Source organism: Ictidomys tridecemlineatus, chromosome 6 (genome assembly GCF_052094955.1).
Source record: "Ictidomys tridecemlineatus isolate mIctTri1 chromosome 6, mIctTri1.hap1, whole genome shotgun sequence".
Classification (NCBI taxonomy): Eukaryota; Metazoa; Chordata; class Mammalia; order Rodentia; family Sciuridae; genus Ictidomys; species Ictidomys tridecemlineatus.
The window spans coordinates 114,091,475-114,163,563 of NC_135482.1; positions in this window are offsets into that span (position 1 = coordinate 114,091,475).

Here is a 72,089-nt window from a genome sequence, read left to right on the forward strand (position 1 = left end):
GTTAACTAGAGGTGTTGCACAATAGAATAAGCTATCTCTGAAATCTTTACAAAGGCCAAGGTTGAAACTCAGTGGAAGAGCAGTACTGTAGCTCATGTGAAGCCCTAAGTTTGATACCCAGCACCAAAACAATATATAACCCATACATGTATAATCTTTTCTTTCCAAAATAAACATTCCCCCAGCCAATGCTTGTCAAACTCGGAATTTTTATGAATTTGTACAAAATGTCACATTATTTGAATTACAGTTTTTTTTCTAAATTAAAAAAAAACCCAAACCAAATTGCTTAAAATATATCATGCTGTAATAAATGGATCTGTCATGTAATAGGATACACAACTGCACAGTGTTAGACAAAAGGTCAAAATTCACAGTTTTCTCTGTGTATCTCTATATAGGATAGGTATTGAAGAAAAGGATTCTTCTGATTTCTTGACCTAACACTGGAGCTCTCAAAATTGCTATATATATGGCCACCTCCCACTGCACTGATGTGTTAAATCTCTGACATGAAAATAAATTAAATGCTCCTAATAGTCTTTGTAAATTATAGAAATATTCATAGTTTATTTCACATGTAATTCCCAATTTAACGCTGAAAATGGTTATTAAATATTCCATTTACTTTTCTATTTTTCAAAAAACTCAAATCATTTAATCTTTGCTCATAAAATTTATTTTTATTCCCTCTATCTAAGGAATGAATGATATTTTTCAATGACTTTATGATTACTCATACATTGTGGTGAGAAAGGCAGAAAAAAAGTTACTGATAGGTGTGGTTAAATCACTGAGTTTGTTCAAAACCTTTTAATTTAAAATATGTGTATACAATCCAGGAGAAGATTTTTATCTCTCATCATTGTCTTAATCTTTCCTCAAAGAGAGGCCCCATTTTTCTGTTTAAATGGTTTTATTTTAACTGAATGTTTTAGCTTTGCATTATCTTATTTGTTTAAACATTTAGGTAGAATTAAGACACAAAGATGCCCATTAAAAATATCTCTGTTCAATGAATGCTTGCTGGAAATTAAACATATATTAAATTTTGTTTTCCTTTCATTGAGTTGCATGTTTGTGTGTGTGTGTGTGTGTGTGTTTGGGTAATTCCAATTTTTAATAAGAAATTTGATGAAATATTTATTTAAAAGAGAAATGTAATCTCCCTGAAGAACAAAACATACTTTCTCATTGTAAATGTTATTGACATATTACAGATATATCAAAACATGTATACACAAACATGCATGAATCATAAAATGCAAATATTGATTAATTTTTATATAACATAGTCATGTAAACAACTCCTGAACATGACTTTGTGGTAGGCGTCTTTTGTGAACTCTTTAGTATTTTTCTCTATGAAGAACATACACATTTTCTCTTATGTTTTATTATAAATTCAATTTTTATTCTTTTAAATGTATATACATAGTCACCCAAGGCTGATTTTTATATGTGGTGCAAGATAGAATTTAAGGGTCATTTTCTCTATTTGCATATCCAGTTAACCCAGCACAGTTTATTGAAATCACCATCTGTTCTCAATGGCACTTCAATATCATTGCTGTCATTAATCAATATGAGTTTGGGACTGTTTCTCAATTCCATTGCATTTACTAATTAATTTGTTAACAAATAACTCAACCACACTTTCTTAATAATTATAGAGTCATAAATAAGATTTAATATCTGATTTTGTGAGTCCTCTGGTATTGTTGTTCTCTTACTTCATTTCCTATTTTTGTCCTCCTCTTTCTATCTGCTCCTTCTCCTCCTGCTTATTCTATTTAACCTTGTGCAAGATTATTCTAAATGTATTATTTAACTTAATTTTCACAAAACTTTAGGGTTTTTTGTAGTTTTATATTTAAGAACACTGTGTCGTGTTGGAATTGCATTGTATCTGTAGTTCATTTCAGGAAGAATCAATGTTTATAATATGAAATCTACCAAAACTTAATACAGTATACCTCCATTTATTTACTTATCTATTTTTAATTTCTCCTATACTGTGTTTTATGTTGTTTAAGATTTCTACATATTTCAATTGATTTATCCACATGTACTTAAGACTTTCTAAACCATGTTAAAATGTTTTATGAGTTGAATTTCCTATTCATTATTGATAAATAGAAATAAGCTTATTTTGCTGTGTGTACACTGTATTGAATTTACCTTGCTAAGTTTTCATGCTTTTTATTTTGTGGTCTCTTTTTTGACTTGTCTTCCTAAATAACCACATCATCCATGAATAATGAATATGTTGTTTCTCTTTATATATTTTCCTTCTTTCTCTTACCTCTGACCCTGGCTGGAGCTTCTAGGGCTTTGTCAATCCCAGTGATGACAGGGAGCATGCTACATGGTCCCTGATAGTCACAGAGAGAGTTGTCACCATTTTAGCATAAAGCATGCTCTGGAGTATGACTTTGTGTCTACTCACCAGAGTAAAAGAAGTAACTTCTCCTTTAGTTTACAAAGAATTTCATGCTGGACAACTGTTAACTTCTATCAAATAATATTTTACATCTAGAATATCATCATAGGACATATTAGTTTTGTATTGTGTTTCCTGGTGGGTCAGAAAATTTAATATTTCTTTCACAATAGTTCAGTGACTTTATGCTGAAATTCTTGAGCTCTCCATGTTATGTAGTTCCAGAAAAAAAAAATAAAAGTTAAAATTTAACATAAAGCATGTGCTCAGGCCTTCCAGAAGTAACCTACATTTCTTCTGAATTTTATGTTTCTCTACTGTCTTTAAAAAACCTTTGAGCCTCCTGCCTGTTGCTCAGGGTCAACAATGCCCCCCCCCGGGTAAGAGCAGCCCCAGAATCATTTCAGCTTGCTCAGTTTCTCTCCTCTCCAGAGAGTTAGTGGCCTACTTCTCATTTCCTCTGCTATTCTCCACTGACATCAAACCAATGATTTCTTTAATTTATCAGACTTTTCCTGTTGTATTTTTGAAAGTAAAAAAGCCTTTGATTTATTTCAGACATAATGGTAAACTATCAAATAGTTTAGAGAAAATATCTCTAGAAATTTATGACAGTTTTATAGCAATTGCTATAATAATTTTATCCCAAATATTTTAAATTTATGCATGTAATTTTTCCATGACTATAGGGGCATATATTATACTTGCAAATAGAGGAAATTAATGTTAGGAAGCATTGTTTTACATTTTGACTTGATATTGTTTTATGCATATTTTTTACTTCCTACATGTAAAATTTCCATTAATCTTTTCCTATTTTAGTCCTTATAATCAATATATGTGATGTATATATCTTTCATTTTTTTGTGACTAAGTACTGTATAAAATATTTGCTTCTAGCAAGGGTTAATGAGTTGTTTTGTGACTAAGTACTGTATAAAATGTTTGCTTCTAGCAAGGGTTAATTAGTTTGTTTTTAATATACCTGGACCAGGTATATTAAAAATGAATATTTTCAAAAATATTACAGAACTACCATGTCCTCAAAATTGTACAGGGCAGCAATTTGAGATGATGGGAACCACACAGAGATGGCACCTAATTGGTAATACCTTTTCCCCTTATAGCATGACTCAGTGTTAGAATATGATGCTAGTGAGAATTTCAGTGATAGAAGCAATCTACTCTTAGAATTACTTTTAACGGCGGAATCATTTGGGAGAATAATTTCAATGTATATCAAAATTTTGAATATGTAAATGCTTTGAAAAAAATTTTAACAAACAATACCATATCTACAAATCCAATTTCAATGATCTCAATATAAAGAAGGGGAAAAAAAGGGATGAATAAAATTGGCCACTGTCAATAGGTACACAATATTTTATAGCTTTATTATAAAAGAAAAAAATAAGTTATCAGAAAACCCTTATGATGAAGAAATATGTACTCTCCTGAACATGGTTTGTGTATACATATATTTTTACTCATTTGTTATTTAGAAAGAGATAAAAGATATGTATGGATAAGAATATAAAGAGTTTTAGTACCTCCTTATACATACCTGAGTAAGGAAGATGCTGTATTACCCACTGTAGAAAGTATGTAACATGATGGAAAGAAGGGAGTATAGGGAAATGGCTAGATTAAAAGTTTGGCTTGGGATTTTATCCAATTTATTTTGGTGTTGCTTAAAACTTTTAGAGCAAGAACATTTATGAATTCTTTGAGCACTGAGATGCCTATGTGCAAATCAAATACTGTTCTCAAGAAAGCTTTTTTTCTCTGCTATATTTTTTAATATAATTTAGTCTGCACTCCCATTATTTCACAAGGAGAAAACTCACTGAGGTCCCAGAATCAAAAATTATGGATATTTTCATATTTATCCAGGTTTTTCCTTCATACAGTCCTGTGGATCACATAACTGATTGTATTCTTTTTATAATATATATATATATATATATATATATATATATATATATATATATATATATAAAACACCTACTTAGAGCTAAATTTTGGGCATAGTTTGGACAAGCAAAGTGATTGCTAAAACTGGTCAGAAAGAAAATCTAAAAATTGTAAAGTGAAAAGGCTTTATTTCTAATGATCATGTACTGTTTGAATATTTAACATATTTTAGTATTTTTGACAGGAATAAAAGAATTCAATTAAAGATCATATACAGTCAGTGAGAGAAACTTCCAGCAAGATCTGAGAGAGAGAGAGAGAGAGAGAGAGAGAGAGAGAGAGAGAGAGAGACTATAAAGATGAAACAATTATACAGCCCTGATGCTGCATCCAAGAGGAAAGGGGGACACCTGATACATTTCTGCATGGGCAACCTTAGCCTCTAGAGGAGGAATAAACAGATTTTTGTGCCCACTTACTGATTCCTTCATAATGGCCCAGGCTATTACTGTATGTAAGACAGGATCACTGCCTATAGCCTACCTGAAATTCCCATGCATAAAGTCATTCTCCAACAGTTGGGAATCAAAATACCTCCAGAGGTCCAGGCAGGCCACAAAAAGAGAGAAGCATGTGATATGCTAGAAAAATCACCTGTTAAAGGTAATCAAACTTCTATTTTTACCCTTTTTGTGGGTCCATTTTGTTTTTATTTTGCTATTGTGATGTTGACATTTAAACTGCAGATGAGTGAGTGCATGGCTAGAGTGAGGCTGATAAAGCAGGCCAGCTCTGAGGGTCAGGTTGTAAGACAGAAGAGGCTCCTCTGGGGTCCCTGGTGTGGAGTGTTCTTGACTGCACTAGAGTCATCACGGGAAAGGCAGCCTGACCTGTGGAAGCAATATCGTAAAGGAAAGAACACTAGATTTCAACCATGGCTTCTGTGCTGATTGTCTTCTTTGGGAAAACCCACAAAGGAATTACCAGTGTGGTTCAGGGGCCACCCAAGAGATAGGCCATCCCTTCCCTCCCTGTCTGGACTTGGTCACATGGCACACTACTGCCTCAGAGAAATCAACAAATTCTGTGAGGGCAGGGTCTTGAGAAGCATCTGAGATTTGAAGCATGTGTGAATACATCCACGTGAGAGTCCAGACTCTACCGGATCAAGAGAATCCCTGCATCAGTGTCCTTTGAGCCATGTTTTAGTCAGATTTTTACCGCTGTGACTAAAAGATCCAACCAGAACAATTGTAGAGCAAGAAAAGTTTATTTTTGAGGTCACAGTTTCAGAGGTCTTAGTTCGTGGAAGGCTGGCTCCATTCTTTGGGGCTCAAAGTGAGGCAGAATGTCATGGCAGAAGAATATGCCAGAGGGAAGCAGCTCACATGAAGATCAGAAAGCAGAGAGAGAGACTCCACTTTCTAGATAAAAAGTATATTCCCTAAAGCCATGCCCCCAATTCTTACTGCATCCAGCCACACTCTGCCACTTCAGTTACCATGCAGGTAAGGTCCCTTTCAGGGGATTAATTTATTAATTGGGTTAACACTCTCACAACCCAATGATTTCTCTTTTGAACCTTTTTGCACTGTCTCACATGGGCGCTTCTGGGGGAATACCTCACATCCAAACCATAACAACCACTGAAGGTTATCTGGTTTGCTCTGCAGTTACAGGTGACTGGGGCTCCTGATCACCTTCCTGGAGAGCAACTGGTATTGAAAACTCAGCCCTTCATGCTGTGTCATTGTAAGGCCTCTCTGGACCTCCCACCAAGAACACAAAATGACCTATTTTCCTAGCAGCATTAAGTGATCTGATCCTGCTTTTTAGCCCCTGACTTCACTTCTCCACCTGCTGTACAATCTACCTCACAAATCCATACTGATCTATGCTGAGAACTTTTTGAGGCCTCAGCACCAGGGCAGTAGCTGAGCTGCCCCATTCTGTGGGTGGGATGTTAGTAGTATTCAGTCTTACTTCAGGGCAAATAACAGGTGCTGTTGCCCCTTTCTCCATGGCCACAGCCCATTATAACCCAGAGCAGCCTGGCATTTCAGGGAAGTGACTGAAATGAGAAATCAAAGAAAATTTACACTAAGGCACTCTGACCCATTGTATTGGAAATCCCACTTTTCTGAAAGCAAGATGGGACAATTAGCATAAATTGAAGCTCTGGAACTGCTGGGCAAGTTGTGGCCCCCACATTCATCGATGGCACTAAAAAAGCCAAATAACTTAATAATTAATAACGAATTGATAATCATCTTGACTCTCCCATTAAGTTTTAAAACAGTCTGCAATTTTCTTATTTTCTATATACTTCAGTTTCTTTTATGGGAAATTCTGGTATGTAGGAAGCATTTAAAGCATGTGAACTGCTATTACAAGTGGGAGAGTACTGGATTCTTAATATCAATGTATCTGTTCTCAGCTGCAGTCAGAAAACTGATGTAGGACTGAAGACAACTGGGTTTTTCTCTGATTTGGAGAGAGAGCTATATTGAATTTCTTCACTTTTTATTTCATCATAGATCAGGGTCTCCAAGAACTGACTGAGAAAGGTATTTGCAACTCAGGTAATAGAGGGGTATTTCCAGTTACATCCTTACCTATGTAATCAGTGAAGGTAGCATGTGATGCATAAAGGAAAGAACATTTCACCTAATTCTTTCCTGGGAAGTAAATTACAAGAATATAAGTTTTTCTTTTATGTTTATCTTCTCAGTTAATTTTGGTAATTGCCCTACTTTCATTTTCATTTTTCATCTGAAATAGTGGTCTGAGGACATTTTCAACAATTGAGAACCTATGATCCCCACAGTCTATCACAACATGCTCTCTCAAGCACAGTGGGAGGTGGTGTCTCAGGGCCTGTTCACAATGTGAAGACATTATTGTTTGGAGATATCATATTGGCACTAGCATCACAGTCAGTATTGTCTTTGATATCCAAAGCTTATATCAAAACCTTCCTATAGAGGGGTAGATATGGTTCAAGTACTGTCTTGTTAACATTGTGCTTGTGAAAGTATTGCTAATTTCAAAATTTCCACAGGATTTGACCAGGAGATAATGCCCAATTGACCCTTATTTTTTTTCTTCAAAAATCAAAATGTTCATAAGGAATGTTTGAAAAAAGAGAGAAGGACTTCTGTTAAGTTTTTCTTATAGCTGTCTCTCTACATTTTAAGTTTGAATCAAGGGTTTCCCTTTGCATAGTGAACTGTAATCTATTCTTGTAACAAGTAGCTCATTCTCAGCCAATCACAAGAGGCCATCTTTTCAAACTAAGTTCAAATAAGATTTGAGCCATGACCAGTCAAGCTTTCTCTATACCTCACTTTTGTTTTCTGCATGCTACATAAATTAAATATTACCTGCTCAGGCAGTGGAGGGAGCATTCTACACCATTGTTGGTCCAGATAGCTGCTGGATCACAATTAAAGCCAAAATTAGAATTGTTGTGATTTTGTCTTTTAATAATGCTTCTACTTAGAGAATTTTTTTATGTGAATACAATAGAGAAAAGGTCCTAAACTAAGTATAAAGTTCTGACTACATTTTTCAGGATTGGGCACTAAATGGAATCGTTTCTAGGGACATTCTTTATATTTTTTCACATTCTTCATTAACAGATCTATGAGTGAGAATAAAAGCCAATACAAAAAACCATGGTAGCATATTTTTTCTATTTGACAGTATTTAAATTCTAATATTAGTAAATTCAACTACTGGTATTCATTGCCATCATTAATTGATTTCTATTGTTATAACATTTCAGACCTAACAATGGTATTATTATTAATACTATTTCAAAACCAATTAAAAAGAAAGCTTTTCTTGAACACAATGATAGGGCATTTTATCAGAAAACTCAAATTCTTAATAGATGATACACAGCAGGATTCAGCACCCACATCCTGTCAAGAAGGATAAGAAGAATGTTTCATGAACTGTAAATCACACACACACACACACACACACACACACACACACACACACACAGGTTAAATGAATGAGAGATACCAAAAACTTTATGTGAATCAGAATACAAATTACAAGCATGGTATTTATTATATTCATTAGTTATTCCAGAAATAATGAGATCAAGTTATTGTTCTTCTGTACTTAAATATTTAGTCATTTATAATAAGGCTTTAAAAAAATTCTGTCCATGTTCATAATGTTCTGTATAAAGTAGATAGAAAGAAAGGTATATGTCATTGCTTCCTAAGACTATGAAGACTCACTATATAGCATGTACCCACAAGGGAACCTTGTAAATCTATTTTTACCTCAAGAAAGGACATTGTTTATATTGTGCTGGACAGAGCAGCTCCCTAGGTGGAAGTGTTTCTATTGAGGGAAAAGCTGTGTGTGGTGGTGCACCCTTGCTTGGTTATCCAGCAGTCTTCTTTATTACAAAATGTTTCTTTTTTTCTGAACTTTTATATCCATGCTAGATGTGTATCATCTCTTTCAATTTATTTTGATCTCAGTTTTCCAGTGTTGAAAAATTGATTTCTCTCTCTTTGAAGTCCCCTAGCAGCCAGATAAAGAATCAGTCTGGGAGGAGACTCAAGACCTCAAGCCCTCAGTCCTCTATGTGATCCAACCAGAAAGAACATTCCATAATGGAAACCCACACTTTCAATAATATTGGGGACATTCAGAGCTGCTTTCACTTCTATCCCCCAATTTATTATTTAAGGAAGTCAGGAGCCTATCAGTCAGGACTGCAGTCTTCCCAGAACTCTATTCAGTTTTTGAGATCCTATAGAAAATAATCATCTTGCCTTTGATTTTGCTCTGTAATTAAAGTTTGTGATCCTTCCTCAGCAATGCACTTTCCCTTTAGAGGAATTGTGTCCCCTGAGAAGAAAATGCACATCTACTAGGTTAGAGATACTAAGGCTTTTATTTAGGGATCTTTGTGAGATCTTGTTAAATTCTGTCTTGAAAAATTTTATCTCAATTTGCTCCCAATTTTTTAATGACTGCTGGCTAAACCAAACATTAGTTGGGACCTATATAATTTTTATATGCAAGATTCTCCCATATTGTATGTAGTGGATTAATAGTGGAAGATTTTCATAGACATTTATACAAAGTGGCTCAGTAGCAAATAGAACTATAGAAGTTTTTATGCTATTGATTTGTTGGGATACTCACAATTCCTATTACACCATTAAGAACACTGTTTTGTCTTGCAGAAGAAAAGCATGTTTAACTTGTTTAAAAACCAACATTTTCTAAATTTATATTTGCAATACTTTTGTGTTCCAGAAACTACTAGGAGAATAAGAGTAGTTCATAAAATATTTAGGAAGTGAATTTCTAAGATACTTCTTGAGCTTACCACTTTTGACTTCTACCATTCTATGGCAAATTCTTATTCACAAACAGGTTTAAACTTTTCTACATCCTATTTCCCTTATCCTCTACCTTCATTTTTATTCTTTTACATTCAACCTGTACACTTGTATTTCTTTCAAATCATGTCGCCACATTTGTAGTAGGTGTTGGAATTCATTAATGTGCTGCACTGTGAACAATAAATGGATTGCAAGACTCTGTTTTGCCTCCTTCTTCTGTTATACTTAGAAGTTCTAATCTGGAAGACATACACCTATTATTGGTTTCCTTTGTTCAGGCTGATCAACTCCTCCCCAAATTTCAGAAGAATGCGAGGTTCACAGCTTCTCACTTTGTTAACTAAATGACCTTAGACTCACAAATTATCTCTACATAAAAAGAGGAAAAGGAACTAAATTCACCTCTTTGCATCAGTGCACAGTCTACCACTTTTGAATAGTGGGCTCCATAAATTCCTTTGAGGTTCTCCACCATGTTATCCTTATTTCTTATTTTCTCTTCATGTTTTTTGAACATTATAAACTATAGCTAGTAATATTTTTAACCTAAAATGTTAATAAAATATTTTTTTCTTTTTTCTTTGGTGAGGTGGGGGAGTGGGGGTGGTAGGCACAGGGTACCAGGAATTGAACTCCGGGGCACTCAACCACTAAGCCACATCCCCAGCCTTGTTTTGTATTTTATTTAGAAAGAGGGTCTCACTGGTTGCTTAGCATCTTGCTGTTGCTGGGGCTGGCTTTGATACAGAATATTCTTCATAACAACAGAAAAATAAACACATTTTTTTCCTTTCCAAATATTTATCAGCTTCCATCTGTTCACATGCTTTTAAGAGCATGTCTTAACAAATATATATTACCTTTATAGAACAACCTAACCAGAAGTTGAGTTAAAAAGTAAACAAGTAACAAAGGAACAGACCTTTTCAAGGGACTTCAGAAAAAAGAAATGAAGCAAAGAATGACAAAGTTGGTGACATATCATCTTGTTTATAGGGGTTCCAGGCTATTCATCAGGAGAACATTTTGCTTTATTTAGGATTGTATAAATGCTGAACACAGTTTTTGTCTCTCTTGGTTATTGCAGCTGTGTGAGCCTATGTTGAGAAAAAAAAATTGATATTGTATTGACATTATCTTATAAAAGCTTTGTCAGGTTTTATTTGTATAAATGACAACTGAGAGACTCAAGTGACTGTCCCTCATCACCAAGAATATCAAAGAAAATCAGCAAACAAATGGGAATGAAAGATACTAAGCTTGGACCAAAAACTAAAACAGAAGCAGGAGGGATAAAAGTCATGCTAATTTCTGTTATGTAAAAAAAAGTACTTAGTGAGTAGTTCATTTATCATTTCACCTTACCAAATGTGGTAGAAGACTAGTTATAACTAATACCTAACAATCTTTTCAAACTATATGATGGAAACATCTGTGGAACAATCTTCAGTGTATTCAAATAGGTTCTTTCTAATTTCATATTTTTAAAAGTAGATTGGCTTTTCTTTCATTTTTAAGCATGTCCAACTCCTTTAGGATTTACCTGTGTATTTTAGAAAGAACAAGTGGAAATATTTTAAAATATGATAATTAGCACTTCTTATGTTTTAGATATGGGGTGTCACCATATTTGTGAGAAAATACAAAAAAAAAAAAGTTTAGTGGTGAAATGACTGGGTTATGAGAATCTTAATCTCCTGATAAGAATTAACTGGGTAGTCACTGTAGGCAGGTAGGATGTGGCTGGAGGAGGTGGATCACTGGGGGATTCCCTTGGGGTGTATATTTTGTCCTTTGAGAGGATTCTCTCTCTGCTTCTGGATTGTCATGTCCTGAGCCACTTTTCTTCACCACACTTTTCCACCATGTTGTTCTGCCTCCTCAAGGGTCCAGAGCAATGGAACCGGATGTGTACCAACACCTCTGAAACTTTGAATCCCAAATAAATTTTCCTAGTGTGGATATTACCTTAATTAGGTCAATTTAATGATTTTACATTATGTTTCCTGAACTATACCTTTGTACCTGTAAACATGGAAGTATAATTTTGTGAACTTATCATTAAAATTTTAAATAAATCAGATAAATATATAATAGAGATGTGGCTTACCAACTTGGAAAAAATTTTAATGAATGAAATTCCCTAACAGTAAAAAAAAATCTTTAATATAAAATAAAGTACCTTATGTTTTAGAAGAAAATTTATAGTCTCTTTTTTTTAAGAATCATTAACTTTAATCTACTGTTAGATGTAACAACAAATTAAACTGAATTTTTGCTATGTCCCACATTTCTCAAATTAGGTTTCAACTTGACATTAGGTTTAGTCCTGTATCAAAAGTTATATAGCTATTAAAAGGAGTAAAAATCATCCAGGCCTAGCTTTTCTACTAGGCCTGGATGATTTTTACTCCTTTTAATAATTATATAAATATTTACATTTAAAATAGCCTATATACTTATTTCTTCATGTAAAATTATTGTCTACTCACTCTTATTTTTTACCTTAGAGTAACTGGGGTTCTTCACTTGGATTAAAATTTTTAAATATGTTCTCTTGTTTTTGTTATTTAAATGATGTGTCACATCACCTCTTTTTTTTAAAAAAATTGCAACTAACATCCTCAATATTAATTAAACTGTTTGGTTGTGACATGCATCCCATCCATATTTGAAATACTTGTGGTTGCTTTCATGATATCCATGTATCCATCAAAGTGTAGATTAACAGAACATTTTCTTTTTAAACCTCAATTAGTTTGCTACAAAGAAGCATTAAATGTCTACCTTTTCACACAGGTGCAAAATTTTTTTTTCATGAATCAGTATCAGTTTGATGTATTTTCTGAGCACTTTGGAAGCCTGGTAGGAGGGTGCTTGTCCCGTTTCAAGGCTAACTGTCAAGACTTTGCTGATGGTCAGGTGTCTGTTGTATAGAGCTAATGTGGGTTCCCTCTGCTTTCTGACATTTTCCTTCCACATGTGTTCCTTTTTTTTTTCTTTACTCCACTTGAAGACCAAACTGGTTAAGTGAATTTTTTAACACTTTGGGTCTGTATTGGTCTTCCAAGTATACATTGGGAAAAAATACTCATCATTTTTCTTAAATTGAAGGTGGTAGTATTTCTGTGACCTATGAATTAGCTCAGGATTCCATGATTAAATCTTGTAGACATAGTGGCTTAAACAACAAATTTATTTTCTCTCAAATTCTCGAATGTGGAAATTTGAGCTCAGAGTTCCATTCCAGCAGGGTCATTCTCCTATAAAGGTCTCTTCCTGGCTTGCAGGTAGCAACCTTCACTCTGTACCCTCTTATGGTAGAGCATGATGTGATATTTCTTCCTATAAGGACTTTAATCACATTTTGCGGTTTCTAATGTCATAACCTCATCTAACCTTATTGTTTCCTAAGTCATCTAATTCCTGATACCCTCATATTGGGGGTTATTGCCTCTACATATCAATTTTTAAGAACAGCTCACAGTAAGCTAAGACCGTGAAATTCAAATACGTCTATAATATGGAATTTCAGGGGCACCATTGTGGAGATACAGAAATGGGGAAAGACCTCATGAGTTCATGCTTTCCTCTCAGTTTTAACCAGAACATGTCTAAACTTTTTAAAGAAAAAAAATATATTTAATGTTATGTCATTTGTAGAAACAGTTTGGGGGTAGAAAACTGAGCTGATGACATTGAGTTTACTGTAATACTTTTGTTCCTGTTTTGTCCTGGCAGGGCCTGGAAATTCTATGTGCTGATTGTCTTCCAGTGTTTCAGCAGTGTGACTGCTGTGGAGATCTTTGAGCTCCAGAAGAAACTGTTTAAGTGAGTAGCTCTCTGTTTCAGAAAGGGACATTGGTAGCTGTTGGTAAGTCAGGTCACTTCCAGAATGAGGACAAGGATATGATCTTGGAGATGGTGTATACTTACCATGCACAGTGTGAACTTTGGAGATACAGCTTGGGATTACCAATATTAAATGAGAAAATGCACTCATAGGAGAGTAAAAAAAATCAAAAGTATGTGGAGCCAGACACTAAAGGAAAGAGGTTTTTTGGTTTGATATGAGCAGCCAATCCCAATGCTGCATAAAAAGCAACCAATGAACAAAATAAAAAGTATCTTTATATTTTAGGGAATAACAGGTCATTGTGACACTTTCAAAATATTTTCAGGTGCTTGGAAGTAAGTGATGGTATCACCAGCAAATTAGAAATGGGAAATAAAATTGGCAAAGAATGTGACTTAGTTTAGCCCTCAGTGGATGGAAGAGTAGAAAGACTCAGAGGGCAGCCTTACAGTAAGAAGCAGACTGATTTTGTCCCTTTTAGTTTTTCAAAAATGAAGAGATTTGCCTATACTTATATGCCAAGAATAGGAATTCTCAGAGAGGGAAGAAATAAAGACACTGGTAGAAGCATTTGGAATTATGGGAGAAAGATATTAGGAAGAGGAAAGATGAGGATTTGGTAGCTGACATGGCTGCATATTGGACGTGTGATCATTGAGAAGAAAGCTTTTTCTGCTTTTAACCTGAGAATAGAAATAAAGAGTTTTTTTTAAAAAGTCTTCAGGTGCATTGGGGCCCTTATACTCAACGTGGGGAGAAGAGAAGCTTCTGTTTAACTGGGATTAGCTCCTCAAGTGCCACTTCTCAGGCACAGCTAGCCTCAGAAGAGAAACAGAGTCTCTGTGGAGAGTGAGGAGATGCAGACTCTGTCCCTGGAGGGTTGATATGGGCCAGAGTGTGTTGCAGCAGGAGGGATGCTTCATGAGAGAGGGGCACAGCAAGAGTATTGGGGGCTGAAGCCATAGGGAGGCTGTACCTGAGGTGGAAAAGGGTGTGGGAAATCAGACTAGATCCTGTGCAGTGTCAGATCTGGTGGCAGCAGGAGTCTGCAGAGCAGCACCTCTTCTGGGCTGAGTCTTCTTGAACAAATCTGGAGTGTGTGGCAAGCTTTTTCTTTCCTCCCCAGACATGAGCACATCAGTGGATACTACAGAATGTTGCCTTATTTCTTTGGAGGACTGTAAGCTAAATTAATACCCAGGAGGTTGATTCCAATTATTATATTTACTTCTATACTATACTTCATGTTATGTAAGTAGCAAGATGAAGAAGATGTGTCTTTAGTCTTGCATATGAGGTGATGCTCATTTCTCTCTGTGAGCAGGTTCATGGTTATTAAAACTACAAACCAAGCTGTATGTAAGCTATGTAAGTACATGTACACATTGTTCACTCTCTCAAATAACTGTTTATCAATGGCATTGTTGTCAAGTTGTTTTCCCAACCAATTTTTTTTAATTGCTACTAGGACTTGAACTCATAGTGTGAATATAAGAGGCAAGTGCTATACCACTCCACTACATCACCAGCCATTTAATTTTTATTTTGTTTAGAGATGGAGTCCTTATAAATTGCCCAGGCCTACTTTGAACTTGGGATCCTCCTTCCCCAGCTTCCCAGACACTTGAGATTGCATGCACCCTATGATTGGGCCAGCCAAATTTAAAACTATCTATAAAACTGAAGTTTACTGAGAGATATGTCATATACAAATATGAAATAAATTTATAAAACTATTTGTGGCTATTCCAGAGAAGCTAAGATATGCCTTATCTATCAACATTTTCTCTGTATCTACATGTATCTCTGTAGAGATAAAATAGAGATTGGTAATATCCTTATGTAAAGGGATATAATGGGAGGAATTAAAAAATCAATATACACACATATTCTTTCTCTCTCTTCTTCTCTAGTCATAGAAACAAAGTTGGTAACTTTGGTGTTTATTCATTTAATAAAAATACGTATTTGATGGCTGTAGACAGATTCCTTTGTGCATTAGGCTCAGGCTTCACTTCAGGTACTATATCAGAATGTCCACCACCCCCTTACACACACACACACACACACACACACACACACACACACACACACATACACAAGAAAAATCTGTTTGTGACAGCATAGTACAGGATAAGAACCACTGATAGAGTTTAAGCCTTCCATTTAGAAAATGAGGTGTGTGATAAAGAATTCATCAATTAGGGCATGGTGTGATTGGCCCTTATCCAGTCTTTTGTGCTAGTGTCCTAATCCAAGTGGCTTGGGAGGCTGAGGGAGGAGGATCATGAATTCAAAGCCAGCCTCAAGAAAACTGAGGCACTAAGCAACTCAGTGAGACCCTATATCTAAATAAAATAAAAATAGGGCTGGGGATGTGGCTCAGTGGTGGAGTGCCACTGAGTTTAATCCTTGGTACCCCAGAAAAAGAAAAAAAAGAATTAATCATGAAATCTAGACCCCCAGGCTTCTGATCAGTGTTCTTGCAACTGCTCCAAAACCCTCAGATGGGATGACCCAGATCATTAGCTCAGTATAATTTATAGAGTACTTTAGGAAACTTAATTTAGCCCATTTTCAATAAGACTGTCTAAAAGGACTGAGGTTATGGGGGCATTTTTTCTTACCTCAGGTATTTTTTAATGTTTTATTAGTACCTTATCATTATAAATAATATTGTGGTTCATGTAGACATAATTATACAATCATAGAATTTAATTTGCTCTTGTTCAGTCCATACCACTTCCCCTTTTCCTTTCACTGTGGGATCATAGAATTCTGATCCCAGTTTCTTCACTAATGCATTTATAAACAAACAATAAACAATGTGGAGATGTCAGTTTACTTGAATGTGCTCTTGAGAAATTTCCTGTGAAAGTAGAATTTGGTCCATTTGTGTTGCCTATATCTCTCTGGCTCAGCAACTCAGAAATTGTGCATTGTTTCACATAAAGGAGCATAGATGTTACATGGAAAAGTATTTTTGCAGTAAATGTAAAAAAAAAGAAAATTGTGTGATAACTTCATGTGGTTACATGGAAGGAAAAACTAATGATAGTTGGAGAGTAAGTGAGATTTTTCATTCTGATATTAGTTTTTCAGAATGTTTAGTGTTATTTGCAAAATAAACAATCTCAAATACAAGGTTACCTAGGAAGCTGGACTGACCCTTTCTTTTCCTTCTAAGTGTTGAAACCAGATGTGGGTGTTTTCTTCATGCTGATGTTTGTTGTTTTGCTGGTGGCTTATGCCACTGGTACCATGGCACTTGTTCTGGGAGCAGGTGAGAAGACGATGGACCTAGAGACAATTTTTGTGAATGTCTATTTGGGGATTATAATGGTGAGTGTAAACTGTACTGCTTTGAGAGGAAATCTGTACCCTGTTCCTTCCTGCTTCTTCACTTGTCCTGTAAAACCTGCTTTTAGGACTTTGTACAGGACTCCAAGGTTTTCTCAAGGCCATACAGTTGATATTAGAGAATGTGCTGCTTTCCTCCTGGCCCTTATCCAGTTTTTTGTGCTAGTATCCTAATTTTGTTACTATAACTTTTAACCATATACTCACTAATGAGCTTTTTAAAATACTTCTGGGTGGCATATTATGAAACGTTGGTAAACTGGAAACTCAAAACCCATAAGAATTATGATTGGCCAATTCCCTCATTAGAACAACAAGTTCTGTGCCTGACCTTCATGCTTGTGTTAAGAGAATTGTCAGCTCTGTAATCAGCAGAGATGATTTGTTGGATTATATAGGCTTCAAGATAAAAGTGAAGATCCTTGAGGAGTTTAACAGTGTGTGGCATGAGAAGTCTAACTGGAGTACCTTTTATATTTTGAAAATAAGTATTGAAAGTACTGGAAAATCTAAAGTCCACAGTGCTAGGTTCCCTCCCTTGTGGGTTTCTGGATGATCTATATCAACATATTTCTGTACATATTTTGATTGTTTTTAATGTTTATTTAGTTTTAATCTTATATGGCTTAAATTTTGCACTCAATATGATGAATCAGCATATAATTAGTTACCAACCTTCTCCCAATTGCATCAACCATTAATACACACATCTTTTCTGTTACAGTAGGAGGAGATATCTTCCAATGATACATATTTAGCATAATCTTGTGCCAAAATTTAATTCTTCCATTTATGAAGTTGGCAACTACAATGTACATCATTGAGAAAGGGATAAATCTTGATTACTGTTTCTACACTGTCATACTGCAAATAATACCTCATTCAATAAATTAAGAACTTTTGTTTGATTTGATGCTTTGACTAATTGTTGTGTAAAGAATTCTATATGGAAATAAAAAAAATCAGTCATAAAACCACATTTAACTCAGAGATGCTGACTTATATGCTAAACACCTAGTTAGGTCCAGTCTAAACATATGCCAACACACTTCTACATAGTCATTGTTCTGCATATCCCAGTGCACTTCACACCAGTTAGGATAAGTGTTATGTAAACCTCATAGCTGTCTCTTGTTTATCTCTAGCAGTTTTTCCTGGTATTTCCACCATGAGACTGTTTTATGGTACCTTAAAATGGAAGTATTGACTGCATGTTCTGCTGAACTTCAGCATGTTACTCTTTCTTTTTTTCTTTTTTTAAGTTTTATGTCTTTGGAGTATTTATGTAAGCATTTTGAATCCTAAATAGTTCCTATAGCATGGGCACAAAATGCAAACCCTTGTAAAAGATAAATCTTATTATTGTGTAGAAGTAGAGAGGAGCATGTGATGCTCAGGATTATTCTGTTTTTTGTTCCAGATATCCAGGTTCATGAAGGGGGAAGATAATGGTGGTACAATTTAAGTTGTCAGGACCATCAGCCTTTCATGTTCATGGGTTCCACATCCAAAGATTCAACCAATCATTAATCAGAATTTTTCAATACAAAACTTGTCTCTGAATATATACACTTTTTCTTTTCTTGTCTTTGGTTCCAACACTATAAAGTATAAATATTTTCCTTGATTGTTGACTTGTATTATGTATCAAAAGAAATATGTAAATGATTTAAAATATACAGAATGTATGTATTTAAACATAAAAGATATGCAGGGTTCTATGCAAAGGTTATGCTATTTTAGAAATAATAGATAAAAGCATTGTCAGATTTTGATATCTGTGGATGGGACTTGCTGGGGGCTCCTGGAACTAATTCCTTTTGGATAGCAAGGGATGAACTTACTACTTAATCTTCCTTTGTATACAGTTGCATAGAAATTTTAGGACAGAGTCTTGATAATAAAGAATCTCCTGAAATAAGTGGAATACATAATATATATTACAGGTATATTGTTCTTCACTAAATATCATAAACTGTCTTAGCTATACCAAGGTATATACAGGTAAAGGACCAAAATCAGTATTTAAGAGTAAGTGGAAAATATTTCAAAAAAGAGTAGGTCCTAGCAGAAAAGTTTAACAGGTTGTAGAGTTCTTGTGTAGGGTCTTATCTAGAGTTCCTCATAAAAACACTGAACTGATTGACACTTGGTTTTGCTTTTTGTATGTATTGTTGGGTATTTCAGTGAAATTTGGAACCATGACACCTTGGCTATCCTGGCTTGAATACTTGAGTATTCCTCATTATGGGTATATGGTAAAATGTCCTTATCTGCCATCGTGACAGAGTTCCCAAAGTGAAAACAATGAAAATAAAACCAAATCTATGTCTATGGGCTATGAACCTCTCCCATCCAGGAATTGTCTTTCAAGGAGGCACCTGGGGTTTTCCCAGTTTTTTCACTGTTTGAGGAAGATGAAGTGTGGGGAGAAATCTAGTAAATAGAAAAAATTGACTAATAAATAAAATACATATTTTGTCTTTTAGTCCAATAAGGGAATTATTAGGAGGAAGGGAGACTGGAGCACATTGTTAATAATGAAAGCTGAATTTAAAGAGAATAAGAAGACTGTCTAATACCCAGAGCCATATTGGCAAGTTAATCAGCTCCAAAGGAAGCTGTGTCTCAACACAGTATAACCAAATTTCTAACTCCCATAATTACAACTAGTTTTTGATGAAAACACATGAGGAAACATTGTTATTATAAACTGTCATTTATAATAACATTGTTATTATACACTGACAATGTTCACTAAGCACTATCATATTATTTTAATTTTAGTTTTTATGGGATTATAAAATTGAAGGAGAAGAAGGAAGCTTGGCTTATATAGCCAGAGATCTCCCTTTTTTACAATGAGAAGCAACACCCCAGACCTAGGCCTCTTGATTACCAGGGCAAATATATCAGCTGCTAAGCTGTGAAAAAGGCTGTGAATGTAAGACTTGGTATGTTTTTAGAAACAGTAATGGAGATTAAGCTTGAGGACATAATTGTGATAATTCTTTGGCAACATTTTCTTTTTTCAGTAAGAGTTTAACCTAGAGTCCTGTACATACTGGGCAAGCACCCTACCACAGAGCTACTTCCCCAGCACTTTTTATTTTTTAAGACAAGTCTCCTTACCTTCAGTTGCCCAGGTTAACTTGGAACTTGCCATCCTCCTGCCTGAGTTTCCCCACCTTCTGGGATTATGGGTATGCACATATGTACCTGGACACTTTTGAAATTCACAACCTTTTATCTTGTTTTGTCTCCCTTATATAGGCTTTGTAGCATAATAAATTTTTGGGACAAAACTTCTGTCCAGAACTCAATGCAACAGAAATCAGTGGCTGTGCCAGCTATGTGATGTAAGTTTCCATTCCATGTCATAATGAGATTTCTTACCACTATGATAAGATATAGAAAGTGCCCTGGGTTCAGAGCCCAAGCTCAATGAATCTTTCTGAATGTAAGTTTTCCCACTCATAAAGTGAGAACTTGTATACTAGTGCATGTGAACATGCTGTACTTGTATTCCACTACAGTCAATGTTGTATTAAATGTGGAGAAATGTTTGTTTTCACCCTTTTCAAAAATTGTTTTAATGTTTTCATTGTGATATTGAATTCTTATTTTTCAGAACATTTAAAGTTGAAATGAGTGTTTCAATAATTTAGCAAGATTTCATAATCTCTGGACCGAATGGATTATATAGTATCTATGAGCCTAGCCTGTGGATAGCAGTAAGAACTAACAGGGCAGTGATAGCATCAAGGGAATGAACATTGTCCCCCAAGTCCTGGCTCTTCCCTTTGTTCACATATGTTGGAGCTTTCGTGAAATCAAAGGCTGCTCAGTTTTTTGTTTTTGTTTATGTCTCTTTCTCTCTCTCTCTCTCTCTCTCTCTCTCTCTCTCTCTCTGTGTGTGTGTGTTTGTGTAAACTGAATACTACCTATCAAAGGAAATACCCTTTATAGAAAAAACATTATTTCAGTAAATTGAGAAGGAAGTCTTATTTGCATATAATGTCATTAATAAAATTAAAGGATCTTGCTTTAAATTTTTGATAATGCTTACTTTTTCAATGATTGGAAATGATTTGACTTTGATGCTTAAGTTAACAAAAGAGAGAGATAATGAGAATGCTAGAATACTAAAACTCTCCTGGATACTTCAAATAGTATAGAAATAATTCTATACCAACCAGAAAATCTGTGAAGAGGACTTTTTCTTACCTTTCTAATCTCTTTTGTTTGATCTGGGCATAGCATTTTGTAACACAAAATTTGTGCAAGGCTGCTTGTCAGAATAAAGTAGACAGGGAAAGTGGGAACAAATAAGGAAGAGCAACCTCAGGCTTCATGTTTACATGGACCCCATCCTCACAAGAGGAAGGATGAAGCTCCTCTTACAGCAAAGAGAGGTCACAGATGTTTTTATAACTGCTAAATTCCAAGACATGGAACAATAGCACATAAATGGCGGCAGGTGATTATTGTAGCTACACTAGGTGTTTTTAGTATCACATGCTTTTCTACCAGTGGCAGGAATGGTGCTTCCTGCTGTGCTCCAGCTGGTACTTCAGCCCTAAGTCTGATTCCTGGGACTGCAGGTGACATTCTAGAGCTGAATATCTGTGATGCTCTACACAGTCTTGGTCAAAGAGCCAATAGACATGACTCTGGCTGGAAACTCTTGCTTCCCCTTTGTCCTAGTTTTACAATACTTAGCCTTTGTTTTTAGGATGGCTGTCTTATGGGTGAGCAGAACTGTGTGGCGCTTTGATCATCTTAGCAAGGGCCATAGGTGTTATTAGGTAAAACTGAAGGTGTCCCATTGGAAGTAAGTGAAAGTGTATCAGATGGGATATTTCCTTTGAAGACAGGAGTACTATAGATTTGTAAATAAAAGAGGCTAAAAATTTGCTCCACAGTGTATCTCTGTAGGCTTGGTCAAGTTTGTTATGTCTACTCCCCTTCTCTTTTAAATGTGTATATCTATATCCCCTTGGATTGTTTTAAGATATAACTAAACTATTATGTACAAGTTGCTTAGCATAGTAGCCAAATTTAAGCACTCAATGACTTTTAGCTATTATATATGAAAGGCTAACTCCTAATAATTTGGTTAAACTATAGGTTTCTTTAACAAAAGAAAAGAGAATATATTCAGTAAAATTTGACAGATGCTAGGAATTTAGATTTTTTCATTGAATTTCAGATGCACTGGTGAAGAATTCTTGACAATCCAAGGCATCAATATCTTTGGTGCTCATGGAAGAATCTACTGAGTTTGACTTGTATGATTATTATCTTCCTCACAATTACCTACTTAAAACTGGTATTTTTAAAAAAATATCCTTAAATTCCCCTTTAATTTACTATGAATTACTCTTGCTTCAAAAGGATTTATTTAAGTATGTGATGAAGACTTTTTGTGGTCTTGTGGTCAGCTGCCATTACACTGTTATATAGCAACAATTATTTTCAATAGAAATATTCAGAAAAATCCAATAGACTGATTATACACAAAAAAACCCAAGTTAAAAATTACTAATATTATGCATTGCATACTAGTTCATCTCTACACACCAGGAAGAAAAAACATAGTCTATTTTATTGACAAAAAAGGAAAATTGAATTCTAGAAATGCTTGTCAGGTTACTAATGTCTCTGATATCAGTTTTCTGATCTTCAAAATGAATAAGCCAGTTGATAGTCCTTCAGTTTTAATAGGCTATGAATCTCTAATCTGCCATTGTTTAGTAACAGATGTATGAATGCTTTATGGGAAGTATTAAATCTAAAATATGTTAGAAAAACCAGTATTATTCTGGGATAAGAAAAGTCATGATGACTGAAAAACATGTCTTTGATAAGCCTATTGAGGTTGATGGAATTTACTGATACTTACCTAATGGAATTGTTAGAGCTTAGGAGTCTTGGCTGGGTGCTTTGGGCAACAGGTGGTAGAGGACCAGGGGTCTGGAGATATGACTATTGTGTCATATCTGGGACATTCTGCTCTGAAGTCACTTCACTTCCTGGCATGATTCAGTGGTGTATAATCAGGTTGCATCCAAATCTCCTGTGGAGACTTGCTATGCTACATGTCTGCCCCTGCCTTGCCCACCACAGCAGCATCTGAAGAGACATCTCCCTGAAGAACTCACCAGAACCAGATTTTGTCATATCCAAGGTCCTCTCAGTTCTGAAAACATTACACTTGTGGTTTAATAAGTTGTACTTAGATAAGTATACAAGGTTCCCCCATCTACACAAGGTCCCCCTGCCACTTGTATATCTCATTTATCTCCCCAAGCTGCCTTTACCAGGAATGAGGAAGTATTTACCGGTGTTATGAAAATGTTTTTATATAGGAAAGTTATTTATTTTTGTATACTGACTTTGTAACCTGCTATTTGGCCAAATTTGTTACCTCTAGCAGTTGTTTGATGGAGGTTTTGGATCTTCTAGGTATAGTATCATACCACCTACAAACAGTGATATTTTAACTTTTTTCTTTCCTAGTTTTATCACTTTTACTTTCTTCTCTTGCCAAATTGCTCTGGCTAGGCTAGAATATCTAGCACTACATCAAATAGGAGTGGTGAGAGTGGACATTCTTGTATGGTGCCAGACTTTAAAGGAAATGCTTTTAAGTTTTCCCCATTTACTATGAGGTTGTATTTAAATTTTTCAAAGATAGGCTTTGATATTGAGGTAGGTTCCTTTGATCCTTATATTCTTCAATGTGTTTATCATTAATGGGTGCTGAATTGTGTTAAGGGCCTTCTCTACATGTATTGAGTTTTTCATAGAGATGGCATCTTTACATCTCTAGAATAAAAATAACTTGATCATGGTGTACAATTAATATATTGAACACAATGTGCTAATGTTTTATTAAGTATTGCTGCATCTAAGTTCTCAGAGATATTGGTCTATAGTTTTCTTGGCTTGATGTGTCCTTATCTAGTTTTGGTATGAGTAAGAGACTAGCTTCATAGAATGAATTCAGAAGTGTTTCATCACTTCTATTTTATGCAATAATTTGAGGAATATTGGCATAAATTCTTCAAAGATTTGGTAGAATTCGATCTTTCAGTTATAGGATCATACCATCTACAAACAATGGTAGAATCCATGTGGTCCTAAGTTTTCTTTGTTGGAAAGCTTTTTATTACTACTTGTATCTTATTACAAGTTATTGGTCTGTCTGTTTAGGCTTTCTATGTCCTCTTGATTCAGTTTTGGCACATTGTATTTGTTTAGAAATGTATTCATTTATTATTTTCATTTAGAGTATATAGTTCCAAAATAGTCTCTAATGATTTGCTAGATTTCTGAAAAGTTTATAGTGATTTCTCCTTTTTATCTATAATTTTATTAATTTAGGTTTCCTCTGTTTTCCTTTTGGTTAGTTTGGCTAAGGGCTTATCAATCTTATTTAGCTTTTTAAAGAATAGATTTTTTTATATTGATCCTTTATATATATATTTTTTATTCTCAAGTTCATTGATTTTGGCTCTGATCTTAATTTATATCCTCCTTTCTAATGTTTTTGGAATTGGTGTTTTCTTCTACAGTCTCTCCAGGCTTTTGTCATGTGTATTTCTAATTTCATTCCATTATAATCTGATAAGATGCAAAAATATATCAAATTTGTTTTTGTATTGCTGAGATTTGCTTGGTGGCCTAAAATGTAGTCTACTTTGGACAAGATTACCTAAGCTTCTGAAAAGAAACTGTATTTATCTGTTGTTGAATGAAATATTCTATAGATGATCCGTTAGGTCCATCTGTTAGATCCATTGAAATATTCTATAGATGATCTGTTAGGTCCAAAGAGTCTTACTGAGTTAATATATGAATGACCTATCTAATTGGGAGAGAGATGTGGTCAAATCACCAAGTATTATGATTTGGGGTCGGTCTGGGGCTTCAATTTCAGTGGTGTTTTTTTTTTTTTGTCTAACTAGTTGCACCCACATTTTGCATATAAATATTTATTTTTGTTACATCTTGTTGGATTGTTATTTTTATTAATAAAAAGTGACCTTCTTTGTCTCTTCTAATTAATTTTGTGGTAAAATCTGGTTTGTCAGATATGAGAGTATCCACTTCTACTTGTTTTTGGATTCTATTTGCATGGTATATCAAGTTCCATTTTTTTGTTATGGCTATTTTTGCCTGTAAGGGACAGATCTTGCAAGCAACATTTTAATCCGTTTTCCCAACTTGTGTCTTTTAATTGAAACCACTTACATTCAAAACAGAGATGTTTATTAATTCCTTCCATTTTGAGTTATCTTTAATGTTTAATTTGGTCCCATTTCTCTTTCACTAAACTATTCAATGAGATTTGTTCTTTTGTGAGTTCTGAGAATTGTTTTTTATTACTTCTATGTCGAGTATTTCCTTAAGTAAGTTCTGTATTGCTGGATTTTGTAGTCAGGAATTCTTTTACTTTTGTCTTAGATTTGGAATAGTAGTTTTGCTGGATATAGAAGTCTTGGTTTGTAGTTATTTTCTTTCAGACTTGGAACATATTCCAACATATTGTTCCAAGTTTGAGTGTTTTATTTTTGTTAATGGAACACAATAAACCACAGAATAAATGAATGTTAGTTGCTATTTATAGTTCAGGCACTCTTGTCAGGTTATCAAGCATGACTTCAAGAAAACTGAAGCCATGGAAGATTCCATTATAGAGTGAGTTCTGAGAAATCAGAAATGATTCTGGTAGATTTGCATCCAAATGTGACGTGATATTTCGTGATATTTTCCTCTTAAAGCTTTTATAAGTCTATCCTTGTTTTGTGCATTAGGCATTTTTATTATAATGTGTCATAGAGGGGTTGTCAATTTTTTAAATCTTTTCTACATGCCTCCTGTAGCTAGATGTGCATCTCACTTTGAAGGTTTGGAAAATTTTCTTTTATTATTTCCATAAAAACTTTATTTATTCCACTAGCTGGCATCTCACAGTACTCCTCAGTTCCAGTGATTCTTAAATTTGGTTTCTTCATGTTGTTCTAGAGTTCTTGTATATTCTGATCATAGTTACTTTTTTGTTTTTCTATAATGCTGTCTTAATGTTGAAGGCTGGCCACTTTGTCTTCTAACTTTGATATTATGTCTTCAGTATGTTCTACACTATTAGAGAGGCTTTCAACTGCACACACTATATAATTTATTGTGTATTTTATTCCTAAGATTTCTGTTTGGTTCTTTTTCAAAAATTCTATCTCCTTATTAAATTTCTCATTCATATTTGTACTGGCTTCCTTCATTTCTTCGATTGTTTTTCTGTGTTTTCTTGGAATTCATTGATCATTGTTATAATTATTCTCTTAAATTTATCATCTGATATGCCATCCACTTTAATATCTTTGGGGTCAGTTGCTGAACTTTAGGGGTGTTATGTTAGTTTGTTTTTCATATTTTTTGTTTTCTTGTGTTAGGCTTACATCTGTTGTGAGATACTCTTTAGGATCATTCTTCACTTGCCAAAGTATCCTAGAATGATACATATTAAGATCCCCATAGGTATTGTATCCACAACCTTTGTGTTCTTTCTCTTTTGTTCTGTAGCAGTGCATATACACCAATTTTACTGGTTTTGACTCAGTCTTTTAATATATAATTATGCCTCACTCACAGATACCTATGTTCAAACATCTTCAGTAGAGAGAAATATGCCTACTAGAAATATTCACAAAATATGCCTACTTGAAAAAACAAAATTATTACTGCTGATGTTTTCAATTAATAAGATTGTAAACATATTCTTTTATATTTGTCCTCTCTTTTATTTTAATTTTGCATTTTTATATTTTTATTGCATTAAAATAGATAATAAAATGTATTACAACATTTTTTAGAGTGTTAGTTTATTTTCATAAGATAAATAACAAAATGTTACTTCTTGAAAAGTTACTTAAGAATGCATATATTCTTATAAATATTTTTTACATTTTATTAGATGTAAGATTTAATATAGAATGCATGGGCCAGTTGATTTTGTTAATGGAACACAATAAACCACAGAATAAATGAATGCTAGTTGCTATTTAGAGTTCAGGTACTCTTGTCAGGTTATCAAGCATGACTTCAAGAAAACTGAGGCCATGGAAGATTCCTTGTGTGTTGGGGGTGAGAGGGAAGAATGGGAAAAATTTTTGAAGAGAGATATTTGGAAAAATGATGTTGAAAAGTAAGTATATATATCTTTTTCCTTGTCTTTAAATTTATCCTCCATGATCTTTAAGTTTTAATTTTATTAACATTAATTGCATCCATAGATGTAAAAAGTAGCAACACTAATTTATGAAATATCTTTAGCCTACTCCAGTGCTTGTTCAATGGTATTTAAGACAGAATGTCAAGGTGGCAGGAATGGAACTTTCACAGGTACTATGATGCTGGGCTCTCACCAAGGTTGATGAACTCATGACCACATCTAATGTTTGAGCTTGAAATAGCAGGAAGTGACACCAAGTTCTTAGTATAATCCTGACCTTTGGAGACCAGATTATCTTTCAATTTCATGGCAAGTTGATTACATGCAATAACAGAATTTTCTCTTATATGTATATATTTTTCATATATATATATATATATGTATATATATGTATAGACTATCTTAGGCATTAGATACTTATGTAGGTATTACCTTTCCAAAAATGTTTTTGTATTGTCTGCAATAGCAAAATGGTTTTGATAAAGAACATTGTAACCTACAAAGCCTAAAATATTTAAAATATGTTTATATAAGCTTGTAGGCCTCTACATTAAATCAATAGTTTTTTCCAATCCTTGGAATACCCAGGTTGATGAATCAAGCAATATTTCCCTCTCATAATATTATTTCTATTAACATTCTATAATATTATAATTTTTATAACTTATACTTGTGTCTCTGTAGATTTAGGACCTCCTGTTTTAGGGGTTCTGAATTCTAAAGAGTCAGGGGACAGGGACACCTGGAAATAAAGGAGAGGTTCTATGGAATCTGACAGTGTCTGTCACTTAGTCACTTTGAGATTTCCATACTGCTAGAACAGCAGCAAAAAAAAAAAAAAGAAAAAGAAAAAGAACCTATAATACTGGTCATTCTTGTCACCTGGAAGGCTCTAGTTACTGTTACATAATGGATAGAGTTTGTAGAGGAAACTTGTTCCTCATGCTGGTAGGGGCATATGAGCCTAGACTCTAAGCCCTTAGGTTTAAAGGTGTGGATCACTGTGCCAGGCAAGCAACTTAGTAGAGCTGAAGTACTGGCAAAGAATGAGGACCTTCTGGAAAGAAAGGCTTAGGAGAGAAGAGTTGTTATCAGAGCCTGTCAATAGCAGCAACAATAGAAACCAGCTAGTTCCACAAACCCTCTGTGCTATTTTCCAGAAATTACAATTAGTGTCTCAAATATTGCAGAAAGGACTTAACATAATCGAGTGGATCTGAATGATGTCAAGAGTGGGAAAAAGTGAGTACTGTTGGTACTGTCATATCTCCTCTGGACACCTCCACTTTTGGTTGCAACTGTGGTGGGCAGTTCCATGTGGGCTTAGCTCATTCTGACACTATCTCTCCTTAAGCCTGAACCACACCACTTTCTACTTTTCTCCTTTCAGGCCTTCTCCAAATCTAAAGGAAGATAACTCTTGTGCAAGTAGCTGGAAATTGCAGGAATAAAACTCCTTGAGCATCCAAAATAAACAGGAATCAGGCCAGAGAGAAATATTCAAACCTCTTGTTTTTCAGATGGAAATATGGGAGACATTCCTTCTTGGAAGGAAAGCAAAAGGAGAAAGAAGCAAGATGCAGAGGCAACAAAGACTAAGTGGTAAAAGGGCTGTTTGTATGAGCTGCTGGCTTTATTTATATCAATATGTTACATTTCATCACAGTATAAGATGTTTTGCTTTCATTAGACATGTGCTCTGGCCAAGCACACATTGATTATCTCTAGAGTACCTGGGAAAGACTGCAAAATATTCCAACCATGGGAAAGAGAGCACCTGTTACCTCTCAGAAGTTTGCTCACCATAGGAATGCTGACTGATATATTTCCATGGTCAGAACACTACAGCTCACCTTTTTTGTGGTATGGCCTTTGGGATAAATAACACTTGTTTTCTTTTTAATATTGGTGGAGGCAAAAATAGGGTAGGAATTGACAGCAATAAGCACAACATAACAATCCCAGTATTAGTAAATACCCACTTATGAATAGTTGTTTAATCTAATAAAATTGGGTAACCATGAAGCTACCAGTCCAATAAAGTTAAGACTCCATCATCTTGTTGGATCTTTTCAATGAAGTTTTTAAGGTAATTTAAGTCTTTTGAAATAGATTTATTATTATCACTTAGGTTAAAGCAACACATGTTGTTAAACTCACTACAGCCTCTATGAAGTAACAATAACAAATAATCAATTGCAGCACAAGTGTCAAAAATGGCTTGACAGTATTGCTTTTGCAATACTGTCCTAGACATATGATTGACATTTTCTAACATAACACAGGCCAATTTAATGAATGTTTTGTAAGCCTCAAAAGCCAGTCCAGGAATGCCCAACATGGAAAATGTCAAAGCAGCAAATTCTGTCTTAGAGAGAAGCCTTACTGAATCATCACAATTTTTATTAAAGGGAATATTCTTTTTTGGATGTGTTGTGCAGGATGGTGGCCTATCAAATCCTGTGAGGATGGCAGAAACACAATCAGTCTGCTAGGCAACAATGGGTATTATTAGACTTATAAGCAGGGATATAATTGAAGGTATATGTTTCACAAGAACCATCCTGGTGGTAAGGGTATGTATGTATGTTGGTATGTATGTATGATAAGGTATGTATGGATATATGCTGAGTTTCACAACTGTATATGCAAATGTATTTCTTTGGGAAAGCCCCATTTAACTGTACCAAGGTGGAGCTCAATATGTATAGATATTTCATATCTAATCTCCATAATGTTGAATTAGGCTCCAACTTCCTTAATAAGACACCTTTGGCACAAAATTAAAACCACAAATCAATAAATGGAATGGACTCAAACTAAAAAGTTTCTTCACAGCAAAAGAAAGAATCTGTGAGGTGAATAGAGAGCTTCCATATATATGTGTGTGTGTGTGTGTGTGTGTGTGTGTGTGTGTGTGTATAACAAATTAGAATACAATTAATAAAAAAAGAAAATTGGGCTCATGTACCAGGCATCTTGGTGTGCTTAAATGGTATGGAGAGTGAAGACCAGAATCTCAGCTGAGAGACCAGAAAATAGCCTAGTGCTATTTTCCCTATATTTTCAGCTTCTCTTTGTGTTATGGGTGATCTGTAAAGGAGGTCTTTTGTAACATCTCCATATGGTATCATTTCCCTTGTATTATGTAAGAATAGAATCCCTTGGAGTTAAAATTTGTGTGATTACACTAAATACTGTAGACCTCTTGCCCAAATCCTTTGTGACACAGCTCTTCAGTATATCCCCACCAAGTTTCAACCACCTGTGCCTGTGGCTCTTTTCTTGCTCAGAAGCCAGCAAGAGATGTTCTGTTTAAGGGCTAGGAAATTTCTACCAGTCATCCAGACTAGCTTCCTACACAAAGTCCTGTTTCTTAGGTGGGTTAAGTCTTAATTATGTGTTCTACACGGTTTGTCAGTTTCACCAAATATTTACAGCTTCAGCAGTCTACACATCATCCAGCTTGATAGTATGTCCTTTATTGAAACCTAAATGTTCCTGTCCTCCCCACTCTACTGTTCCCATTGCTGCCACCTCCCATATAAGCCACGTGCCCTGCCTGGAATCCTTGTCTCACTGTACTTCTGAGGGAAATAAACATAAGAAAGCATTCATGACAGTCCCATGCATAAAGATTAAATTGCTACTGAAGATATTTATATGGTTTTAATAAACATGAAAATGTGTCAATTGTGTTGTTTTTGGATATAGAAATGAAAGATATTTTCAAAGTCTAAGTCTTTACTGAAAGTCTCCTTATATAAGATAAATGATTCAACAGGTTCTACTTAGAAAACAGACAATTCATACATCTACTATTCTGTCATCTATATTAAGAAGTAAAGTGCTCAGTTCTACACAATTATGAAATTCTTGATTATTTATGGAGACTCACAAATGTAACATCTTAATTATTTCTCTCATACAGATGAAAAGATTATAGGGATTAGATGGAGACTAACTTCTCCATGACTCAAGAAGAAAAGTGTACTGAAATTATGGGTAAAAAGAAATAATCTGGCAACATTTTGTAAGTGAAAAAAAAACCAGCATAGTAAGTATCATAAAGTCTTTGTTGTGACCAAAATCATCATATAGCACATAGTCAATATACATAGATGCCACAAAAAGGCTCCACTTTAAATTGAAGTTTGTTTACATGTAACAACATACTATGCATACTAAATACATACAAAAATATAGATATAAATACATATTAAATATATATCTATTATATATTACATATTATAAATAAATATATTTAATTATATATATTTCAGTGAGTAGGAGTCAAGAACTTTGTGTAACATGTTCAAAAGAAACTAAAACCAGAGAGGAAGCCATGGGAAACAATATTAAATAAACAGTATGTTTCACTTGTATAGATAAGGTAAGCTGGAAAGGCTATGGGCTCCTCTTTCCAGTACAAATTGTAGTAGACATATGTTACTAATTAAAGGAACCACTTGTGAATTTAAGCACAGTATTAGAACAAAAGGAAGCTTTCTTCTATTGGTTATTCACCAACACTGAATGTTCTCTTGCTTGTCCCACTAACTCCTAGTATGTCATTTTAATGACAGTTTGAAAAATAACATTCTTATTTTTATTGAGAAGTAGATTTTCCTCAGAAATTTATCATTCACCAATGATAATAATTAAAATCTGACTACAATTTTTTTGAGAATGGGTGAACTTTTAATACCAACCCCCATTTTTTATTAAATTGAACTTCATTTGAATTACAAAGTCTAGTAATGAAGTGAAAGTAACTAGAATATTTGATTTTTGAAAACCATATTCTTCAGGTGGTGTAAAACCAAAACTTTTTAGATTTATAATGTTTCATTAATTTTAAAACTTTCTTAATATCTTGCTTAACATAAAAATATTTTATGAGTTAAAAAAGTAGTTGGTGGGTCCTTTTAAATAAGTTGTAACATTAAAATTAGATGCATATGTAATGACATACATGGGAAAGAAAAAATGGAGAAGTTTTTCTACTAAGCAAGTTACTGAAAAACAATAATATAAGAATTCTTCCAATTTTCTCATTTTTGGTTGGAAACACCATTCTGAGCTTTCATTGCTTTCACATCTGATTTCAAGCAAGTATTAAATTAATATAATAATTAGGGTATAGTTGGTCAAACATTAGTCATGAGAGACTAACGAAGAAATATAGTACTTAACACTAATCTGAATAATTCATATAAAATCTAAAATAATGACTACATACACATTGTGTGGTTTGGAGTTCTCTTCTATTTGATTTTTGAAAAACAATCACACTGGGAAATTAGTTGAAATAAAAATAATCCTTTCATAAAAAAAAAAAAACATGTATTGAGTTCATGAGTTACTCCTGAGTGGAAAGAAAAATTCTAGTTACTTCACAAATTGGAAAATGGCAATACTGATTTTGTGGCTGAAAGTGAAACTCAGAAGCCTTTTTGAAGTTCTTGGCTAGCTTTTAAAGGCTACTTCCTGATCAACTGAGATGATACAGGCTGGGGCGGGGTGGGGTGGGGTTAGAAGGGAGTGGAAACTGGGCATATCATTCAGTATACTTTAAATAAAGTAAATAAAGTAAGTAAATAAAGCAGCTAGAAAACACTGCACTATCTTATTATCCATTATTTTTAATAAAATAAAATCATATAAGTGCTTTTATAAGCATATAAAATTTGAATTGGAGACCACTTCTTAAATGGTGACATGAGAGCTCTGTAGATTCTCTCTCTGGTAAAAACAAACAAACAAACAAACAAAAACCATAAGCGTTAAAAATTATTTTTGACAACTCAAATGATTAAATGCTCAATAAATTTTATTGTCAATGGTCTGCACTCTGCCATTACTTAGTATAGAATACTTGAAAAATTAGTTTTATAGTTGTTGTCCCCTACTTCCTTAAATATTGAAATTCTTTCATAACTTTTCTCAGTATTAATACTCTGGGGATGTGGGTATCCACAAAGAGGTACCTTGATTTGTATGAACTGTGTGATGTCACATACCCATCATAAATATGGGATGCAGTTCCTACAGCAACAGGGTCCAGTGGGTTTCATGCCATATGTATTTTATATGATTTTTTATTTTACATGAACACTCTTTCTGAAATATACATGTAGGTGACTTGAGAGGCAGGAACAGAGAGGATTAGAGGGTTAGTGTAAAGATTAAATTTAATGAAATTAAATGAAACACCCTTGGAACAAGATCTAACACACAGTAGATTCTAAAGTGTAAGCCCTTATACAGAAAAATTTTGAATACTGTTGCTATTGATATTGCCATTCAAAATGTTTACGTAGTTCTTTTTTTATACCTAAGCATTCTTTCACCTCCACATGAATAACATTTTCTGTATTTTCTTAACTAACAATAGTGAGTGATTTGATTGTGATGATGTATATACATCACAATGCTGTGTTTAGTCAGTTTTTCATCACTAATATAGCTGACAAGAAAAACAGAGGAGAAAAGATTTATTGTGGTTCATGGTTTCAGATGTCTTAGACCATGACTGGCTGATTACTACAGAAATGACAGAAGTGCATGGCAGAGGAAAGTAACTTAGCTCATGACAGCTGAAAAGGGGGGTGAGAGGGAAGGAGCCAGGGAAAGATATCATATATGTTATTGCTTCAGACAGTAGACCTTTATTGAACACCTATGAACCAGAGACTCTGGGAAAGGGAAGAAAAGAACTGAGGCATATTATTCAAGGATAAGTAGATTTTACAGAATGAATGAATGAATGAATGAATGAGCAAGAGCTACAATTTCTATGTATTACAAAATTTATGTTCTCCTTCTCAACCAGATTATATGTGTTTCCAGTGCATGGTTTGTATTTCTTTATGCTTTTCATGTTGCCTAGTAAATTTATGTGCATTTAATAATCAGACTTGTTGGATGATTAATATTCCATTAAAAATTATTCAGAATTTTAAGCCATGTATATACCAGAAGACTACAGGGAAGCATGAGGGACAATAAATTCTTTGGCATAGAAGGCCTTGGAAAGTTCTTCCTTTATATCCAAGTTGTTGGAGGTACAGATTCTAAAGTATACAAAAATCCATGCAAATACACACAGGTAGTAATATAAACTTAGAAATCATAAATATAACATTTGAGAAGGATGGGCTTTAAACAGATGGTAAACTTTAAATAATTATATGGAGATACTCTAAAAAAAAAAACCCTTGATGGTTCAGCATTCTCTCTACTAGGAATATATATATATATATATATATATATATATATATATATATATATATATATATATATATATATATATATATATATATAATTAAACTGGAACATTAAAGAGACCTCTGCAGTCTTGTGGTTACTGTGGCACTATTCATGGCAGCTAAGGTATAGAATCGACCAGTGCCCACCAACTGATGCTCCTTACTGTCACCTGAGCAGATGGATTAAAAATATAATCTTCAATTTCCTTCTCTCTAAGATGGGATACTTAACTAAATTACAGTATTTTTGGTGTGTAAATAATAACTAAAATTCTAATAGCACTACTTCTTTTTTTCTGATCTGCTATAGCATATTCATTAAAAACATCAGCACTTGAACTTGTACTATCTTATGCTGGAATCTAATGATCATAGGTGTGATTCACTGTAATTCCTATAATTAGCTGATAAAAAGTTTCAAGGGAACTAAATATGTCTTACATTTCTTTTGACCACACTGATTAAAACCCAGCAGGTTATTAATTACCTGATTCTATAATAGATTCAGGAATCATAAAATAATACTAAACCCTGTAGAGAACCACAAACAAATCAAGATGGCAGCTGGCACTTCGCCAAGAGGAATGTTTTGTGGGGTAACTCCAGCGTCAATGAGTCATTAAGATGATGTTAATTAAATTGAGCTGTGTATAATTGTTAAGATGATGACTGATTGCTGTAACTGTATGATGTTAATTGAGACAAGCTGTGTGTATTTAGTTAGGTATAAATACCTCTGCTGCTCTGAATAAAGTGGCTCCCACTGTATCAACCTTCACAAGTTGCTAGTCACTCACCCCCAGCTATTTTGCCCAGCCCAGCTGGACTGCGGCAAAACCCTATATCAAATTGTTTGAGGATTAAATGCAATTTAATAAATCTCTATCACTAAGCCCTCTTTCCCCTTTAAAATATGTGGATTATTAAGAGTACTAAAGCATATAAATTGGTAATAGTAATGTGCACTTGTATGTGTTTAGCAGTTCATCTTAAGCCAAAAATTAGATAATTAATATATTCAATAAACGCTACATGTGTATTACATCAAGAGAGGTAAGAATGACTTTCCATTCCCTCTAGTTAAGCTTCCTCACCTGTCATTCTTGAACCAAAGTAGTTAGGATAAGAATAGTCTTCAGGCCTTACAGGATCTGCCACATCTCAAACTATATTTGACTTGAGTAAAGATTAAAAATTCTAACTCATTCACATTCATGGTCAGGTACTAGACATGAAGCTGCATAAGATAGACCTCTCCCTTCAACAGAGAAACTCATAGTGTTCCCAGGGAGCATGCTGCCTGCCCAACTCCCACAATGGGATGGACAGATATAGAATGCAGAGTCCTTCTGTGGATCCAGAGCCAATTGAGTGGAACAAAGCTGACATGAAAGTGTAAGGTTGAGGCTCCCAATTAAATAAAATTCAGTTGATTACTCTCAATTAATATGAAATTAGAATATACTTTTGGTGGATTAATTACTATACACTATTCTGAGGATTTTCACCTGTTGTTTTTAAGAAAAAATTTTTGATAAACTATTTTAAAAATTTGACTTATAAATATGTCAAATATAGTTACAGATAAATATGTAAACACGAGTTCTTTGGGCACTGATTTGAAAATGGATCTTTCTTATTTTCCTGTTGAGCTTAAACAGTAATATACTAACTTTTGATTTTGAAATTCTCAGAATCTGGCTTTTTGCTTCAGTGAAAGGGAAGCAATCGATTCCCTTGGTGTGCAGGAGTTTCTCTAGCATTCTTTCAGCTTTGAAGAACAGACCTTTTACCAGAAAACACGAGCTCAGTTCTCTCTTTCACCATGTCTGGGCTATCCCAGATGGCTTTGAGCAAGAGTTCTATACACTCTAGGAGTCAGCTGCACCCTGAATCCATAGGGGTGGCAATTCAAGGATCCCTCAATGACCCCTGGATTTAGAATCAGATGATTTGGTTCAGAGTTTGTTTATCCCAAGCTGAATATCTGCCTCTGAGTTCATGAATGTGGTTCTTGGTGTCTTGGGATCTTGGACAGCTATTAAATCTCCTAAGATTAAATTCCGTTTTTTAGAAAATGAGCATAATAATATCTATGGCTTTTGTGAAGCCTGGCAATAGAAAGTATGTTAAGGCAGTGGCACACTGTAAAATGCCATGGAAATGTGACAGTTACAGTTATGTCTCTTCTTCATTCAGTCCACACCCACAGTATGCGCGCACACACACACACACACATCTGGTTCTGTGTGAATCACAGATCAATAGGTTCTGTTCACTTTTCCCATCTGTAAAAAACAGTGTTATTGGTTTGTCTCTGTATGCTCTGTGAGTCTTCTCTGTGACCTGTGTTCTAAGGCTACTGTCTTTATTTTAATTGTACCAGCTGTGTCTGTCTTCTTTCTTCAGCCCGCCCAGGCTGGGTAGACCTTTGCAGAGCAGACCGGTAGGGGAAGATGCCACCAGTGCCTGAACACCACAGCCTCGAGGCCCTGAACATGCCACCTTGCACGTGCACAGGTGCTGCCTGCAGTGAGTGCAGGGGTGGATGTGGAGGGGGCAGGGCAGCAGGCACTTTGGTGTGGTGTGGTCCTGATCCCAGGAAGGCTCTGCTTTGGCTGCAGCAGGGTCCTGGATCTGCAGACCACATCCCCAGAGCACAGGAGAAAGGGGGAAACATTCAATCCTCTCTCCTGGATAGGCCTGCATTTAATCCTCTCCCCTGGATAGGCCTGCCACCAGAGACCAAAAGTAAATATAGCCAGCTCTGATACACAGGGAAGCTGTGTTGAGGCCTCTGCTAGAGCCAAAAGGGAGAGACAGCTCTGACCAATAGAGCTGGTTAGGCTGGCTCTTGGATCAGCAGAAACAACAAAAAATGGTCAAATTTTTATACCTGTGTCAGGGTTGCAGGAGTGGGCTTTATAGAATCTAAAAATTCTCTCTTATTTTTGGCACATTTTCAAAAGATGTTTTCATTTGCACACACTTAGGCCTCGGGGAAGGAGCATTTGCAGTCCTCTTGCTGGACTCACATCCTGTATAAACATCCTTGCTCCTGGTAAGAGTGAGCTGCTGCACTGCAGACAATACAGGTGCAAGTGGAAGAAAGCCTAAATCTCAACAGTACCAAGTTAAAGGTCCTAGACATTCGCCTTTAGCCATTTGTGGGATGTCCCAACAGTTTTAATATTGAAAGCTCAGTCCTTTTCTCTGTTGCCACTCCAATAATGAGGAATAATGAAAAGGTTTATTGATTTTTTTAGCAATGGAGAAACCTGGGACTGCTGTCCAGAGGCTGGGATTCTCCCTGCCAGGGGTAAAAGGGAACTTTTAAAAGAAGAACAAGGGCTGAGATACAAATATTACCAGCAGATAAAATGAGTGTTCAGTGCAGTCCTTGTGAGAGTCTTTGTTTAACGTCTCATTTTTACAGTGTATTCATGTGGGAAGTTATATTTTTTTTTCAGGTGGAGAAGAACAGGATAGCTTATTATTAGGTGATTGGAACAGTCGTATCTTCTTTTCTCTGTTGTTAGGAACAGAAAAATGGGGAAGAAAGAGGAAAGAAATACAGACATGTCTGTTTTAAAATAAACCACCTGAGGTTGACCTGTAAAATTTGTTCTCAAAGCATAAAATGGACTCCTGTTACATTTCCCCACTGTCAAATTCTAACCTCCATTTCTATGGAAATATGAGTGATAGCATCTCCTGGCTGCATCCTCCTGAAAACGGATGATGAAGGGTCCTTATAATGGAAGGTTTTGCCTGCTATTGTTATTTTTCCTTCTGGGCTTCTACCAGTAGAGAAGGAGCCCTGTTTCCACCCTTGTTGGGGACCTAAAGGAAGCACACTCATGTAGAGCAGTTAATATTTGTCTAGTTTGTTGCATATACTGTTTTAACCTAATTTTTTTCTGTGATGGCCATATTTGCCATTCTCACCTTGAAGTACCAGAAAAGGCCTCCCATTCACTGTTTTATAGGAGCCATTTTAAGCCTGCTTCTAGGACCACCTGTATTTGATGGAGAACAATTTGTAACACCTTATCTCACTGCAAATGAGTCGTTGATGTCATGTAGCCATCATTTTTTAAAGCCATTCATCTTTTCCATTTTTTTCCCTATAGTTTAGGATGGAAGCAGCTTCTATTGGCTATCCTATGTTTTGCTTACTTATTGGGTTGCTTTTTAAATGACAGATTTTTTTTTGTCAGTTTGTCCTTGGAGGTGAGTCCGTGTCTTGTCTTTAGCTCTTTTCATATGGCTTTATTTTTTCTGTGGCTTTTTTTTTTTCTACTGGCATAAGACTCAACCCACGGATAGAAGTTGTCTACCAGTATAAGCAAAAATTTGAAGTTTCCCATGGCATGGGACATTTGGGTTAAATCTCTTTACCAATCATTGAAAGTCTGCATTTCTACAACATTCTGTTTTTTTGTTTTGTTTTGTTTTGTTTTAATAGTAGGATGCCTTTAGATTTTTTTGTGTGCATAGGACATAGGACACAGTTTTTAAAAGTGTTTTTTTTAATTTACTCTTTTTATTTTATTCTTTTTTAGTTACACATGACAATAGAATGAATTTTGGCATACCACATATATACATGTAGTATAACCTTCCTTTTGAGGGGGCTCACCAAATAGGATATAGTTTTGAATCATCTATGAATACTCTGTTGGAGACATGGTTCTTGCATGTGGGAGTTGGTGAAATTTACCAAGGAATCTCTCCCATAGTATTCTTTCTTGTAGATTGTAAGTGTTTTACCAAAGGCAAGACCAGTGCATCAGGCAAAAGGATCAGCCCATGGAAATTTTGCCTTCACTTGGTACTGTTATCCTAGAAGTCAGAATTCTACTCTGTGGCCTATTTCTCATCTTCATCAGTACAAGGAGTTTTGTATTGGTCAAATTCAAGCTGAGATATTAGAGCCCCTGTAAACATTTTTTATATGGTCCTTTTGACTACCTATTAGCAGCCTTATTTTCCCTGGCCACCTAAGTGTTCATCTTCTTATGAGTGAGACAGCATATGATTGTCAACTAGAGAAGTTTGTGGTTTGGCCACAACCTGAATCAATGTTGATATTCTAGAGGCATGTTTAATGTACTTGTTTTCAAATGGGAGGAGCCCCCCCTTTCTTTTCAAAGAGCTACATGTACTATCATGAAAATATTTTGAGTTAACATAAACATTTACCTTTTTTCCTTTGGAACATCTGAGAGCTCTTATCAGAGCAGTTTGGCTTTATGGGCTGATGTTTCCAGTTGCAGTCTTGGATTCCCATACCTTTTGTTTTATTACCACCATGTATCCAATTATCTGCTGGCCATTATCCACTAAGTTGCTCCTGTCAGTGAAAAGGTCCCAGTCCAGCTTTTGGTAGGCTAGCCACTAAGACTTGGTGAGGAGCTAATATAGTAATGGGTTTTCCTAGAATGAACTTATCAGCTTTGTAGTAAATCCTAAGTGGCAATCACCCCTGATAAGAAGCCATCTTTTTACTGTTTGATTAAGCTATTTTGACAAATGAGTTGCTGGTCATGGTATGTCTCCTAATGAATGTAAGAGAATTCCGGGGCTGTCCCTTGTTTCCTATGCACATATAGGCAAAAGTTCTTTTGTAAGTTGGGCATGTTCAGGGCAGAGGCTGTCATAAGGCTTTGTTTTAACTTTTCAAAGACAAATTAAAGGCATTTAATCTATGTCAGTTTCTTCTAAGATTCATTCAGGGATTTCACAATTAATTCAAAATTAGAGCTCCAAATTCAGAAGAATCCTGCCATTCCCAGGAACCAATACCTCCAGTTCTTGGGTTCTCTCAGATAGCCTGCTTCTGATCTGATGTCAAACTTTGGATTTCTTGGCTAATCTGCAATACAAGACTTCTTATAAATCTGACTTTATTCAGTGGATATCTTATATTCACACAAGGAAAGCTGGTTTATTAAAATCAAAGCATTAGAAGGGCAGTGTTCACAGTCAGGATTGGCTATAAACAGGTTACCCACATATTGTGAAAGTATTTCTTGATGTAGCCATAACCCTCACAGGTCTTTGGCTAGTCTCTCATTAAACAAATTGTGAGAGTTTTTAAATCTCTGAGGTAGGATACTCCAGAGACACTATGTGGGTACTTTGGTTTGGGGGTTCTACCACTCAAAAGCAAATGGTAATTGGGACTTGCTTTCAAGTGGAATGGAGAAGAGTGCCTCCCTATAAGTCCAGCACTGAACCAATCATAGTCACCTGGAATTACTGTAAGCAGGGTATAGGCATTTGGCATTGTGAGGTGAATATCCTGGACATTATTATTTATAGCTCCCAAGACTTATACATTTCAATACTCATCAGTGTGAGGTTTATTAACAACCAGGATTGGAATATCATATGGGATCTGACATAGCTGATTTCTTGTTTAAAAAATTTGTCTTAGAAGAGGCTGGATCCTCTTAACAGGGGTAGTTTCTTTCCATGGCAGGTTATTCCCTCCATCTTGATTGGGACAGTGTTGATCTGCCTTCCTTGGGTCCTGTTAGCCCATATGGCCTTAATTGTTTTTTGTTTGTTTGTTTTTTTGTTTGTTTATTTTTTTAACAAACCTTCATCAAAGTGGGCTCAGTTTCTTTTTCTGATCTGAAAATGAAAGCTGGAACTTGAGTGTGTTATCCAGTGTCACTTGCAAATGGAGTCACTGCTTTTGGGGTGAGAAGGTTTTTGAGCATTTGATTTCCACAATAAATTTCATGCCAGGAGAGGGACTGGACAACTTTTTATAAGCAAAACTTATGCATCAAATTTTGTTCCCCCAGCTTGCATTCAAAGGGTTGGAGCTGTGGATGCTACTGAGCCTGATTTGTCACTCCTATCATGACCTTAGTGATGTACTTCAATTAAATCCCTAATGTCAATTGTATGTTGGGCTCCTTTGGGGACATTTGGCTCATCTCATAGGCACTGCCTTTTGCAGTCTGGCATATGCCAGCCTCCTCAGTGCCCAGGCTCACCTCCAACTGTAGTTTGTCACCCTTGCCCAGAAATCGCAAAGCCTGATGAAGGAGACTAGAGTTTTTGAGCTCTATCCTCCATTTTATTCTCCTCTTGTTGCAGATGCACATCCTGTGCACTCATACCATAGGGTGCTAACATTGCATGAATTGCTTCGCCTCAGTAATGAGTGTTCCATGGCCAAATGGATGTGCTATCATATTTTAAAAGAAGGTCATTTTTGTCCCTGGGTTATAATATGACAGTGTCAAGAAGAGAGGACTTTCTGAGTGCTTTTCAGCCAATGGACACTTTCCTGTGTGCTAAGAAGGAATATACAAGTTGGAAATGATGCCAGACCAGGGAGCACAGGATTAAGTATAAAAGAAAAAGGATTTAAATCATTCTCAACTTTTATTTTTTTATATTTTTATTTATTTATTTATTTATTTATTTATTGTTGGTTGTACAAAACATTACATAGTTCTTAATACATCATATTTCACAGTTTGATTCAAGCGGGTTATAAACTCCCAACTTTACCCCCTATACAGATTGCTGTATCACATCAGTTACCCTTCCATTGATTGACATATTGCCTTTCTAGTGTCTGATGTATTCTGCTGTCAGTCCTATTCTCTACTATCCCCCCTCCCCTCCCCTCCCCTCCTCTTTTCTATCTCTACCCCTTCTACTGTAAATCATTTCTTCCATTTGTATTATCTTGTTTTACCCCTCCTTTCCTCTTATATATCATTTTGTATAACCCTGAGGATCACCTTCCATTTCCATGCGATTTCCCTTCTCACTCCCTTTCCCTCCCACCTCTCATCCCTGTTTAATGTAAATCTTCTTCTCAAGCTCTTCATCCCTACCCTGTCCTTGTTTACTCCCCTTATATCAAAGGGGTCATTTGGTATTTGTTTTTTAAAGATTGACTAGCTTCACTTAGCATAATCTGCTCTAATGCCATCCATTTCCCTCCAAATTCTATGATTTTGTCATTTTTTAATGCAGAGTAATACTCCATTGTGTATAAATGCCACATTTTTTTATCCATTAATCTATTGAAGGGCATCTAGGCTGATTCCACCATCTTGCTATCATGAATTGTGGTGCTATGAACATCGATGTAGCAGTGTCCCTGTAGCATGCTCTTATTAGGTCTTTAGGGAATAGACCGAGAAGGGGAATAGCTGGGTCAAATGGTGGTTCCATTCCCAGCTTTCCAAGAAATCTCCATACTGCTTTCCAAATTGGCTGCACCAATTTGCAGTCCTACCAGCAATGAACAAGAGTGCCCTTTTCCCCGCATCCTCTCCAGCACTTATTGTTGTTTGACTTCCTAATGGCTGCCAATCTTCCTGGAGTGAGGTGGTATCTTAGGGTAGTTTTGATTTGCATTTCTCTGACTGCTAGCAATGGTGAGCATTTTTTCATGTACTTATTGATTGATTGTATGTCCTCCTCTGAGAAGTGTCTCTTCAGGTCCTTGGCCCATTTATTGATTGGGTTATTTTTTATCTTATTGTCTAATTTTTTGAGTTCTTTGTATATTCTGGTTATTAGGGCTCTATCTGAAGTGTGTGGATTAAATATTTGTTCCCAGGATGTAGGCTCCCTGTTGATCTCTCTTATTGTTTCTTTTGCTGAGAAGAAACATTTTAGTTTGAGTAAGTCCCATTTGTTGATTCTAGTTGTTAACTCTTGCACTATGGGTGTCCTATTGAGGAATTTGGGGCCCGACCCCACAGTATGTAGATCATAACCAACTTTTTCTTCTATCAGATGCCGTGTCTCTGATTTAATATCAAGCTCTTTGATCCATTTTGAGTTAACTTTTGTGCATGGCGAGAGATAGGGATTCAGATTCATTTTGATACAAATGAATTTTCAGTTTTCCCAGCACCATTTGTTGAAGATGCTATCCTTCCTCCATTGCATGCTTTTAGCCCCTTTATCAAATATAAGACAGTTGTAATTTTGTGGATTGGTTACTGTGTCCTCTCTTCTGTACCATTGGTCCACCCACCTGTTTTGGTACCAGTACCATGCTGTTTTTGTTACTATTGCTCTGTAGTATAGTTTGAAGTCTGGTATCGGTATACCGCCTGATTCACACTTCCTGCTTAGAATTGTTTTTGCTATTCTGGGTCTTTTATTATTCCATATGAATTTCATGATTCTTTTATCTATTTCTACAAGAAATGCAGTTGGGATTTTGATTGGCATTGCATTGAACTTATAGAGAACTTTTGGTAATATCGCCATTTTGATGATGTTAGTTCTGCCTATCCATGAGCAGGGTATATTGTTCCATCTTCTAAGGTCTTCTTCTATATCTTTCTTTAGGGTTCTGTAATATTCATTATATAAATCTTTCACCTCTTTTGTTAGGTTGATTCCCAAGTATTTTATTTTTGGGGGGGATACTGTGATTAGAGTAGTTCTCCTCATTTCCGTTTAAGAGGATTTGTCGCTGATATACAGGAATGCCTTTGATTTATGCGTGTTGATATATCCTGCCACTTTGCTGAATTCATTTATTAGCTCCAATAGCTTCTTTGTAGACCCTTTTGGGTCTGCTAGGTATAGGGTCATATCATCTGCAAATAGTGATAATTTAAGTTCTTCTTTTCCTATTTTTATGCCTTTAATTTCTTTCATCTGTCTAATTGCTCTGGCGAGTGTTTCGAGGACTATGTTGAACAGAAGTGGTGAGAGAGGGCATCCCTGTCTTGTGCCAGATCTTAGAGGAAATGCCTTCAATTTTTCTCCATTCAGAATGATGCTGGCCTGTGGCTTATCATAGATTGCTTTTACAATGTTGAGGTATGTTCCAGTTATCCCTAATTTTCCTAGAGTTTTGAACATAAAGGGATGCTGTACTTTGTCGAATGCTTTTTCTGCATCTATCGAGATGATCATATGGTTCTTATTTTTAAGTCTATTGATGTGCTGAATAACATTTATTGATTTCCGTATATTGAACCAGCCTTGCATCCCAGGGATGAATCCTACTTGATCATGGTGTATAATTTTTTTTATATGTATTTGAATCCAATTCGCCAGAATTTTATTGAGAATTTTTGCGTCAAGGTTCATTAGAGATATTGGTCTGTAGTTTTCTTTCTTTGAAGTGTCTTTGTCTGGTTTCAGAATCAGGGTGATGTTGGCCTCGTAGAATGAATTTGGAAGTTCTCCCTCTATTTCTATTTCCTCAAATAGCTTGAAAAGTATTGGTGTTAGTTCGTCTTTAAAGGTTTTGTAAAACTCTGCTGTATACCCATCCCATCCTGGGCTTTTCTTAGTTGGTAATCTTTTGATGGTTTCTTCTATTTCCTCTATTGTTATTGGTCTGTTTAGGTTGTCTATATCCTCCTGACTAAATCTGGGCAGATAATAAGACTTAAGGAATTTATCTATGCCTTCACTATCTTCTATTTTATTGGAGTATAAGGATTCAAAATAATTTCTGATTATCTTCTGTATTTCTGAAGTGTCTGTTGTGATATTGCCTTCTTCATCCCGTATGTTAGTAATTTGAGTTCTCTCTCTTTTTCTCTTCGTTAGCATGGCTAAGGGTCTGTCAATTTTATTTATTGTTTCAAATAACCAACTTTTAGTTTTGTCAATTTTTTCAATTGTTTCTTTTGTTTCAATTTCATTAATTTCAGCTCTGATTTTAATTATTTCTTGCCTTCTACTTCTTTTGCTGTTGTTTTGCTCTTCTTTTTCTAGGATTTTGAGATGAAGTATGAGATCATTTATTTGTTGGTTTTTTCCTTTTTTGAGGAATGAACTCCAAGCAATGAATTTTCCTCTTAGAACTGCTTTCAATGTGTCCCATAGATTCCGATATGTTGTGTCTGTGTTTTCATTTAACTCTAGGAAGTTTTTAATTTCCTTCTTGATGTCTTCTAAAACCCATTGATCATTCAGCAACCTATTGTTCATTCTCCAAGTGATGCTTGATTTTTTCTTTCTTCTCTTATCATTGATTTTCGGTTTTATTCCATTATTATCAGATAAGATGCATGGTATTATCTCTACCCCTTTATATTGTCTAAGAGTTGCCCTGTGACATAGTAAATGGTCTATTTTTGAGAAGGTTACATGTGCTGCTGAGAAAAAAGTGTAACTACTTGATGTTGGGTGGTATAGTCTATATATGTCAATTAAGTCTAGGTTGTTAATAGTTAATAGTTTAGTTAATAGTTAATAGTCTATAGTTTCCTTATTTAACTTTTGTTTGGAAGATCTGTCCAGTGGAGAGAAAGCTGTGTTGAAGTATCCTATGATTATTGTATGGTGGTCTATTAAACTCTTGAACTTGAGAAGAGTTTGCTTGATGAACACAGCTGCACCATTATTTGGGGCATATATATTTATGATTGTTATGTCTTGTTGGTGTATGGTTCCCTTGAGCAGTATGAAGTGTCCTTCTTTATCCCTTTTGATTAACTTTGGCTTGAAATCTATTTTATTAGATATGAGTATGGACACTCCTGCTTGTTTCCACAGTCCATATGAGTGGTATGATTTTTCCCAACCTTTCACCTTCAGTCTATGAATATCTTTTCCTATCAGATGCGTCTCCTGTAGGCAGCATATTGTTGGGTCTTGTTTTGTGATCCATTCTACTAGCCTGTGTCTCTAAATTGGTGAGTTTAAGCCATTAACATTTAGGGTTATTATTGAGATATGGTTTGTTCTTCTAGCCATATTTGTTTATTGATGTTACTAAACCTGATTTGTTATCCTCTTTGACTCCTTTCCCCCCTTTACTGTCCTACCTACCATTGTTGGTTTTCAATGTTATTTTCCATTTCCTCTTCCTGTAATGTTTTGCCAAGGATTTTTTGAAGAGATGGTTTTCTAGCTGCGAATTCTTTTAACTTTTGTTTATCGTGGAAGTTTTTAATTTCATCTTCTATCCTGAAGCTTAATTTCGCCGGATACACGATTCTTGGTTGGAACCCATTTTCTTTCAGTGTTTGAAATATGTTATTCCAGGATCTTCTAGCTTTCAGAGTCTGTGTTGAGAGATCAGCTGTTATCCTGATTGGTTTTCCCCTAAATGTAATCTGCTTTCTTTCTCTTGCATGTTTTAAAATTCTCTCCTTATTCTGTATGTTGGACATCTTAATTATAATGTGTCTAGGTGTGGGTCTCTTATGATTTTGCTGGCTTCTAGGATTTAGGATTCTGTCTCATTCTTCAAGTCTGGGAAGTTTTCTCGTATTATTTCACTGAATAGACTGTTTATTTCTTTGGTATGGAGCTCTGTGCCTTCCTGTATCCCAATGACTCTTAAATTTGGTCTTTTGATATTGTCCCATAATTCTTGGATGTTCTGCTCATGGTTTCTTAGCAGACTTGTTGAGCTGTCTATGTTCTTTTCCAGTTGAAATACTTTGTCTTCATTGTCTGATGTTCTCTCTTCTAAGTGATCTACTCTGCTGGTAGTATTCTCAATTGAGTTTTTAAGTTGGTTTATTGTTTCCTGCATTTCTAGGATTTCTATTTGTTTGTTTTTTATTACCTCTATCTCCCTGTGAAATTGATCTTTTACTTCCTGGATTTGTTTGTCAATGTGATTTTTCATTGTCTGATTTTGCTGTCTCATGTCTTCCTTGAGACTCTAGATCATCTGAAGCATATATATCCTGAACTCTTTATCTGAAATTCCATCTGTTGCAGCTATTACCTCTTCTAAAGTTGAGTTGACGTGAATTGCTTGTGGTCCTTTCTTTCCTTGTCTCTTCATACTGCTCGCGTTTCTTTCTGCTTGGTGCAACTGTTGTGTTTTTGAAATTTAACCCCTATTTATTTATATTGCTCTTGTATAGTTGGGAAGTATCCCTTGCAGGGCGGGAAGTGGCTGTGCTCCTCCTCTAATTAGGGTGGTCTGTCTACCACGTTGATCGGTCGCAGGTCTGCCCCCCCATGGGCACGGGTGGTGGCTCTGCTCTGCCCCCACTCCACTTGTGGTAACATAACTACCACGCCCTGGGGTCGTTGGTCCTGATCTGGATGTGGGTAGAGGCTCTGCTGGGTCCCTACTCAATTGATGTGACGTGTCTAACACGCTGGCAGGCCTCTAGGCTGGTGTTTCGCAGTTCTGCACAGCCCCCACTCCCAAATGGGGTACCTGACTACCTCTCCAACGGGTCGCTGAGCCCCCTCAAGACCCAGGCGGCGACCCTGCTCCACCCCCACTCTAACCAGTGTGACGCGACTGCCTCGGTGTTACGTGTCCACCACGTTGGCAAGCTACCTGGCCTGTCTTGCCAGTGGGCTGCAGGTCTGCCTGCCCTGCTTGCTCATATGGCAGCTCTGCACAGCCCCTACTCCAAATGAGGTTACTTGGCTACTGCGCCGCGGGGTCGCTGGTCCTATTCTAGGCGTGGGCGGCTACTCTCTTCAGCCCCAGCTGCATTTGGGGTGTCATGATACGAAGCCAGCGGGTCACTTGGCCTGCTCTGGGCGCAGGTAGAAGCTCCACTCTGCCCCCCCCAGCACCCAGCAGGACCCTGGTTGAGAAGCAGTCACCACCGGTTCCCTAGCCTTGGGCCAAAGCAGCTTAGGTAGCCAGAACCCCGCCTCTCCGATCCCTATACACTCTCCGCTGACTTTTTTTACATCATTAATTAATTTCTGGATGTTCAGACTTCTTATCTTATAACTGCATAAATGCTAGCACATACAAATTTCTTCTATTTATCTATCCTCTGATATGCCAGCTCCAATTATGAGATTGTATAATTCAGAATACTGTACAATGGTTAGAGTATGCTACAGTGAATCACCATCTTTTTCTTAACCATATGCTAACAGTTATGCAGGACCCATTTGGCCAAAATCTACCGGCAAGGGTTGATGTGGAATAGCCCATGTTTTGAAGAGCCAGAAACAGATAAAAAAAAAAAAGCAAACACACACACACACACACACACACACACACACACACACACAACACAAAAGCATGGGCATGTGCACATACACACAGAGCTAGAGGAAATTTGCCAATCCAAGACTAACTGACAGATGGAACAGATAGACAAGGTGGGGGGAAATCCCCTAGGCTTTCTAGTTCCATGATTTCTATACCAGTGGTGCCACAAATATTTCCATAAGGAAGAACCAGATGTTCTCATGAAGGTAAAGCATGATTTCCCATGGAGGAGAACTAGCTGTGTAAAATTGAGGGTCTCAGCATGCACATTGGGAGACTTGGCCAAGCTATTGACTTTACTAAATTTAGCTTCCTTTTTCTCAAATTAGACCAAATAGTGGTGTGAATCATACACACTTGGCGAGAGACACCAGGAGTTTCATGAAACAAAAGCAGCTTCAGCAGAAATGTCTCTTGGTCTTTTCTCCTTTTTTTAGAGTAATACCTCTCTCAAAATGGTCTAACTTGAGGCAAACTCACCCAATCTCCAATGCCTTCAGTGGTTGACTCTTATCAGCCACCCTACATCTTCACCATGGAAGGGGTATATTTTGGAGTGCCAGATCTGCCCAGGAAGGCTAGAGTGGTGAACTACACTTGGGCTCACTTTGGACACCAATTTGATATCAAAATTTTGGTCCTTTTACTCCACTGACAATCCATTAATGAAGACAAAGTTCTGAGAAAAAAAGTAAAAACTTTTATTGACTTTCTCACAAAGGGGAAATGGGACTACTATCCCAGAGACTATGATTACCCCTGTGTTTGTGATTTAGTGGAAACACAGAACTTTTAAAAGAGAAACTCAAAAACTGACATCTACATGTTATCTGTAGATGGAATTAATTAGTGTCTATAAGGTGTCTTCAACAGAGTCATCACTCCATATCCCAGGTTTATGTTTTTTTATTCATGTGGAAAGTGATATTTTAGGGGGGGAATGAAGTACATGATAGCCTGGGAAAGGAAAAAAAGTTATTCTCATTTTCTACTGCTGTTAAAGAGGAAGAGAGGAGAAGAAAAAAAGTGAAAGAAAAAATGCAGTTTTAAAATAAGCCACCTATTTGCACTCAAAGCACAAAGTGAACCACCATTACATTTTCATTAATTATATAGTTTATTCATGGAGATATTATGGTGATAGTATGTTTTTATACATTCCAAAGCACAGAACTTTGAGGTAATTATTGAATGGAAACTGCTGTTTCGGGGATATTTGGAAGGTCTAGCTGGCTCCTCTCAACCTTTATGGCCCTGGTGGATTTTTAAAATGAGTATGAAATACAAATTGATAATTCAGAGTGTTCTTTTTTTATTGATATTTTAAAAAAATAAATGCATTATAATTTTTATTACATGCATACAGCACAAATTTTCTTATCTCTGCTTGTATATAAAGTATGTTGACACCAATTCATGTCTTCATACATGTGCTTTGGATGATGATGTCTATCACAATCCACCACCCTTGCTAATCCCCTTGCCCCTCCCATTTCCTCCCATCACTCTGACTTATCTAAAATTCATCTATTTCTCCCATGCTACCCCTGCCTACCTCACAATGAGTCAGCCTCCTTATATCAGAGAAAACATTTGGCATTTGTTGTTTGGGGATTAGCTAACTTCACTTAGCATTATCTTCTCCAACACCAACCATTTAACTGCAAATTGCCATGATTTTATTCTCTTTTATTGCTTAATAATATTGCTGTATATATGCCACATTTTTTATCCATTCATCCACTGAAGGGCATCTAGGTTGGCTCCACATTTTAGCTATTATGAATTGTGTTGCTATAAACATTGATGTGGCTGTGTCCTTGTGGTATGGTGTTTTTAAGTCCTTTGGGTAATAATCTGAGAAGAGGGATAGCTGGGTCAATTGGTGGTTCCATTCTCAGATTTCCAAGGAATCTTCATACTGCTTTCCATATCGGCTGCACCAATTTGCAGTACTACCATCAATGTATGCATATACATTTTATCCCACATCCTCACCAACACTTATTGATCTTTGTCTTCATAATAGCTGCCCTTCCAACTGGAATGAGATGATATCTTAGAGTAGTTGTGATTTGTATGTCTCTAATTGCTAGAAATGATGAGCATTTTTTCATATATTTGTTGACTGATTGTATATCCTCTTCTGAGAAGTGTCTGTTCGGGTCCTTAACCCATTTGTTGATTAGGTTATTATTTTTTTTTGGTGCTTAGCTTTTTGAGTTCTTTATATATCCTAGTGATTAGTGCTCTATATGATGTGTAAGGGGTAAAAATTTGCTCCAAAGATGTAAAATTTCTGTTCACCTCACAGATTGTTTCTTTTGCTAAGAAGAAACTTTTTAGTTTGATTTATTGATTTATTGATTCTTGGCTTTAATTCTTGTGCTGTAGAAGTCTTATTAAGAAAGTTGGCGCCAAAACTCACTTGATAAAGATTAGGGCCTACTTTTTCTTCTTTTAGACACAGAGTCCCTGGTTTAATTTCTAGGTCCTTGAACCATTTAGAGTTAAGTTTTGTGCATGGTGAGAGATAGGGTTTTAATTTCATTTTGTTGCATATGGATTTCCAGTTTTCTCAGAATCATTTGTTGAAGAGGCTATCTTTTCTGCAGTGCATGTTTTTGGCACCTTTGTCTATTATAAGATAATTATAATTTTGTTAGTTAGTCTCTGTGTCCTCTATTCTGTACCATTGGTCTATTAGTCTGTTTTGGTGCCAATACCATGCTGTTTTGTTACTATTGCTCTGTAATATTGTTTAAGGTCAAGTATAGTGATGTCACCTGCCTCACTCTTCAGTGTAAGGATTGTTTTAACTATTCTGGGTCTCTTATTTTTTCAGATGGACTTCATGATTGCTTTTTCTATTTCTATGAGGAATGCCATTGGGGTTTTGATTGGCATTGCATTAAATCTGTATAGTGCATTTGGTAGTATGGTCATTTTCATAATATTAGTTCTCCCTGTCCAAGAGCAAGGTAGATATTTCCATCTTCTAAAGTCTTTGATTTCTCTCTTTAGGGTTCTGTAGTTTTCATTGTGTAGATCCTTCAACTCTTTCTTTAAGTTGATTCCCAAGTATCTTATTTTATTTTTTGAAGTTATTGTGAATGGGGTAGTTTTCTTCATTTTCTTCTCAGAGTATTTGTCACTAATATAGAGAAATGCCTTTAATTTATGGGTGTTGATTTTATATCCTGCTACTTTGCTGAATTTATTTACTAATTCTAGAAGTTTTCTGGTGGAGATTTTTGGGTCTTCTAGATATAGAATCATATTTTCAGCAAATAGTGGTAATTTAAGTTCTTCTTTTCATATACATATCCATTTAATTTCTATTGTCTGCCTAATTGCTCTGCCAGTGTTTCAAGAACTATGTTGAATAGAACTGATGTAAGAGGGCATCCCTGTATTGTTTCAGTTTTTAGAGGAAATGCCTTCAATTTTTCCCCATTTAGAATGATGTTGGCCTGAGCCTTCATGTAGATGCCTTAAGATTTTGAGATATGTTCCTATTATCCCTAATTTTTGTAGTGTTTTGAACATAAGGGGTGCTGTGTTACGTCAAATCCTTTTTCTGGATCTATTAAGATTATCCTTATCTTTAAGTCTATTGATGTGATGAATTACATTGATTAATTTCCATATGTTGAACCAACCTTGCATGTCTGGTATGAATTCCACATGATCATGGTGCGTAATATTTTGATATGTTTTTGTATTTGATTTGCCAAAATATTATTGAGAATTTTTGCATCTATGTTCATTAGAGATATTGGTCTGAAGTTTTCTTTTTTTATGTGTCTTTGCCTGGTTTTGGAATCAGGGTGATATTGGCCCCATAGAATGAGTTTGGAAGTGCTATCTCTTTTTCTATTTCCTGAGATAAATTGAAGAGTATAGGTATTAGTTCTTCTTTAAAGGTCTTGTAGAACTCGGCTGCATATCCACCGGGTCCTGAGCTTTCCTTGGTTGGTTAGCTTCGATGGCATCTTTTATTTCCTCACTTGATATTGGTCTGTGTAAATTGTGTATATCTTCCTAACAAAATCTAGGAAAATTGTATGACTGAAGAAATTGGTTGATGCCTTCAGTGTCTTCTATTTTATTTGAGTATAAGGTTTCAAAATAATTTCTAATTATCCTTTGTATTTCTGAAGTGTCTGTTGTGATATTATCTTTTTCATCACATATGCTGTTATTTGAGTTCTCTCTCTACTTATCTTCATTATTGTGGCTAAGGGTCGACCAGTTTTATTTCTCTTTTCAAAAAAACACCTTTTAGTTTTGTCAAATTTTTCAATTGTTTCTTTTGTTTTAATTTCATTAATTTCAGCTCTAATTTAAATTATTTCTTACCTACTGCTTTTGCTGCTGATTTTTTCTTCTTTTTCTAGGGCTTTGAGATTTAGTGTGAGGTCATTTATTTGTTGACTTTTTCTTCTTTTAAGGAATAACTCCATGCAATGAATTTTCCTCTTAGTAGTATTTTAATAGTGTCCCAGAGATTTCAATTTGTTGTGTCTATGGTCTCATTTACCTCTAGAATTTTTTTAATCTCCTCCTTGATGTCTTCTGCAACCCATTTTTATTTAGTAGCATGTTGTTTAGTCTCCAGGTGATGGAGAAATTTTTATTTTTTATTTTGTCATTTATTTACAATTTCATTCCATTATGAACTGATAAAATGCATGATAGTATCTCCACTTTTTTTGTATTTGCTAAGAGTCACTTTTTGACATATTATATGGTCTATTTTAGAGAAGGATACATGTGCTGCTGAGAAGAAAGTGTATTCGCTTGATGCAATTTGAAATATTTTATATATGTCAGTTAAGTCTAAGTTATTGATTGTATTATTGAATTCTATAGAATAATACAATTGGTTTATATAACTCGTGCTCCCAACCATAGTTTTTATCTATTTATTTCAAAGATCTATACAGTGGTGAGAGAGGTGTGTTAAATTCACCCAAGATTATTGTATTGTGGTCCATTTGACTCTTGAACTTGAGAAGAATTTGTTTGATGAACATAGCTGCACCATTGTTTGGGGGCATATATATTTATGATTGTTATGTCTTGTTGGTGTATGGTTCCCTTGAGCAGTATGTAATGTCCATCTTTATCCCTTTTGATTAACTTTGGCTTGAAGTCTACTTTATTTGCTATAAGGATGGAGACCTCTGCTTGTTTCCACAGTCCATGTGAGTGGTATGATTATTTCCAACCTTTTACCTCTCTGTATGTCTTTTCCTATCAGATGAGTCTCTAGTAGGCAGCATATAGCTGGGTCTTTTTGTAAAATTCAATCTGATAGCCTGTGTCTTTTGATTCGTGAGTCTAAGACATTAATATTCAGGGTTATTATTGAGCCATAGTTGACATTTCCAGCCATGTTTGTTTATTTTTGTTATTTAACTTGACTTCTTCCTCTGCTGAGTTTCATTATTTGTTTTTGTTTCCTCTTCATGGCATATTTTCCTGAATATATTTTGTAGTGCTGGTTTTCTAGCTTTAAATTCTTTTTTGTTTATCACGGAATGTTTTTATTTTCTCTTAATTAACAATATTGTTACCATCTTGAGAACTAATTGGTTTATATAACTCGTGCTCCCAACCATAGTTTTTATCTACATGTTGTTTGCTTTAATTCCAGATATAGTTCATGATTACTTATTGTTGTTGTTGTTGGCAATTTCTGAACTCACCATTTCTGTGGGGTTTTTTTGTGTGTGTTGCAATTAATATTGTATATGTAATAGTAAGAACCAGGAATTTATTTTAATGCTATATATTTTTTTGCATTGGTCATTGCTATTGTTTGTTTCCCCCTATTCTGTGAGGTGCTGGTAACTTACAGGGATGCTACAGATTTACAGTGAAAAAATGCTGCTGCTGATGTGAACTCAAACAAAAGATAGATTACCTTGCTTCACAAACAAATTAATGACACCCAATCTTCAGCTATAATTTAATGCAAAGAATAGAAAAAACACAACCAATTAGTGACCAGACCCCAAGTAGAAATGGTGAGCCCTGGAGCCCCAGATCTCATCTATGGACATCTAGTGTAAAAACAAAACAGAAAGAATTAACACAAATGCTATGGGTGCTACACTTATAATGGAGGTTCAATCTATGTCACTCTAGAAAACTTTGGCAAGTGAAGACTGTCTTACAAAGGCCTGCAAAGAAGAAAGAGAGAGAAGTCCCTCTCAACATATGCATAAAACCCAACACACATTAGCATGTGCTAGGCAAGCACTCTACTGCTGAGCCACAACCCCAAGGATACAAGAAATACAAAAACCAATCTAAACAACACCTGCTAAAGTTTATAATTCACCAGCAAGTGACCCCAAATATATCGATGTGCATGAAATATCAGATGAGAAATTCAAGATAATCATTATAAAAATTATCAATTACTTCCAAGAGAACACAGAAAAACAATTGAATGAAATAAAGAAGTCAATACAGGATATAAATGAGAAATTCAATAAGAAGATAGAAATATTGAAAAATAACCAAACAGAAATCTTGGAAATGAAAGATACAGTAAATCAAATAAAATGTGTAGTTGAGTCTCCCTAATAAAGTAGACCATGCTGAAGACAGAATCTCAGAGCTAGAAGAAAAAGTGGCCAGCCTTGAACATTCAGATAACATTATATAAAAGGAAATAAATACTTATAGTCACAGTATACAAAAATTATGGGACAACATTAAGAGAAATTTAGGAATCACTGCAATTAAGGAGTGCTATGATATGCAAGCTAATGGAATGGATAACCTCTTAATGAAAATAATAAAGGACAAAAATTTCCAAACTTAAGAAATAAATGGACATGAAGATACTGGAAGTATTTGGAAAACCTAATAAACAAAATCAGAAAAGAACCTATCCATTACACATAATAATTAAAATGCCTCAAATACAGAAAAAAAAAAAACCTGAATTTTAAGAGCTTTAAGAGAAAAATGTTAGGTCATATTTAGGGAACATCCAATCAAACTCACTTCCGATTTCTCAGTCCAAAATCCTGGAGTGCTTGAGTCCAAGTCCTGAAAGAAAATCTCTGTCAAACAAGACTGCTCCATCCTGAAGAGCTATCTTTAAAGTCAAAGATAAAATATAAACTTCCAAGGTAAACAGAAACTGAAGGAATTCATGACTACTAAACCAGCTCTACAGAACTTGCTGAAGAAAATACAGTTCACAGAAGACATAAAAAGCAAACATCAGGTCTCATAAAAGAACACATTTCATTTGAAGAGTAGCTAAGCAAATGAGAAAGAGGACCAGACTAAACCTGATAAATAAATTGAAATGACAGAAATTATAAACATGTCTAAAATAGCATTGAATGTAAATGGTCTCAATTCTCTAAGTAAAAGACATATGTTGTCAAAATGAATTTAAAAACAAGATCCAATTATAAGTTGCTTGCCAGTGATGCATCTTACAGGAAAATAAAGGCATAGGCTGAAAGTGAAAAGATGGAAATACCATGTGAATTTAGTCCAAAACCAAGGGGAAATAGCTACTTTTACATCTGACAAAGTACTTTGGTTTTATGCCAAAATTAATCGGAAGATTCAAGGAAAGTCACTTCATATTGGTAAGAGAACAAGCCAACAAGAAGATACAATGATAATAAATATTTATGCCCTGAATGTGAATGCAACTAATTGCATAAAGGAGACATTGTTCAAAATAAATCCTGGTATGATAATACTGGGCAATTTCAACACCACCCTTCACTATTAGATATGTCATCCAGAAGTAAATTTGATAGTATCTATAGAAGTGAAAAATATTATAAATCAAATGTATCTAAAAGATCATCTACAGAATATTTCATTCACCAACAGCTGAACACACATTTTTCTTGGTGGCTCATGAAACATTCTCCAAAGTAGACCATTGTTTAGGCCACAAAGCAAATCTTATCAAATATCAAAATCTTACATAATTCTTTATATCTTATCATATCACAATGGACTGAAATTAGAAATCAACATGACTAAACCCAACAGAAACCATATAAGTATATAGAGATTAAACAATACACTTTAGAATGATGAATGAATGATAGCAGAAAACAAGGGAAATTTTTTAAAATTCTTACACTCAAATAAGAATAGTGATACAACATACCAGAATGTATGGGACATTATGAAGGCAGTTCTAAGAGGAAATTTTATAGCTATGAAGGCCTACAAAAGAGATCAGAAAAATTCAAAATAAACAACCTAATAATTTATCTCAAGGCCCTTAAAAAAGAATACATCAATTCCAAAACCACTAGAAAGTAGAAAATAATTAAGATCACACCAACGGAATAATAGTCATCAAGAATACAAATAATAATAAATGTTAGAGGAAATTTGGAGAAAAAGGGACACTTTTACCATGTTGATTGTAAATTAATACAACTACTATGAAAATCAGTATGGAGGTTCCTCAAAAGACTAGGCATGAAACCACCATATGAACCAGCTACCATTTCTCAGTATTTATCCTGAAGAATTGAAGTCATCTTATTACAGTAATACATACATACTATGTTTATAGCAACATAATTTACAATAGCCAAACTGAAACCAGTCTAGGTGTCAATCAAGGGATAACTGAATAAAATGTGGTGTATATATACACAATGGGGTTTTATTGTACTATAGGGAAAAGTAAAATTATACCATTCTCAGGAAAATGGATGAAATGAGAACATTATGTTAAGTGAGAGAAGTTAAATTCTTTAATTTCTCAGCTGGCTCATAGCCTCCATATGGTTAACTGCTCCCTCACTGTGCAGGACTCAGCAAGAGCTAATAATTGTTATTATGGGCAATACAGTAACTGTAGAATCTTGCTCTGTAAAAGGACCCAGACTTCCCAAGGTCTTCATCCCAAAGAATTTCTTCTTCCACAACACTTCCTCTACTCTTCTAATATTGATACTACTCAAAATGCTGTATAGATTTTTTCATATAGAACTTTAGTCACCAAATAAGTTGAAGACTTCTATTAGATGCAAATTATTTTCCTAAGCAACACAAAAAATACAAAATATTATACAGGTATCACATTGATAAATTTAAATTATTCACTGACACTGTACCATCTTCCTATCAAAATAAAATCTATAGCTTTATAATTAGAGTTTTAAATGCCCCTGATTAGCTATTATGCATCATTTCTTTACTGGTACAGGAGGGGAGGCCACACCCAAACCTGAGCTTCCAGGACCCATGCGAGTTTCAGCAATGACCAAGTCAAGGCCGAGACAAGGCAATAAGGATTCCTTATTTTTGTCAAATTTTCCCTTTCTTTCCAATTTGATATAATAGAGAGCAGATGTGAAGACTAATATTTCAAGAGAGCAAAACTGAAAGCAGAGTCTGGTGGCAGCCTTACAGTGTATGCCCAAGGGAAGGAAGTTGCATCTGTGTATTATTATCTCTCTCTGGCTTATTCTGGCCCTGAACTTGTCAACTACTTCCACTTCCAGAAACTTAAAATCAGTATAGAGAAATGAAATAATTGCATGATGATGGTCATCCTAAAAAAGTCTGGGGAAGGAGTGAAAGAAATTCTAGACATAGACATTTTCTTAAATGTCAATTGCTTGCCTGTCATTATCCTCTCCTGCTCCTTACCAGAATCATTAGCAAAAGCTCAATAATACCTGCAATAGATTACCATTCATTTCTAATAATATATGATTTAATGTGATCATTTTGCAGCAAAAGTTGTTAAATACAAGGACTGGGAACATACAAATGGTCATTACAGGAGAGTTTATTCTCAAATATGATGACAAAATACAGATGTTAAGAGATTACATCATTGTTTGTGAAAATATATATGCAGTAATCCATTTGTATGGTGTTTGGGTGTTGTTGACATGATATCCAAAGTGGACTCCAATCCCATTTGCCTTACTCTTTATTTTTCTTCCTTTTTTATTTTTAAGTAGTACCTATCATTAAAAATTTGTATTATTTATTTAGTTCATTTTATTAAATGCAAGCTCTGCAGACAATAGTGCCTTGGCACATACCTAGATGGCACTATGGACCTGGTACCTGAGTATCCATCCATCATGCACTTAATTGCACTATTGCACATCCACTATTTCACTTGATTGCTAATAGCTTGAGAATCATCTGAGTGTGGGAAACACTTAGGAAAACAAGTCAACATTTGATAGCTAAGGTCTTGGTGATTAAATATGTAGCTCTGATCGATCATTCTTATAATGGCTATAGATGTTGGAATGCTTTTTCAGGTAATGTCCCAGAATTGGGATGAAGTTGGATGAACTTCAGTAAAAGGAAAGTGACAGATCCTCTTGATCATGTAGCACCAATTGCTGGAAAGCTAGAGAAATTTGCCTTCCAGCTTTAAGGGATGATTTTATAACTGATTTTCCATCAGGAAACATGAACTCATTTCCCCTCTTGCACCAGTCCTAGACTGTCCCAGATGTTTTTGTTCGACAGTTCTTCACACTCCTGTAAGCAGCTACACATGGTTCAATGTAGTTGGCAGGTAAATGACTGCTGGATTTAGAGTCAGTTGATTTGGTTCAGAATTTCAGCTTTGCTCTATTCTGACTTTTTGCCTCTGTGATTCATGATTGTAGGTTTTGGTGTCTTGAAATATTGGACATCTATTAACTCTCCTGAGCTTGAATTCTTTTTTTATTCCTAGAAAATGAGAGTAATATCTAGGACTTTTTTGAATCCCATTTAAAAAAAATGTGTATACACTTGCACACCATAGAATGCAATGAAAATATGACAATTATATCACTTTTTCTTTTAGTTCCCAATAGAGACAGTCCACTTGGAAGGTGGAACTCATTCTCTCTAACTGAAATGAATTGTGCAGGACACAGCTACCATATGAAACAGACAATGAAAAGAGAAAAGAATATTAAAATATAGCAAATAGAGGACATGCATTCTGCTATTTAGCTCACAATTAGAACACAATTCTGCTATTTAGCTCTTGTCTTATTCCCTGAGTTTCTATGTTTTTCATAAAATAAGCCACAACAAAGTATTTTAAAACATAGTACACCAAAAATTAGAATGTTAACTAACCAATTTTGACTTCAAAATGTGTTTTAAATTTCAAAACAGCTAATGGATACTATTTTATTCTTGATATTGTTGAAAAGCATAGGTTTAAGTATTAAACACAAATACTGAGTATTCTAGAAGCAAATCTACTATATATATTAAGATAAAAAGAAAAAATTGAGACTAAAAAAAGGATAAGAAAATTTAAAAGTAACAGGAAAGAATAAGAACAGGATGAAAAAAAATAATATGATAGAAATTGGACAACAGCATGAAATTAGAGTGAATTAAACACTTGATAGATGGCAATATTTTAAATAATTTGTTAAAAAATAAAAAATGTATCTATAGAATATTTATAAAAAGTCCATTCAAAGAAAAGTTAAAAATAAAGCAATTAGAAAAATATGCAGTCTGGTATGTAGCTCCGTGGCAGAGAAGTTGCCTAGTGTGCTGGAGACCCTGGATTCTATCACCAACAGAAGAAAAATAAAAAGGACTAAATATTTTGAAAAAGTTGTTACATTTGCTGGGTATGGTAGTTCATGCTTGCAATTCCAGCTAATCTGGAGATAAATAAAGAAAGATTTTTTTTTAAGTTCCAGGTGAACCTATGAAACTTAGTAAGACCCTGCCCCAAAATAAGAAATAAAAATGGCTAAGGATGTAGTTCATTCATCAAGCACTTCCCTAGCATGTGCAAGGCCCAAAATAGTCTCCAGTACTGGGGGAAGAAAAAAGAAAGAAGGCAAGAACAAGTTTTTAAGTGGTATTAAGGTCATTTCTCAGGAGATTATATAGTGAATGTTCTATCTGATAAAAAGATAATTTAATAATGATAAATGATATCATATGCAACCATTTAACTATTATGCATTCTTTGGTACTGAATAGCAGAGCATCAAGATACACAAAACAATACCTGCTGATAGTAATAGAAATCTGAAATTTCTAAAATCAGAAACTTTTTATCATTAATATAATGCCAGATGTGACAAATTTCACACTATGAAATTTTAATGCACAAAATTATTTAAAATACTGTATAAAACTATGTTCAGACTGGTGAACAAAGTGCATGTAAGACATAAATCAATGTGTTGGTTTTACTTATGTCAAATCTCCAAGAATTCTTATTTATATGTTGTACAAATATATCAAAATCTGTTGCTCAGGCAGCATTTTTTAAATTATAAATTTTGAAAATCAACGAAGGAATAAGCATTACACATAAAATTAAGTCACTTACATTTCTTTAAAAATTTATTTTTTAGTTGTAGGTGGACATATACCTTTATTTTATTTTATTTTTTATGCAGTGCTGAGGACTGAACCCAGTGCTTCATGCATGCTAGCCAAGCGCTCTACCTCTGAGCCACAACCCTAGCCCTCACATAGATTTTTTTTTTTAATTTCCTCTTAATTACCCATGAGCCAAAGAGTAAATCTAAACTGCTATAAAAATGTAACAGTTCCAGACATAAAGATAGTAGAACTGAAAGGTTGTGGTCCAAGATTCCAGGCCTTATGCCACAAAGTGAAGTTGCCACTTCTTAGCACAAGAAAACTAACTTCTTTTCTACTTGTGTATTAGAATATATTCTCCCAGGATAGGGAGGAGATAAAATAAGGACATATATTTGAAGGTACTATAAACACTTTATACATAGATGCAAAATACCATAAATAAAGAATGATTAGTCTTGAACTGATTTAATTGTCATCAAATTGCAGGAAAAGCTTGTGTATTACTCGATGACAAGTCTTAGCAAGAGAGAACAGGAATGGGCAAGTTCTCAAAAATAAGTGCATGACAGCACCCTTCCCCTTCTCCCCGTGAGGGCCATGCATGAACCAGTGCAGGCATGTGGTGAAGCCTTGGGTCCCATATCCAGCAATGTCAATAATAACAATAATCATAATGACATAAATGTAATTAAAAATTAATGTACAAAAATTAGAATAGTGGTGATCTTTAGAAGGAATAACAATTAGGATAATGGGAAAATTTCTGGTAATGCTCTTTTTAAAACTCTGGGTGGCAGATCTGGGGATGTAGCTCAGTGGTAAAATGATTGCCTAGCATTCTCAAGGGTTTGATCCCTCAAAAAGAGATGCATAAACTTTCTTGGAACAGACTTAGTGGCCTATGCCTGTAATCTCAGATATTCTGAAGGCCAAGGCAAGAAGATAATAACTTTGAGACCAGTCAGCAATTTAGTGAGACCTTGTTTCAAAGTAAATAAAAAGGGCTAGGAATATATTTCAGTGTTAGAGAAACCCTGGGTCCAATCCCAAGTAACACAAAAAATTAAATTTTTTATATATGAGTTCTATTAAATAAAAATTTAAATATAAAATTCTATTAAATAATTTCATATATAAATTATATATATGTATATCAATTTAATTATATATGTATAAAATTTAATTTATAAATATAAATTTGGGGTGGCATATATACAGCTGTGTTCACATTATAAATATACATCAAGATGTCTGAAAAGATTTTCTACATTTTTGTTTGTATACATATTTACTTCAATAAGAAGTTTACTTAAACCAAAGATTTTTATGACTATAGAAATTGAGCATGGTGAACTCTCAGAATTGACATTTCAAGCTATAATGCAAGGATCAATGTTACTTTCTTTACTATTCTGACTCTCCAGGTTAATTATTACTAATGCCTAATCAATGTTTTCCCCACTGTATTTATAATAGGGCTAATTAACTAAGATTTTATTCATTTTGTTGATACTGGGGTTTGAACTCATGGTTGCTCTACCACTGAGTTACATCTGAAGTCCTTATCTATTTTTTTATTTTGAAATAGCCTAAATTGTCTGGGCTATACTGGAATCTTTGATCATCCTGATTCAGCCTCCTTGTAGCTGGGAATACACCTGTGCCACTATAGCTGGTTAAACTGTTAACTTTATAAGCAAATGAATTATTTCTTTATTGGACTCCATTCTGCGGTATAAAGCAAATTATATGAAGTAAAGTGGTCCTGTCACAGCATCTGGGCTTTTTAACATCTTATTGCTTCCTGACACACATGCATACAGGGACACCACACACCTGTGCTATCCTATTCTGTATTAATCTTTGTTCACTTTTCCTGTAAAAACGGAGTTATTGGTTTGGTCCCTGCATGCTCTGTGAAAGTCTTCTTGGTGACCAGGGTTCTCAAGTCCTGGTGTTTGTTGTAATCATCCAGAACACACTCCACCTTTTTTCTTCCATTCTTGCCTGGGTTGGAGAGATAGTTGGGAAGGAGACCCTCCAGAAAGGCACCGCCCGCGTTCTGGCCCCAAAGCCAGAGCCTCACGGGGCTAAGCCTGGTCCCTGAGGTTCGCAAAACCAGCAACTCTGAGCTGAGCAGCCCTGCTCCTGCTCAGGAGTGGACAGCAGTGAGTGCTCGGCCCCAGGCAAAGGGGCACGGTGGGGTCATCCCAGAGAGGGGCTCTGCCAGGGCTGTAGGCTCTGTCCACAGTCCACACAGGTCTCCTCCCAAGAAGGAACCGAGAGACACTAAGCCCTTTCCACTGAGAAAGGCATGATGCTGGAGACAGGAGTCTGTTACTTCTGTCAGTAGGACTGAAAGCGGATCAATAGAGCTTTGATACTCAGGGCGGCTGTACTGGGGCTTCTGCTGGGGTCAGAAAGGAGAAACAGTTCTGACCAAGAGTGTTAGACTGGCTCTTGGAAAAAGGACAGGACCTGTTTTTATCAAGTGCAGGGCGTTCAGGGATGCGCTCTGTGGAGTCTAGGAATTTTCACTGGTTTTGAGCAGTGTCAAAGGGTGTTCTTTTCTTGTGCACACACTTCAGCCTGGAGAAATGGGCTGTCAGTTCAGAGCCTGAGAGCATTTATATTTCTCCTATTGGGCGCACAGCCTATATAAAGCTGGTGGTATGGGCTAGCACCTAAAACTATGAGAGAACACAGATGGTGTGAAAGCACAAATCATACTGAGGAACAAGTTAAAGGCTCTGGGAGTTGGTTTGCCTTTGGCATTTTGTGGCGATTCCAAAACAGATTTCTTGTTTTTGTGCAGTTTATTTTGGAGATATGTTGGTGAAGCCATCCTGGCTTTATGGGGTTTTGTTTGTTTCTTTGTTTCTGCAGTTCTGAACTTGACACCCAGGGACTGCTGTTGCTAAGCAGTGTTCTAACCCTAAGCTACACCCCTGCCATGCATCTGATTTTGATGTCCATAGATGGAGAGAGTGAGGGGGTGGTGAAGAAGAGATACCATACTTTTAATGACTTGAAAAGCTATGAGATGAGGTCCTAGGAGTGCATTTACCTTTTTTGGGGGGGGGGAATGAGATTGTTGTCTCATTTTTCCCCTTAGAGATTCTATTCTTTTACTCTGAAGAGGCTCTGATTTTATGGGGTCTTTAATTGTCTCAGGGAGACATGGGAAAGTGACAGCCAGGCAAGGAGCCTGGGATACTTTTGGAAAGCTCTTCATGCATTCCACAGCACAGATGTTTGAGGTCATTACTAAGTGGAAGCTGCTGCTTCAGGACTATTTGGGCTGACTCCTCTCAACCTTTATGTTGAGGAATATTAACACTCTACCTCTGGGCACATGCATCTTAATACTGGAGCCCTTGTTCCCCTGAACCTCCGTTAAGCTGAGTGAGGAGGACATTTGTGTGGCAGAAAAGGTAGATGGGTATTGTGTGCACATTTTGTTGGAAAACAGCACACTTCTCAGAAGAGATCACTGATTTTATGGTACTGAAGTCCAAAGCCAGAGTCCTGAGAAGGAGAAAGTAAAATGTAGAATGAATAAAAACCATGAGGAGTTTTGTCTGACAGGCAAACACCTGGAAGATAGGAACATGAAAAATGTTAAAACCTCCATAGCCATAATTTTCCCCCAAAGAAAACTATTTTTTTTAAAGATCAGGTTATACCCTACCTGTTGATCTGTATCCTCCCTATTACCAACCCAATTTCTGTGGCAACCAACATCCTCACAAAGAAAACTTGCTTAATGGCTAGTAAAAGGCAATAAGCCTATTAAGCAGAAAATTGATTCAAAAACCTGGGACTAAATTTGCTTAAACTCCAGCTCCATGAGCACTATGCCAATCTCTTATCCAGGTGGTACATTCAGTTCCTATGCTGTCAGTCAAAAGTCAGAAGGTGGACCTGGGCAGGACTCTTTGGAAACTTCCCTGAGACTCCCAGTTAAATAGGGTAGGGAGAGTCACATTGTCCTTGTAATCTCTGAGAGGACCTACTCTCTCCTTTTCTCTTTCCCTACCCCTTCTAATAAACTTATACCTGATACTCTGAGCAAAATGTTTGAAATTGTTCTGATGTATTTGCAAGAATTGGGGTGAAAAGGGACCTCATAGGTGCCTCAGATGTAAAGCAGGCTTTGTTGCTTATAACTTGGTCATCTGCTCCAGAAACCAAATAGAAAGAGCAATAGTGAAAAGCAGGAAAGGAACTTTAGTTAGAATAGCTATATAAGAATACAAAGGGGACCAGCATTTCTGGTCCTGTCTTCAGGAGTACTGACGTGAGTTCCTAGATTATAGACAAGTTATGCATAGTTCACTTGTCTTCATCAAACTGCGGTCTGGTTGATCAGTATTTGAACCATCTGGCTGATCATTATTGAAGATTGGTTAGACTGTCCTTGTCTGGAATAAGTGCTCTTGCCTGCTAGGGTACTTTCTTTTCATCAGGAGAGGTTTATTGATCAGATCTGTTTTTCCCAGAATCCTAGGGACTGGTCCAGAGAAAGTTTCCATCCTGTTTTGACTTGTCCATTGTACATTTGCAAGCACAAGTGAAGGGTCTAAGTCCTTGTTACATCTGAAGCCTCTGGCAGTTTCACTTGAAAATGAGTATGAAATACAAACTGGCAATTCATAGTAGTTTTTCATAAAATGAGGTGGTAATGCAATTGATTTCAGTACTTGTAGTGTTTTGTGGGTGGGTTTGTTAAGGTAAATGTGGCGGTTGTCTCCAAATGTGTAAAGATAAGCAGTTGATATGTTATGGATAAAATCTTACTGAGCATGGGAGTTGCTACAAGTAGAGAAGTTTGTTGACATTAATATTTTGAATGTATTTACCACTATATTTTTTTTTCTTATTCCAAGGACATAATGTTTGTCTACAACATTGGGTGGTTTGCTAAAGAAGCATTGGGCTCTTTTTTGTAATTTTTCTGTGGATGGATGAGTTTTAACAATTAACTTTAAAAAAATTAACTAAGTTATTACAATGCACATGAAAAATATTGAAAAAAATTCAAGCAAACAGAAAACTATAATGCCAAAAATTATATATATATATATATATATATATATATATATATATATATATATATATATAATGTTGCCTCTAAGCATTTTCTCACATAATTGTAGAAATGTGAAAATCAAAAACATACAGATTCTTATTAACAGATGTTTATCAGGCATCCTTGTTCCAGGTTCTTCTGGCCATTATGTAGGAATTCCCTTAGGAAACACTACATATATATGTGTGTGTGTGTGTGTGTGTGTGTGTGTGTGTGTGTGTGTGTTGTGTGTGTGTGTATGTGCATGCGCACACGCGCGTGTGTTTTGTGTATTCCTAAAAGAAACTAAAATTTGTTATTTAAAAATTTCATTTATGCTCAGCTCACTTCAAGATATGAAACACAGGTTGACAGTGTAGATGATTTTGGCTTCATGGATATTTTGTTTTCAATATGGTTTGTTGATGTAAAATTCACATATCATACAGTTCATCTACTTAAAGTGTACAACACTGTGGTTAGTAATATATTCAGAATTGTGCAAGCAGCACATTCCATCAACCTCTCTCATTAAGATCCATACTTTGAGCAGTTATTCTACATTCACTGGTAGGCTGAGAAGGGTAGTGAATATCTAATTTTGAGCTACATAGTTGTCTAATTTATAGAGATCAACAGCATCACTTTGGCAGGTAGAAGTGTACAGCTGATAAAATTGGGGTGATGGTTATGGACAGAGAAAATTTTCTACTCCACTTTCTGCTCTTATCCTGATCTCAATTAAAAGGTTTATTTTCAGAGGAAGAGTGAAAGAAATTTTGTTAGGTCAAAGATCCTGCTTAATGAGTTTCTGCACTTTGCTGATCACTAGCTTAATCCCTTGGATTTCTGACTGGAAAGATCTTGTTACACTTAGGGCAGGGACTGGCAAGAAATGAGTTGTTAGACCAAGATTGCATTTGGAAATTAATCTACATAATGGGAAGTATGAGAGGGAAGTGTCTAGAAAGTTGCAATCCTTTGTATCTCCCATGAAGCCAATGGAGGCAAGTGACTTACAAAGGAAGAAAAAAGATTAGCTGGTTGTCATGATGCACACTTGTCATCCCAGCTACTCAGAAGACTGAGGTAGGAAAATTACAAGACAAAGCCAGCTCAGGTAAGTTATTGAGACTTGCCTCAATATAAAAAGGCTGAGAATGAGGCTCAGTGGCAGAATGCTTGTGTAGTATGCACGAAGCCCTGGGTTCATCGCCCTTAGTACAAAAAAATCTACTAAATAAATATACAAACTTAACCTAACTCATTCAGGAAGTCAGTTTATTCTGCTTTCTTGTAACCTAGAGTGAAAAGGAAATGGGATGGAAAAGTCAGAAGGGACAAGAGAATACACAGAAAGAAGAAGAAAATATTTCACTTTATCTCAACCATCCCATTAATTGGAAAAAAAAATCTTTAGTGTCTTTTAAGAGGCTAATATGCATTTGAATTCTTACTGTGTGAAAGTATTTTTTCAGCTATTCTCATACTCACACTAAGCTTTTAAGTTAGTGTTTTAGTCCTATTTTATAGATGAGGAAATTAGAATTCCCAGAGCTTTAATAAAGTAGAATTCTCAGAGCTTTAATAAAATAGGAGCTGCCAAAATGAACCAATGAATGAAATAAAATAAGAAAGGCAAGAAGGCTTTCCAGATAATTATGTCTGTTCCATATTTGTAGATTTGGAAGCTCATCTTATTTCCATGGAACTACAATTTAGTCATTATGTGTTGATTACATACACAGAGATAAGACTTCACCCAGAAAGGTGTGCTTCAGAATGTGCTTCACAGAACATCAGCTGTGAAACAGAGGCTCCCCTACTAATCATATTAGCAATATATGCCTAACATTGATAATTGGTTTATGCCCAGAGATAATTCAAGGGGCTTGAATTTTTCAACAAAAAGCAATTGCTGCCCTTTCCAAACACTTTCTACCCAAAAGGAAAGAGAAGCAAACACTTCTGAAAGTTTACAAGACTATAAACTTCCTGCACTAACCCTTCCCTCAGAGTGACGAGAAATCCCTTTAAGTTTATTGAGCATCATATCATTTTAATTTCAGCTAAACAAATATACCACAGTAATCTGGAAGAGCTGTGTTTGATATGTTAGTCTTTAAAAAAATATGTTTTCTGGGATCCAGGTTTCATTGGATTGTATAGATTTTGATTATAAAAAAATTGAAGAACAAAAAAAGCATGTTAAATCTGACTTTATGTTTCTATTAAAAACATTGAAAAAGTTTGTGTATTTATTTTATTTTATTTTGAAGTAATTTTTGACTTACTGAAATGTAGCAACAATCAGTGCAGGGTAACATCCTGTGCAACTATAGTACAATTTTTAAAACTAGTAAATTAACATTTACCTATTCTAAAATACTATTAATTAACTGACTAAATCAATACTATTAATTAGAATTTAATGCTAGTGGGTACAAAATTTATTTAAATTTTCCTTGTCTTTTCACTATCTTTTTTCTGTCCAGGTTTTAGTTCAGGTTCTCATATTGCAATTAACTTCTATATATCTAGTTTCCTTCAATTTGTGACAAATACTCAGCCTTATTTTTCTCATGACCTTAACACTAATGTGGTCAGTTAATTTGTAGAATGCATCCCATTTTTATTTGTTTGATGGTTTCTAATGATTTGATTAAGGTTTTGTTTTGGGGGTCAATACCAAAGAAGTAAATCATAGTGAATCATATCAGGAGTGTGTGATGTTGATGTATCTTATTATTGATGATGTTAATCTTGGTGAAACTGATGTTTGACAGTATCTCAAAGAGTTATCATTATTCCTTTGAGAGATACCCAGGCCAGGCACCATGGCACACACCTGTAATCTCAGCAGTTTGGGAAGCTGAGGCAGGAGGATCGTGAGTTCAAAGCCAGCCTTAGCAAAAGTGAGGTGCTAAGCAACTCAGTGAGACCCTGTCTCTAAATAAAATTTAAAATTGGGCTGGGGATGTGGCTCAGTGATCAAGTACTGCTGAGTTCAATCTTCAGTAAGAGAGAGAGAGAGAGAGAGAGAGAGAGAGAGAGAGAGAGAGAGATCCTGATACATCCTGATACGGGGCTGGGGTTGTGTCTCAACTGTAGAGCACTTGCTTAGCACACGTGAGGCACTGAGTTCAATTCTTAGCACCACATAAAAAATTTTTAAAAAAAGATATTATGTCCATCTACAACTAAAAATATAGATTAAAATGATACCCTGATAACCTTGGGTTATGCAAATAATATGTTTGTCCTTCAATTTCTATCCACTAATTTTGACATCATCATGTGAAACATGTTGTAACGTGTATAATCTCCAGGAACCCCTGCTTCCTCCCCAGTAAAGAAGAACCCATATAAAGCCTTTATTGGGTTGGGCTCTTGCTGTGGGAATGAGGTTCTCCTCCTGCTGGAGTTTCCTGCATTCCCGACATCCACCTTCATCTTGTGGGAAAGGAGACAGTGCTATAGTCCTAAAGGTGTGTCTGAAAAACCTTGTTCTTTGTTTGCTTTTATAGTTCATGAATGTTATATGTTTGTTGTTGCACTGGGGTAAAATGTATGGTAAGGCTTCTCATGTAGTACATATTATTACTTTGTTTATTTGGTCTCTTGATGCATCCCTACCCCTGATCAAAGTAAGAGTGAGTCTTTAAACATGGTAAGAACATGACATTACTTCAAACAGAAATTTCTGGTGCCTCTCAATCTCATTTGAAGTCAAAGCTAAAGTCCTTATTGTGGTCAGTGGTAGGCTTAGCCTGAGCTATTCTTCTGCTGACCTCATCTCCTATCCTCTTCTCCACCTCATTCTCAAGGTTGTCTGGCCTCTTTACTATTCATTAATATAACACTTGAACTTGCACTATTACTCCAGGTGGCTACTCTCAGATGACTGTTCAATGGCTTCACCGGACAGCCCTTCCCTCACCATCTGTCTTCTTTTCCTATTTTCTTGGTTGACATTTTTTCACAGTTAACCTCATTGATGGCTGGGATATATTGTGTTCATTAATGCAATATAATGTAATATTAGTAAATACTGAATTGACTTTACTGGTAAGAAACAAGTTTGGAGAGGCTAAGCTATTCTCATCAGGTTACATGTTTAGTAAATTTAAAGGACAGGAGGAACTCTAACTCCATATAATGTACCATAGATTAGGACCATTTTATAAGCAGCTTTAGGAAGGGAATATTTCAGTGTGCTCTGTAAAACTCCTGACCAAGTTGTAGATAACATTAAAACAGTAGGGATGAAACACAAAGTAATTTTTATTTAGTGTTAGTTACATTAACTATAATTTGACTAAATATTTTCTAAAGTCTGGGTTTTGGTTTTCTATCACAGATTAAAACTAATGTGGGCAAAAGTCTTGTGAGAATATAAAAAGAAAATAGTATAGTCATATGGAATTTTATGTTCATTTGCATCCATTAAGAGAGGATTCAGATTGATTTGAAAAATGAAAGGGACAGGAAAGAGATTGGTGGTTCTTGGAGCCTGTTGTTGGCACTGGGGTTGCTATTTTACTTTCCTTCTGTCCTTTGGTTTTAGTTGAAATTTTATTTTTTATTTTTTTAAAATTTATATTAATTTTATTTTTAATTAATACACAAACTTAAAAGTTATACTAGTTGGTTACCATATGACATTTTAATACTTGTCCACATGTACAATGTTTAAATCAGGTTAAACATGATTTGTTTCCTCAAACATTTATAATGTTTTTGGTTAAAATCATTTAACATCTTTTCTTCTATCATTTTGAAATATACAGTTCCATTGACAGAGGGGGAATTTTTCTGTTTACTCTTTGCCATTATCACATTTCTAATATATGTGACTACTATACAACAGCAATAAATATTAGGCTAAACTGTGTGGATTGAACGCTCTACCAAAGCATACGTTTTCTTCTTTGGTAATGAGTCATTAATTTCCAAGATCCCCTACTGGCTCTCCTGAGTTCCTTGTCAGTTTAGGAAGGATCAGGATGTCCATATTGTGAGAGGAGAGGGTGGGGAAGGAACCTTGTGATCCAGAGCCCTCCAGGCTTCCAGGGTTAAGGTTCCACTCCTGAACAGGCATAATCAGCCTTTATGGCCTTTGCTGATCTCTCTGGCCTAATTTTATTTCTGTCTCTATCTGAAAGCTAAAGTTCAACATGATAAACTACAAGCATTTCCAAACATCTCTTTCAAAGAATGGGAGGTTACTGACAAAAATTTTCATATTGATTCTGAAAATGGTGGAGCAATGAAGATATTAAATTTCAAAACTGTATGTGATAGTGTAAGTTCATTGATGCAGCTCTAAAAATAGTTCACATTTTGATGCTCTCTCAAAAGTGAGTCTGCAGTGAAGAGTGCCAAATAATGCCTCCCCAAAGTATCTATCTCTCTTTGGTATTTGGATTATTTTTGATGTAAGGCATGTAAGAGCTGTAGACACTGGTAGAATAATATTTATTAATTTTAGTTACCATAATATATACATATATATATATATATATATATAGAGAGAGAGAGAGAGAGAGAGAGAGATTATGATTTTCAACCCATTTTAGTGTACCTATGTTTCAATTTTCAATAAAGTTAAAGTGTGGTTTCATTTGTTAGAATACAACAAGAACAGAGGAGAGGATAATGTACACAGACCCTCTCCCCCAAAAAGATGTGACAGGGCCCATAAGATTAGAAATTTTTAAAGATGCCCTAATTTTTTCCCTCTCAGTCCCTAGGCATTTCCTGGTAACCTGTTTTTGTTTTATTTTTGGTTTTTAGCTATTTTCTCTATCCCAACATTCTACAGTTAATCATCTCATGCTGAAAACGAAAGCTAAAGTACCTTCAAAGGCCAGACCTGGAGCCAGTGTTACCAGAGTCCTAGGACACAGGGTCTGGCTCCAGAGGTCTAGACAGACTAATGTGGGTCACCCTTTGTAATATGTGAAAAAGAAAAGCAGTTTGAAGGGTAGGAAAGGTATTTTAATCAGTGTGGCCATGCCAGGACAAACACATATAGTTATATAGTAACCAAAGCTCTGTCTTTATGGGATTGCCAGCAACTTGAAGATTTTATAGAAAAGAGGACCAAAGGCAATGTCTTGGTGGGTATGTATGACTGGGAGAGGGGGTTGCAAAGAGTAAAATCATCCTGATCAGGCTATGATGCAGTTGGCCGTGATCTCAGACTCATTCTGTGAAGCTCTGGGAAGGCCTGTCATTGATTGTAGAGGGTGATT